A 72,089-nucleotide genomic window follows, 5' to 3' on the forward strand; every position below is an offset into this window, starting at 1 on the left:
CAAAATAAATATATTACCTACACAACTTATCTTCGATAATAACTCCCCGCTATTTCTTGAAAATTGTTGTAGAGCCTTTGTGTGGACTTGGATTCCTTAGCTTTTGTCGGTCTTGGATCTTAGTGATCCGGTCTTGGGTCTTTCCTCTTCTTCACGGTGTGAAGACTACTAACTCCCCATTAGTACGTCTGTGACTTTGGTCTTAGAACGAGAATCACCTCACGTCACTTCACCTCACTACAAAACTAATAAGACAATTCACAAAACAAAATAAGTAGGAAAAGATTTGTTTATAAGTAGTATGTTACTGTACTAGCCCACAAGTAGTATAATATCTAAATAAGAATATTAAAACTGATTAGTTATACTTGACTTAGAATAATACAAGATGGTCAAGTATATTTATAATTACTCCTTCATAGATTTAATAAAGTTGTGGAGTAATATGAGAAGTCCCATTTATATTAAGCACTTTTGGCTTATGACTTCTTTAGTATTCTTCTTCTTTCGATTAAGTATTTATAGATCGAAGAATACTTTAATTACAACCTCGGAGTTGTAATTTAACTTTAAGTATATCAACTTAAGGTTTTAAGGTATACTTGTATATTGACGATTATAAGGTCAAAGTATACTCTTTTAACTTCAAGCACGTTTATAAGATTTATGAGTCTTAGCCAAGATCCAATTAAATAAGTGCAAGTAATTGGCTTAAGATTGTGCTTTCGAAGTTTGGACGAATAATTACGAGTATTTTATAGATATCGTAGTAAAACCCCACAGAACACTGAAAGATGTTAGAAGGGGCTTGTACGATATGACTCGTAATTGTTTATATACATGATATTTGTTAGCCAAGATCCAATTAAATAGCGTGAAATTAATTGGCTAACTCGTGGATTTGATTCGTCCTTAATTTTAACGGATAATTGTGAAGTGTTTATAGATCGAGTTATAATCCCCTGGAACACTAAAGATGTTAGAAGGGATTAAAACTTTGCTTCGTAATAATTTATCTGCACGCAATGGTTAGCTAAGATCCAATTAAATAAAGTGCAAGTAATTGGCTAACTCATGAACTTAATCCGATTTGATATTTGACAAATTATGAAGTGTTTATAGATCGAGTTATAATCCCTCGAAACACTAGAGATGTTAAAAGGGATTAAAACTTTTCTTCGTAATATTTTATGTGCACGAATAATGTTAGCCAAGATCCAATAATAAAAATAATTGGCTAACTCGTGAACTTGGGTCAAATATAATCTCCCCTTTGGAGATAAAGTACTTTTGTTTATAGATATTCTTTTTGAGATGATTTATGTGAAGATCAAGTACTTATTCGAATTCCGAGTTCGAAACTTATTTCTCTTAAGAACTTTGTTTATAAGAGATCTTGTATTAGAGCTTAAGATGAAGTAGAGAAATTAAGTACAAAGCTCAAATGAAAAGAACTCAAATAAGAAGCTAAAAGTTACTACTTTTGAAGAACGGTCAGAAAAGTTCGCCGGAAAAATCCGCCGGAGGTTCGGCCGGATTTTGGCTCTTTGATCGAACTTGGGCAGCCCTTTGGGAGGCCGGAAAGTGGTAGTGGATGAGCTTACTTGGTGGGATAAAGCTTGGTTGGGTGAAGCTAAGCTTGGGTTTCAAAAACCTTGTATATATTTAAGTATATAGAAGAGAGAAAAGGTTTTTGAGAAGAAGTGTGTGTGTAGAATTTGAAAGAGATGAAGAGAAGCACTTCTTGAAAAAATCCCAGCAACTTTGTGGCTCTTTAGCTTCAAGAAAATGGGTTGGGGTGGGGGTTTATTTATAGGAGAAGTTGGGTGGATTGAATGGTGGAGATTTGAGGAAAATGGATGGTGGATGGTGTATGTCACTTGGATTGAGGACTTGGCAAGTAAGTTGTGTTTCGTTGACATAGCCATATAAGAAAAACAACTTTATGGATTAAAAATTTCAGCTGAGATATTTGAATATATATATATATATATATATATATATATATTCCTTTTCTTTTAATCATTGTTTAATAACTTTAATTAAGGATTAAACACCATTAATTATGACCACCTTAAAAACTCCTAAATAAATACCATAAAAATATGATAAATACTTAAATATTATAAAATGATGTCCTGCAAGTTTTGGTCAACTTTAGTCAATGGTGGCTAGGTCAAACGTGGTCAACTGTGGGACTAACTGCCTCGATTTTTGTGCCCAGACAAAAATTCTCTGAATGCTACGAAATTTTTACCATACTTAGAAAATACCATTTAAATGATCCATAACAAATTTCAAGTGATTCTAGCATGTGGAAGTATTTTTTCTAAAGTGAAAATATCATTGGTCTTGAAATAAAGGAGATGGATCTTTTGACCAAAGTTTTGACTTGCATAAATACTTAAAGTATATTTACTAATATATAAAATATATTTTGATGATAGGAAATATGTTTTAGTATTTTTGAATAATTTTCTCCGAGAAATGCTGATTTTACGAACCAGGAGAAAATTACTGTAAGTATACAAGAATGAGTTGCAGAACTGGATGTTAATATTCCAATCATGAATATTAATAAGATTTTAATAAAAACTCTTTTGATATTTGTAGAGAAATATTTTGGAGTGAAGAGTTAAATATTTTTGATATAGCACGAGACCTCTAAAGAATATTTCTGATATATTCCTTATTCGAGCTTGTTGCCATATTCCTGTTGCAACACAGATCTAAGAAATATCATATCTTGATGTTTCTTCTTTGATCATATTGACTTAGAGATATATTCCATAAAGATATAGTTTTGATATTTTGCAAGAATGGAATATCTTTTTTATCTGTTTAAAAGACATGGTTTTTGCTAGTTTGACTTTTTGACTTTGATTTGGATCAATTACATTCATATCCTAATGGAGAGTATCTACGTGTTCTTAATTTTATGTTTAATCGTACAAATACCAAAATAAATAATATATCGAAGATATCCTTTCAATCTTCCCCTTTTTGGTATTTACCAAACAAACATAAAATTATCAATGTGTGCTTCCCCTTGGTGTATGCATGAATTTTTGAAAAATATTTTGCACATAAAGCATTTATTTACTTGGAGATTAAATCTCTTTCTTGAGATCCTGCAAATTACTTTGTTAGATGTATCACTCAATAGTAGAAGCACAGATAAATCCTTGTATATCAAAAAGACAACAATTTAAAAATGAGGGGTCTAATTCTCTTATATTTATTCAAATTGAACATTAGGGGTCTAATTTTTGTCTAATTTATCTTCCCCTTTTGTTTGGTACATGCCAAAAAGAATATATATTGTAGAGGACGAGTTTTTATCTAAAAGCATCAACTTTAGAAAACATGGCATTTTGATCATAGATTGAGTCAAGTGCATGTATTTTGATCATGTAAGAATGAATTCAAGATTAAATGCATGGTATTCTTAATCTGTTTTTGCATGTAATGAAAGAAAACAGTTAATGCAATACTTTTGAGATATAGTCCAAGTAGCTTAGCAAATCAAAAGGAAAAATGGTTATGCATGAATGGTTTGATTTAATCTTGAATACTGATTATATCTATCAGTAGTGAGTCCCTTTTCAATTTTATTTATTACCAAAGATTGTAGTCAAAACAGTTGCTATAAGTAGACCTGCATATTTGACTTAGCCGTCTGTTTGAAATATACTTATATCAATGATCAGTCATTTTTAGCATGTACATTACAGTTTTTACAGATTTCTTATTATGCATACAATTTAGAAAGATTGTGTTTAAAGCCAATTTTTTTTTCATTCTGGAATTTAACTTGATTTATAAGAACAAGACCTTAGTGATTTACAATCTAGAATACATAATTTTGTAATCTCAAATTACAAGAACTGTTACTAATACAATCTATGTTCATGTTACAAAGTTTGAGATCTAATACAGGCTAGTTGAAGACCTTACATTTAACAAGGTCTAATACAAACTAAAATACTATCTTGAATGGATCCAATTTAATAACAACAGCTAAGCACAGTTTTTACAAAGCTGACCAACTAATACAATCTAGTATGACTGATTTACTAACCAGAGACTATACTTAACACATCAGGCAATCATTTGACATTAGATGTAATACATTCGATTAAAATTTGGACAATACAATAGTTGAATACATGAAGCATCTAAATACATTCTAATATCAAGGTAATAGTGAAACTGAGAACAAGGTGCACATACCTTTTATTAGGGTGACTGGGATGGTTTGTGCATTGAGAAGTGTGAATAGTATAGATAAAACATATAAAGGATAATGTTCTTCTCACCTTTTATACCTTTAAAATGCGCTTTCCTGGAATGCATTGTACTGGACTTTGTCAAGTTCTATATATTGGTAGATTCTCAGAAATGTACATTTCCTGCAAATTAGTTTGACACAGAAAGCAATTTCCAGCAATTTTCATAACTGTTAGCTGTATTGAATAAAGTACTAGAGTATCTGCAAGAACAGAAATGTTCTTTTCAATTAGTTTGGTTTACTGGTTGAATATAAGTGATTATATATAAGATCTAAAACTTGCACAAGAAATAGATTTCACAAACTCATATTTTTATACTAGACACCATAGAAATATTTAAAGTCAGATTTGACTTTGATCCTCCATAGAATGGTTAGTGAGTTTAAGAGTAAACTTGTAGTCTAATGATGATAGGGTATGTAACACCAGAAGTAACAGAATGCAGAGTATATTACATGGAACAAAAGTGTTCATATCAATCAGTGTGGTTCACTGATTAAATAGAACAAAGTTCTGCACCTGTGTTAAGAGATTACAAAGTTTAAGGAGTGCATACACTCCATCAAATCCAAACAAAGTTAAACTACAATTCAAGATTACAAACCAACAACCAACACAAATTCTGTTAAGTTACAAATACATCAAATAATAGTAAAATAGGTACATAACAGCAAGTACCAGCATAATATCATAGAGCAGACTTCATCACATAGCAGAATCAGGCAAGTTAACCAATCACATTTCCAGCAGCATCACAGATATGAACCGAATCAGGCAAATTATCAATCAGTTGACCTTTAGCACCCACATTAACCTCTTCTACTCATGAATCATAACAGTGTTATCATGCATAGGGACTTGAAAAGAATTAACAACATCTTGATCAGTCATGCAAGGAGTTCCTAGAGTAGATGTAGCCAAATGCTCTAAATATACAATCCTATGTTTGCAAGAGGCAGTGAGACTCTCTAATTCTCCTACTTTTTCTTTAATCTCATTGTTTTCTTCCTTAACCCTCTTAAGTTCAAGTTTTAACTCATGAAATATTGTTTTGACAGACTAAAACTTAGACAGAAACACATTTTCCTCTCTTATGAACTGAGGAATAACTGTGGGAGTTGCCTCTTGAGGCTCACAGTGCATCAGGGGCACTTGTGGCCTAATGTGTTCATTAGTGATTTGAGAATCAGCAAGATTAGAAAATGCTTCAGGCATGTTAATGTTGCAAAGTACAAAAAAGGATGAGATTAGCATACCATAAGGCATATAATCTACTAGATGTGCATTGATCATGTTTAGAAGATTAACATAAGATATACGGAAGTGGATTTTGTTTGTGCATAAAAGATACATGATTTTTACATCAATGAAATCAAAGTACTTACTTTGATTTGGTTTTGGAATAATATTTGCCCTACTGATTAGAGCAAGATGCTGAAATGTGCCAGTGAAGTGTTTGAAATGAATACCACAATTAACATCACAGAGGCCATCAGGAATATCAGATTTACAAAAAGTGCCAAGCATTAGTTCAAATTCAGATTTGTTAAAAACAAACAGAGAGAAGATATCCTCACAAGGCAACTCACACAAATGCAAAAGTAAATGCAGTGCCCTATTAATGCTTTTGTTATCAACACAAATGACCTTTTTGTTGACTAATGTAGTGAAATGCAGTATGCCATCTACCCCTTTTATGATATTCATGTTACAATAGAACTCTCATATGAGGTGTGTGCAGTAGTGGTTACCTAAGTTATACATGAGACCATCCCACCTAGCCCTTCTAATTATGAACTCTACTTCACTCTTCACATCAACAAAAGTGCCAGGTTGGAAATTTTTGACAAGTTCAAGAAACTTTTTGGAGTTTGAAGGGGTTCACAGTTTTGGTGGAGGGGGCTTTGGTGTGTTCATAGAGGTGTTTGTATTTTGTCTTAGGTTGGCCTTTCTGGTGTATACTTTGGCTTGCAAAGGTTTAGGAGGTCTAGGTTTAGGGGATTTAGGGTTTTGATATTTTCTACTTTGATAGAAAGGGATGGTATGGTTCTTGTATCCCTTTCTGAATTATCTTGGAGGGAAGTGTCAGTTGTGATAGAGTTTAGGTTTTGAGGTTTCAACAGTTTTGAAGGCTGATGTTTTGTTATGGTGAAACTGATTTTTCTCCATATCTTCAAGAAGATATGGATTTTCAATTAGTGGTCTAGGTTTAGGGTAAAAAGGTTTAGCATTTGGGTTTATGTTGCAAGTGAAGTGAAGTTTATGCAACTATCTAGTGTGTGTGTGAATGCAACATACAAGATATGCATATATAACCATTTAACACAGATGCATAGAGAAAAGTTTTTAAAAAAATTATGATTTTTAGAAATTGTTTTACTATTCATGAACAGTGAAAAACATTTAATGCATGCATGGCTGTGTTACACAAAAATCCAAGTCTTTTATGAATAGAGACTAGGATGATGCATATGAGAGAATGATGTAATGCAGCACATATACACAGATTCATAAACTATTACATCGGAGAATAAAGAATGTATTAATTCTTTGTCTTTGTGTCTATTTTACAAAACAGCACAGTACATAAGTACAAGTTTTGGAAACTGTGTGACATAAAGTTGATATCATAGCTTACTCTATTACACAGGGACTGTACTTTCAGTGCAGGAGCATTTAAGGATGAGCTGTGTGTGAAGTGAGTTTGAAAGAAGAACTAATTTTTAATGCAAATTTAATAAAATATGTTATATCTATTTCTCAAGAAACTATGTTATTAATGAGATACAACCAAGGGAATGTCATGCACATTAAACACAGAACATGGCATACACAATCAATTTTCATTTAATTCAACAAGCATTCATGGAAATACAATACTCAGATCATTTATATCAGATATAACACTTTAAATGCAGTAAGTTAAAAAAACATAAAATGTCACCTAATTGTTTTAAGTGGCCATTAATCACAGCAGTGGTCCAGATACAAGGATGCTCAAGGCTCCCCTGCCAGGTCTTACAGTGAGGGCTGGTGTGTGAGTGTATTATTTTATTTTTATTACACAAACCAGTCTACAATATACCTTATCTGATTTCTTATAAATGCTTAAGCACAAACAAATACAGAATAGTAAACAGTGTTGCACTATAAGTCCACAGATTATATATATATTCAAGCAAACATGATGCACATACTTAGTACTCCTATCAAATAGACAAGTAGAGATTGGAGTCAACAAGACATTTCTTATCCAGATTCAATATATTCAGCTTAAGACTGCAATCAGGACAGCTTGTACATTCATTTGGTCACACATTCATACAGACTTAACATTTCAATAATCTTAGATCAATTAGGTAGATTTTGAATAGACTAAAGCTAAGCAGTATAATCACAGATAATTATAATTAACATATAAATAGTTCAATTTAACCAAGTAACCAAGAGAATCAAGTGTTAGCGTGTTCAGGGTTGATTTCACACAGATTTTATCACTTAAAGAGATAATCAGACCAGGTTCAAGTTTTAATCTTGATTATACATTTTGTTCTTGACAAAGAGTGAAGGCAAAAGTTTGTTTTATTTTTAAAGGAAAGTGCTAGTAGAGAACTGTTAAGACAGAACTGATTTATCAATCCAAGACAGATCACTTTTAAAGTACTATTAAAAAATAATGTATATTAGCTGTGTCAAAAACTCAAGTAATATACTTTAATAACACACAGATCACAAGCATATATACATATTGTTCTGCAAAGGTTAATCAAATACTGAGAGCACAGATATATATATAATTATTGTTTTGCAAAGCTCAATTAGATAATTAGATCACAAGTATAAACAGCTGTGTTAAAAACTTAATCCAACAGGATTTATATCTAGGTAACTTCATCATTAGACAGATAAGAATTCATGAAATACACTGAGTTATCAAGGAACTTAAAGTCAAATCAACTAGGACACTGAATTTCTTGGACTTAAATGTATCAACAATCAATATGGTATTAATGAAGCTTATACCAAAACTCCATAATTGACCAAGCAAATAGACCTTATTTTACACAATTTCACAGAGATTTTGAAACAAACATTTTCACAGTTTTTAACTTTAACCATGCATATTTTTTTAACAGATTATTATACACGAATTTATCACTTTAAGCAACCATTAAGATATAGTTCAGATTAATTAACAAAATTTCTTGACTGAACTTCATAGCTAACAAGTAATCTCCAAACCAACAGACAATCACAAATCCAACAGTTAATCACAAATCCAAAAGATAACAACAAATCCATCAATAATCCAAACTTTATACCTTTAATTAGATCAAACCCATAATAAAATCAAATCACAGCTTCATCAAAAACATATCACAGAACATTCATCTCACAAATATACAAATTAATCATATAGTGTTTGATTCAACTTCAGTCAAGTCCCTTAACCACAAAAATCAATCAAATGAGAATGAAAGGATTACAAAATTCTCACCTGAGCATAGAGTCTGGCTTGACTCATAGGATTTACCTGGCACGACTGAGTCAACTTCTGATTCATTTTTTTTTCATCGCATGCAGCCGTCGAATCTTCTTTTTCGAGAAGATATTGCACTTACCAGTCTTCTCATGTCATAAAACTTGAAAACACGTTAGGTTTTCACTGGATCGATAAATCAACAACAAAAATGAGTGTGTATATATATATAAATCAATCGATTTAATGTCTGATTTGATGATTCTCGTTCGATTTATATAGAAATCGTCAATTTTTAATATCTAAATTGAATTGATTTACCAACCCAAACAACTGTTTTCATCATATCATTTAGAGATATGATGATTATATATAAGCATAGTATCTATAAGAATTCATCGAAGATTTGAAGGGAAAAATGAAGAAATCAATCTAGGGTTCTTCGAAAGAGGCGGACAGAAGAAGATGAAAGAGATGTGTCCTAAGTCCAATCATGTATGATGATTTAGGAATAACTTTTATGTAATCTGTTTTGATTTCATTGATATTAATAAAAGACTTGTTTTGGTTTTATTGCGGGCTTTATCTATTTAAGTGTTTAAATAAGATATACCATAGTTTAGAGTAAAGCTTTTTATGGATTATGATGAGATCATAATAATGAGACCTAAAAGATGATAACTCTAAACTTAAATATTTCCTGGTCATAGGATTAATAACTTGTAATTAGTAATCTGCAAAGATCGGTACATACTATGCTTGCTTCATTATGAAGGATGTCTGTTCTCATAGACATTTGTGTGGTGACACTATAGCTAGTATGTAGGTGCTTATTATAGAATAAGTTTACTGAACATGACTCACACAGCTGAACAACTGATGGAGTTCACTCACGTGTCAGCAGTTGTTCACATAGTGATAGTTGTACAAGTATTCTTAGACTTGAGGTCATCATAGTCATCTTGTGTACACTAAACTATGCTTTGGTTTAGTTCTTAGTCTCCAGGGACAATTATAAGGGCTCTAATGGGTATAGGAATTTGTACACGAAGATAGAGTATGATCAATAAAGGATCTACCCCTTCCAGTGAAGGAAGAGAATGATCAACAATGTTGATCCACTTATGCTAGTTCAGGAATCTCTGGCCAGAGTGAATGAAATTAGAAATGAGTTTCTAATTTACATTAAATAGAACTAAGCATAGTGAATGGGAAAGCAAATGATTAAATAAGATAGGCTTGACACAAGTTACATGTCTTGTATTTAATCGTGACATTGCAGGGTAGAAGGAATTGAATGTACGGTAACTACTCTCTGAATAGGTTCTTTGTATTCTAAGCATTGAATTCGTATTATCCAGATAGTCGCGATATGCTGAGAAGTATCCCTTACGATGTAGAATAAATATGATTAATTTATTAATTAATCATATTTAATGAATTAGAGAATTTATATAAATAATGATAAAATAGTTTTATTATTATTTATTTCTACTACCGGCTTAATATTGAACCTACAGGGTCACACCATAAAAGAGAATGATTTAATGGTGGAGGAATTAATTAATAATGGCTGGTAATTATTTATTTGTGAAATAAATAATTAATTAGCCAGATTTAATAATTGATTAAATGAGATTTAATTAATTCTTAATATTATTAATTAAGAATTTAATTTTGGAAATTAAATTAAGTGAGAGAATTATTTTTCTAAAGTGTTTAGAAAAGGGATTAATGATTAAAAGGTGTTTTAATTATTAGTTAATTGGTTAATAAGAATAATCAATTAAAGGGTTAATAATAATAATATTTTATGGAAAATTTTAAGCTGAAAATTTTGCCTATAAATATACTATTATAAACCCTATTTGCCTCAACCCAAATAATTAACCCTAATTCCAAAGTAGAACAAGAGGGAGGCAACTAATTCTCTCAACCTCTTCGTCCTCCATCACATTATACTCTTGGTGGATACCGGTGGAGTGCTTCACACTTGAGGAGCAGCTGCTAGGGATTTCCGTTCATCATTCTTGGATCGCTATTAAAGACCTCCATCTTTCCATTAACGTAAAGATTCTTAAGGTAAACATACTGAACTACGAATTAAATATTATTTTTCGCATGGATACTGCGGAGGGTTTCGGTTTTTTTTTAAGATTTAAATTTACGTTTTCGTTACGTTTATGTGCTAAAAACCCTTCAATGGCATCAGAGCTACTTGCGAAAATTTTTTAATTCATTTATGTATTTAACTGTTTCCGATATATGAGCATGTACGTGATTCGCCATGATTTGATGTTGATATAATATGCTTATATATGTTTGGTTTTGAATATATGATATTCATGTGAGTTGTATAATCATAATATGATTGTGTAATCTGTATATATACTGATATATACATGATTTATGTTTGTTCTAATTATGAGAATTATATTAGATACGGATTCTGAATTGGCTGCTGCAGATTTGCTGAAATCTGGGTCTGGTGTCCGATTTACGCAAACGAATACCCTATTTCATAGGTAAACGAGCGTATGAACAAAATTGATAGATAAAGCTATCAACGACTCGTCTGTAAGGCGTTTGACGTCGTTTACTGCCCGTAAACAATGATTCTTGTTTTTCCAGATTTGATTCTGATTTTTCTGATTTTTGTCATATATTTTTTTATGATTAGATCATGGATAATATGATATGTTAAGATAAGATAATGTGTTTTAACATGCTTTTATGTATTGTATGAGCATGGTGGATGGTTATGGCCTTTCGACCTTAGTGTAATGGTTTTGGTTTTGGGTTTGGTTTTAAATACGACTTGCATGTCGTCAATCTTTGTAATCATAAATCTCGAATGTAACTCGAGTTATTCTTGTAAGTTCATTAGATTAGTTTTACTTTCAATCATGTAATATAATTGAAGACTCAAGAAGGCTATCCAATGGAGGTGATACAAAGAAGAAGACGAGGCATACAAGAAGTCTAAACAAAGAAGAAGACTTATGTAATAAGTAGTTGTATTTATTTCCATCACCATATTAGATTGACCTTGATCTTTATTATGAGCTTGATAAAGATCACATAAGATGGGGCCATAACCAAACACATTTACTTTATTCCAGTTTACATTTACTTGTTTATTTAATTTTATATATGAGATATATGCCTATGTTTACCATGCGATGATAGATTTAGGTGAACTTAAATCAATATAAGGCGTGCTCTAGAAAATCTAGAATAGGAATCGTTTCTTGCCTTAACAATAATATTATGAATACAATCATGAGATTCTTGTGTTTATGAAACACGTAATTAAATATGAATTTTCAATATTGAGAGAAAGGATGATTCTGTCAAAAGCAGATTTCTATCTGTAAGAAAGGAGTATTAAGTGACGCCTCTTAACAATGCTCCCCCCGATCAAGGAATCATCTGATTATCGATTATTGATTTGAAATATTTAATTTAAAAGGAAGAATCTCTTTATAATATGATTATGATTGTAACATAATATAATCCCTCTAAAATTAAATAATATCAAGTAGTAATTGGCCAATGACACAACGGGCTTGTATCGATCATAAGCTTCCAACATGGTAGAAAGTGGTTCTTATTTTTAAATCATTGTCGTTTCGTGCTACAGCCGAGGTCTTTGATTTCAAAATAAGAAATACTTGTCTATTACATAGAGATGTGTACATTGAATTAGAATCTAAAGGTCGTTACGTGCTACAGCCGTGGGCCGTTGGAGACTGATTCAATTGTACGAAATGTTGGGTTAGACTTGACTTAGAATATTGAGTTTGTCGTGCTACAGCCGTGACTCAATTATTCAAGAGGCTAAAGTTTTATTAGGGAATAACATAAGATGTAATTGACAAGAGTTGTCTGCCTATTGAACATCACATAATGTTTCGTGCTACAGCCGAGGTTGTATGATGGAATGTAGGATCCCTATTCCCACTAGCATTATGAATGCTTAATTTTCACTTAGGGGTTGTATAAAATAGATAAACTAGTGGGAGCCACTTATGAATAAAGACCCGATTCATATAGTGACTTGAAATGAAATTGAATATTTACTAAGTGTTGTTATGTGTTCATCATTTACAGATTTACTATATTCGTTATGTCTTCTGCACTATCACTCCGGAGTATACTAGATGCTCACAAGTTGACTGGTCCTAATTTTGCTGACTGGCTTCGAAACTTGAGAATTGTTCTCAGGGTTGAGAAGCTGGAATATGTGCTTGACTCACCTAAGCTTACTGAACCTGCTAGCGATGCACATAATGATGAACATGTTGTGTATCGTAAGTGGATAGATGATGCAAATGTTGCTCAATGCATCATGCTAGCTTCCATGAACATTGAGCTACAGAAGCAACATGAGCATATGGATGCTCACACTATCCTTATGCATCTATAAGAGTTGTATGATGTGGCAGGGAGGACAGCTCAATATGAGATATCGAAGGAACTGTTCGGTTGTAGGATGTCTGAGGGATCATCTGTGAATAACCATGTACTTAAGATGATCAATTTGATTGAACGTCTTGGACAACTTGGTTTTGCCATGGATGGGGAGCTGAGCCAAGACTTAGTCTTGCAATCACTTCCGAGTTCGTTCTCACAGTTTGTTGTGAACTTTCACATGAATAAGCTGGATGTCAGCCTGCCTGAACTCCACAACATGTTGAAGACTGCGGAATCGAATTTTCCCCCTAAGAAGAGTTTTGTTCTTCTAATTGGTGAAGGTTTCAATCCTAAGAAAAGGAAGAAGAACCCTTCTAAGGAGAAGAAATTAGGTGAGATAAAGCCGGTTCCACCAAAAGCTGAAGTCCCCAAGAGCAAAGTTGTTTGCTTTCACTGTAATAAGGTGGGGCACTGGAAGAGGAACTGCAAGGTTTACCTTGCAGAATTGAAGAAGAAGAAGGGTAGTGAGACTACCGCTTCTGATTCAGGTATGTTCATGATCGAAGTTAATATGTCACTAAGTCAAATTTCTACTTGGGTATTAGATACCACCTGTGGTTCTCATATTTGCAATTTGTTGCAGGGACTAAGGAGAAGTAGAACTCTTGAAGAAGAGGAGGTGATTCTACGGATGGGAAATGGAGCAAGAGTTGCTGCTGAAGCTGTAGGATCATTTCATTTACATATGCCTACGGGCAAGACTATTGTTCTAAATAATTGTTATTTTGTTCCCTCGATTGTGAGGAATATTATTTCTATTCCATGTTAGACTTGGCTAGATTTTTGTTTGTTATTCAGAATAATAAATGTTCAATTCTTAGGGATAACGTTCTTTATGGAAGTGGTATTTTAAACAATGGTCTGTATGTATGTGACGTAGAGCATAATTTACTACAACTTAATCATACTAATAAAAGAAAAAGGGATGATGAAAATCTCACTTTCTTGTGGCACTGCGGACTTGGTCATATTAGTGAAAATAGACTGCAGACATTGCATAAGGAAGGGTTACTTGACCCCTTTGATTTTGAATCATATCCTACATGCGAGTCTTGTCTATTGGGTAAAATGACCAAATCTCCATTTAGTGGACATGGAGAGAGGGCTGCAGATTTGCGAGGATTGGTACACATAGATGTATGTGGACCAATGTCTACACAAGCCATGGGTGGATTTTCATACTTCATTGCTTTCATAGATGATCGATCTAGATTCAGATATCTGTATTTGATGAAACAAAAGTCTGAAGCCTTTGAAAATTTCAAAGAATATAAGTATGTAGTGGAGAAACAAACCAAACATAGTATTATAACTCTTCGATCAGATCGAGGTGGTGAATACTTGAATGGAGAGTTTCTAGCTTATCTCAAAGAAAATGGTATAATCTCCCAGTGGACTCCTCCATAAACCCCACAGTTGAATGGGGTATCTGAAAGGAGAAATCGAACTTTGTTAGATATGGTTTGGTCCATGATGAGCTATGCGAATCTTCCAGTATTCTTGTGGGGTTATGCATTGGAAACCTCAGCATATTTACTGAATAAGGTTCCTTCCAAATCTGTTCCTCAAACTCCATATGAGATATGGAAAGAAAGGAAACCGAGTCTTAAACACGTTAAGATTTGGGGATGTCCAGCTTATGTCAAGAAAGTTGACCCAAATAAGCTGGAATCTCGATCTGTAAAATATAATTTTGTGGGATATCCTAAAGAGACTTTAGGGTATTACTTTTACACCGATCATTAGGTGTTTGTCTCCAGACATGCTACCTTCTTTGAAAAGCAGTTTATCCTTGAAGGAAACAGTGGGAGCAAAATTGAACTTGATGAAGTTCAAGAAGCACAAACTACTACGGATCAAGTGGAAACACCTATTCAGACTGAACAACCTTCTGTGGAGCAGCCCATTCGTAGGTCAGGGAGAGTGTCTCGCCAACCTGAGAGGTATTATGGCCTTGTCATTGAGAATGACAATGAGTTGTCAATCATTGATGATGACGACCCTGTGACCTATAATGAGGCTATGAGTAGTGTCGACTTAGAGAAATGGCATAGTGCCATGAAATCCGAAATGGAATCTATGTATACCAACCAAGTATGGACTCTGGTTGAGGCGCCTGAAAGTGTTAAGCCTATTGGGTGCAAGTAGGTATACAAAAGAAAGATTGGAGCAGATGGGCAGGTGGAGACCTATAAGGCCAGGCTCGTGGCAAAAGGATTAAGACAAAGGCAAGGGATTGACTTTGATGAAACTTTTTTGCCTGTAGCCCTGTTAAAATCAATTCGGATTTTGCTTGCGATTGCTGCTTACTACGACTATGAGATCTGGTAAATGGACGTGAAAACGGCCTTCCTCAATGGGAAACATGAAGAGGAAGTGTATATGACACAGCCAGAGAGTTTTCTTTCCAAGGGAAATGAACACCTAGTGTGTAAGCTGCTGCGAACCATATATGGTTTAAAGCAAGCTTCTCGTAGATGGAACATCCGTTTTAATGAGACAATCAAAGAGTTTGGTTTTATCAAAAACATAGATGAACCATGTGTCTACAAAAAGGTTAGTGGGAGCGTGGTTACATTTCTTGTATTGTATTGAAAGAGGAGACGTCAAGAGAGTTGACACACATAACAACGTAGCAGACCCACTCACAAAGCCACTTTCTCAAAGTCACTTTAATCGTCATAAAGACAGGATGGGTATTAGATACCAGAGTGATTGGCTTTAGTACAAGTGGGAGATTGAAAGAGATGTGTCCTAAGTCCAATCATGTATGATGATTTAGGAATAACTTTTATGTAATCTGTTTTGATTTCATTGATATTAATAAAAGACTTGTTTTGGTTTTATTGCGGGCTTTATCTATTTAAGTGTTTAAATAAGATATACCATAGTTTAGAGTAAAGCTTTTTATGGATTATGATGAGATCATAATAATGAGACCTAAAAGATGATAACTCTAAACTTAAATATTTCATGGTCGTAGGATTACTAACTGGTAATTAGTAATCCGCAAAGATCGGTACATACTATGCTTGCTTCATTATGAAGGATGTCTGTTCTCATAGACATTTGTGTGGTGACACTATAGCTAGTATGTAGGTGCTTATTATAGAATAAGTTCACTGAACATGACTCACACAGCTGAACAACTGATGGAGTTCACTCACGTGTCAACAGTTGTTCACATAGTGATAGTTGTACAAGTATCCTTAGACTGGAGGTCATCATAGTCATCTTGTGTACACTGAACTATGCTTTGGTTTAGTTCTTAGTCTCCAGGGACAATTATAAGGGCTCTACTGGGTATAGGAATTTGTACACGAAGATAGTGTATGATCAATAAAGGATCTACCCCTTCCAGTGAAGGAAGAGAATGTTCAATGTTGATCCACTTATGCTAGTTCAGGAATCTCTGGCCAGAGTGAATGAAATTAGAAAGGAGTTTCTAATTTACATTAAATAGAACTAAGCATAGTGAATGGGAAAGCAAATGATTAAATAAGATAGGCTTGACACAAGTTCCATGCCTTGTATTTAATTGTGACATTACAGGGTAGAAGGAATTGATTGTACGGTAACTACTCACTGAATAGGTTCTTGGTATTCTAAGCAGTGAATTCGTATTATCCAGATAGTCGCGATATGCTGAGAAGTATCCCTCACGATGTAGAATAAATATGATTAATTTATTAATTAATCATATTTAATGAATTATAGAATTTATATAAATAATGATAAAATAGTTTTATTATTATTTATTTCTACTACCGACTTAATATTGATCCTACGGGGTCACACCATAAAAGAGAATTATTTAATGTTGGAGGAATTAATAAATAATGGCTGTTAATTATTTATTTATTAAATAAATAATTAATTAGCAGATTTAATAATTGCTTAAATGAGATTTAATTAATTCTTAATATTATTAATTAAGAATTTAATTTTGAAAATTAAATTAAGTGAGAGAATTATTTTTCTAAAGTGTTTAGAAAAGGGATTAATGATTAAAAGATGTTTTAATTATTAGTTAATTGGTTAATAAGAATAATTAATTAAAGGGTTAATAATAATAATATTTTATGGAAAATTTTCAGCTGAAAATTTTGCCTATAAATATACTATTATAAACCCTATTTGCCTCAACCCAAATAATTAACCCTAATTCTAAAGTAGAACAAGAGGGAGGAAACTAATTCTCTCAACCTCTTCCTCCTCCATCACATTATACTCTTGGTGGATACCGGTGGAGTGTTTCACACTTGAGGAGCAGCTGCTAGGTATTTCCGTTCATCGTTCTTGGATCGCTATAAAAGACCTCCATCTTTCCATTAACGTAAAACTTTTTAAGGTAAACATACCGAACTACGAATTAAATATTATTTTTTGCATGAATCCTGCGAAGGGTTTCAGTTTTTTTTTTAAGATTTAAATTTACGTTTTCGTTGCGTTTATGTGCTAAAAACCCTTCAGAAGAGAGGCAAGAGAGAGTTTAGAGATTAGGGTTAAGAATTGAACTGAGAGCGTGCACTGTACAAAACAGCGTTTCGCTTATATTTTTTATGGAATAAACGAACCAGATTAATTAGGGTTAGAAATGGACGGTTGACATTAGAAGGTGTTTTTAGAATTTGGGTTTTTGATTAAATGGGCTGGGCTGTTTTGAAAAAAATAGATAAACCTTTTTAAAAGGTATTTGGGCCGGATTTATTTAATTGGGCCGGATAAAAACAATCCAGAAAATATATTTAAAAAATAATTAATATAGCTGGATTATTATATATATTTATCCTTATATAATTTTTCAAAAATTTATATATATATAAATATCACAGATATATATATATATATACTAAATAACATATATTTATAGATATATCTGTAGGAAAATATATGAGACTAAATATATATATATATATATTTAAGAACAATATATATATATATATGAATAACTGAAAATAACAATCAGACTAAATAGGAGAGACTTCTAAATATTTATAAATCTCAAATAAATATTCACTCGATTAAGTTTATTTTCCCGGTTAATCTGGGCTATTTAAGTTATCTTAACCCGATCAATAAATTTCTTTATTGACAAATCTGAGTTTCAGATAAACTTAATAACTTGATCGGGAGAATATCTTTATCGTTGAGACTTCTTTATAATTCTCAACTGTTCTTTATACAAACCATTATTTCACAAATTCCAACATTCCTAAATCCAAGCGGAGTTTAGTGAATCTTTCGGAATTTAATGGTTTTATGAATATGTCCGCGAGATTGATCTCAGTATCAATATGAGTTGTCTTTATATCGCCTTTATTGACACGATCACGTAAAAAATAATGTCTCACATCTATATGTTTAGATCTAGAATATAATACGAGATTCTTGCTAAGATCGATAGCACTCGTATTATCACATTAGATTGAGATCACATCAAATTTTATATTATAGTCAGCTAGTGTTTACTTCATCCACAGTATTTGAGCACAACACTTTGCAGCTGCTATATACTCAGCCTCGGTTGTTGAGATGGATACGGAATTTTGTTTCTTTTAAAACCAAGAACTAAACATCCACCGAGAAACTGAAAAGTACCACTAGTACTTTTTATGTCGACTAAATGCTCGGCATAGTCCGAATCAGAAAAACATACTAAGTCAAATGGTATTCCTTTTGGATACCAAAGATCAACATCAGTGGTTCCTTTAAGATATCTCAATATCCTTTTTACCACGGATAAATGAGATTTTTTAGGTGCTACTTGAAACCTAGCACACTTACAAACACTATATTGAATATCGGGACGACTTGCAGTTATATAGAGCAAGCTACCGATCATTCCTCGATATTTCTTTGTGTCTACGGGAATTTCTTTTGGATCTTCCATTAATTTATCGGATGTAGACATAGGAGTAGAGATGGGTTTGGCATTATCCCTTTTGAATTTTTTCAACATCTCTTTACAATACTTGGATTGAGAGATATGGATGCCTTCATCTGATTGCCTTATTTGCAATCCCTAAAAGAAGTTTAATTCTCCTATCATACTCATCTCGAATTCTTTACTCATATTTTCAGAGAATTCTTTACATAGTGCATCATTCGTTGATCCAAAAATGATGTCATCTACGTATATTTTTACGAGCAATATATCATCTTTTTCTTGCCTCGTAAATAAGGTTTTATCGGCCGTTCCCATCTTAAATTTATTGTCTAGTAGGAACTTGCTCAACCTTTTGTACCATGCTCTTGGGGCTTGTTTTAAGCCATATAGAGCTTTATATAATTTATAGACATAATCGGGATGTGTCGCATCTTTAAACCCGGGAGATTGTTTCACATATACTTCCTCTTCCAAGATCCCGTTTAAGAATGCAGATTTCACATCCATTTGATAGACTTTAAAATTTTTATGACAAGCATAAGCCAATAGCATTCGAATTGATTCAATTCTTTCTACCGGTGCATATATTTCATCAAAGTCTATTCCTTCCATTTGGGTATATCCTTGTGCAACTAATCTTGCTTTAATTTCGAACTACCATTCCATTCTCATCTAATTTATTTCGAAATACCCATTTTGTACCAATTATGGAAGTATAATGAGGCTTAGGGACATGTTCCCACACTTTACTACGAGTAAATTGGAGCAATTCATCTTGCATAGCAGAAATCCAATCCTCGTCTAATAAAGTCTCTTTCGCGGTCTTAGGTTCTATTTGAGATAGAAAACTAAGATGATTCACAACATTTTGAACTTGTGACCGTGTTTGAACTCCCTTCCTTAAGTCTCCAAGCACATTATCTAATGGATGACTTTTTATAGTGGGAATTGCTTGAGGAAGTTCATCTTCCTTTTCATCCAATTCTAATGGATTTTTATGTACGGGAGTCCCGAGATCCATATTTTTGAATTGTCGAATAACCTTTTCAATATCATCTTGTTCAACATTTTCTTGGTCAACAAGATCTTTATATTTTGTCGGTGGTTTACTTTCATCAAAAGTGACATTCATAGATTCTTCCACCACAAGCGATTTGAGGTTAAACACTCGATAAGCTTTACTATTGTTCGAGTATCCAAGAAATATACCTTCGTTTGATTTAGGATAAAACTTCGTAAGGTACTCTTTTGAATTTAATATGAAGCACTTGCTTCCGAATACTCGAAAGTAGCTTAGTTTCGGAGTTTTGCTAAAATATAACTCATAAGGAGTCTTTTGTTTTATAGGTCGTAGCAAAACCTGATTAAGAATATGGCAAGCAGTTGACATAGCCTCGGCCCAAAAATATTTAGGTCAACGATATTCATTTAGCATTGTGCTAGCCATTTCTTGGAATGTTCTATTTTTCCGTTCAACTACTCCGTTGGATTGAGGAGTGTATGGAGCGGAAAAATTATGTGTGATGCCATGTTCATCACAAAAGTTGGTGAAACTTGAATTCTCAAATTCTTTACCATGATAAGTCCTTATATAGACTAAGGTTTTATTTTGTTGATTTTGAATCCTTTTACATAAAGATGAGAAGGATTCAAAAGCATCACTTTTGGCTTTGAGAAATTCAGTCCTTGTGAATCGTGAATAATCATCCACAACTACCAACGTATATGAGAAACCTCTGAGACTTTGTATAGGAACCGGACCAATAAGATACATATGTAGTAGCTCGAGAGGTCTCGAGGTAGATACCATATACTTTGCTTTGTGAAAAGCTCGAATTTGTTTACCAACTTTGCAAGCTTCACAAGTATGATCTTTATGATAGTTTAGTTTTGGTATACCTTGGACATGGTCTTTAGTTGATATATTCTTTATCAACTTCATGTTGGAATGTCCTAATATTCGATGTCATAGCCATGGATCATCATTTATAGTGATTAGGCACACGTTCACTTGCTTGCTCATGTCACATGTATAAACATTTTTATTTCTGGGGAAAGTGAGAACTGACTTTCCAAATTTATCTAATATAGAACAATGAGTAGTGCAGAAAATTACCTTGTAATCATTGTCGCATAATTGACTAATGGAGAGAAGATTGTACCTTAACCCGTTGACCAATTGAACGTCGGAAATTTTAACTTTCCCATTTCCGATATCTCCGATGCCGACAATGTTTCCTTTACTACTATCACCAAATGTTACGCTCCCCGCGGTAACCTTTTTAATGTTGTTCAAGAGTGACTTATTACCGGTCATATGTCTTGAACATCCACTATCGAGGTACCATATGTCTTGTTTCGCGGCAAGATAAACCTACATACATGATTAGTTAAATTTATAGGTTCCCCTTTGTCTTGAGGGTCCTGGGGTTAGTATATCATATATAACATTTGATTTATGAGAGAATCTAGGCATGGTTTAATTATCATTAGGCATATAAATATTTCTAGATGCATAAGGCCTAGTTTGAGGTTGATAATACCTAGAGCTATCATGAAATCTTGATGGAGCTTGATAAACATTATATCTATTACTAGCATGGTAAGTAGCATAAGCATTTCCACTAAGAGGTTGTTGCCTTCTAAATGCATTACCATTTATATGATATTGTGTGTTTCTATTTTGAAACATAGTCGATTGATGAGACCATTGTTGCCTTGGATTCTTATATTCCATACTTTTGTGAGGCACACGTTTATCATCTTTCTTGTATGATTCCTTGCGAATCCATACATGCTTCCCCTTAATTTTACCATTCTTGAATTTACAATATTGAATGGTATGTCCCATTTTATTGTAATAAGAACATTTATAAGATGGTGATTCGGGTGAAGTCTTTATTGGTGATATAAATCTCCGAGTATTTCCTTTAAGAGAAAAATTCTTATTATATCTCAAACCTTCATGATTATATGAGGTTTTTGTATGCACCATTTGATCCAACATCTTATTGCCTTCTAAAAATCTTTGAATGACTTCTTCAGGATTTTCATTTTCTTTATTTAAGGCATCAATCTTGTTGTTAAGGATTCTTTCTTGATCCTTAACTTGAGCTATGAGTTTATAATTTTCTTCTTTTAACCTTAGAGCTTCACCTTTAAGCTCAATGGTTTCTAATAGCTCATTTTCTTTATCAAGATTGTTTTTATAAGATGTTTCTATATATTGAACATTTGATTTATTTAGAATCTTTAAGTTCAATAGATCAACGTGAAGTTTACAAATATTATCATTCAATTGTATCTTTTCACGTTCCATCTCTTCGTCTTTGAGAATTAATGATATATTTTTCGTTTCAAGATTGAGTATGTTTTCTTGAAGTTTATTTACCTCAAACTTGATGAGATGATTTTGATCTTTTAGAGATGTAATCTCATTCTCATCTTGGACTTTCGAGTCCATCATCCGAGTATATTCTTTATTTAGAGTATGATGAATTTCCTCAATTTTCATCTTCTCGGACCATAACAAGTGAAACCTTTGTTCAACATCATTATATTTATTCTTATAACTTACTACAAGTTCAATTAAATCATGCTTATTCAGATCTACAAGAGATAAATTAGATTCATCTAATAAAGATTTAATTGAGACATAGTTAGATGTTACCTCTTGATTTGAAGAGGAGATTTCCGTTGAGGTAGTTTCATCTCCGAGAGCCATTAAGCATAGATTGACCACTTCTTCACTAGCTTCCAGAGCTTCTTCATCTTCACTTAGATCCCAACCATTTTCGGCCATGAGACTTCATCCCTTTGAAAGTTTAGGACATTCTCTTTAATAATGACAGGATTGTTTACACTCAAAACACACATCTTGTGTTTCCTCCGGAGATGGATCTTTAGGTTTTGGAGGAGTGTAAACAGGATGGTTTGTAGTAGCATTGGCATTACTATAGGTATTTATATTTTGATTGCCTTTGCCTTTGTTATAGCTCGTTGACGGATAATTACTCTTATAATTAGAACAATAATTTTGTGAGTAATTTGGCCTTCCGTTAGAGTTAAAAACTCTTTGTTGATTATTTGATTTAAGGAAGCCTTTTCCTTTTCTTTGAGCTTTGCTTTGAAGCACACGACGAAGTTGTCTCGTGAGTAGAGCAATTTCACTCTCATAGAGATTTTGGAGTTCCTCGTTTAACTCCTCATCGTTTTCATCTTCATCAATTAATACGGCCTTTAGAGCCTTTTTTTTATTTTTATCCTCCACCTTTGGAACAACCTTTTCCGGAACATTATCTTCTTCGTAAGCACGAAGGTTTCCGAATAGGTTATCAATCTTATACTCATTTAAGTTGTGCATCTCTTTTATAGTAGTGACTTTAACCTTCCAACTAGAAGCTAGAAATTTGAGTACTCATCTATTCTTTTCATTTTGAGTGTAATTCTTTCCAAGTTGAGATAACTCATCGATAATATGAGTAAATCTTGTTTCCATATCGATGATATTTTCTCCTTCTTGGAGTTTAAAGTTCTCGTATTCTTGGATCAATGTATCTGTCCGAGAATCTTTTATATCAGTGGTTCCTTCATAGGTTACCACTAATTTATTCCACATTTCTTGTGCCGACTTGCAATTATTTACTCTTTTATATTCTTTTTCTGCAAGTGCACTTGTGAGAACCATTTCCGCCTTTGCGGCTATATTCATTGTGGCTTCTTCCTCCAAGTTGTATTCACTAACCTTCTTTTTGACGATGATGGCATCGATAGTTTTGGTAGGAATGCGAACACCGTCTTCGATAGCCATCCAAACTTTGACTCCTTGAGATCTAGCATAAATGCGAAACCTCGTTTTCCATGTTGCAAAGTTGGTGCCATCAAATAGAGGAGGTCGTGAGGTAGAAAGACCTTCACCACATCCAACGGGATTAATATACACCATTCCGGATCACTTTTTGTTGTGCCTGTAAATCTGCAAATCACTTAACAAACACGTTAAAAAGCACTGCTCTAATACCAATTGTAAGGTCCCGTAAGAGGGCTATTTTAAGCTAGAAGGGGGGTTGAATAGCTTAATTACCAATTTAAAATTTGTTGTGGTGTTTTCAAAATATTTTATCCATTTTTAAAACTTTACCTGGTGGTTATGCAGTTTATATGCGCGGAAAATAAAGTGCAAGGAAAAAAAATACCACACGGTGATTTAATCCTGGTTCGCGATGGCGCAACCTCTAATAGATTCGCTCACCCCTACTCCAGTCCCCGAGCTCATCTCCCGGACTCGAGATTTTCCCTTATAATAAACTCGCTCCTTTAGTAGGCGAAGAAGCCTTTACACCCTTTACAAGTATTTGTCTTGGTGCGTAACACAAGGGTCACCACCTCAAAATAAATGTATTACCTACACAACTTATCTTAGACAATAACTCCCCGCTATTTCTTGAAAGTTGTTGTAGAGCCTTTGTGTGGACTTGGCTTCTTTAGCTTTTGTCGGTCTTGGATCTTAGTGATCCGGTCTTGGGTCTTTCCTCTTCTTCACGGTGCGAAGACTACTAACTCCCCGTTAGTACATCTAAGACTTTGGTCTTAGAACGAGAATCACCTCACGATACTTCACCTCACTACAAAACTAATAAGACAATCCACGAAACAAAACAAGTAGGAAAAGATTTGTTTTGAACTAGTATGTTACTGTCCTAGCCCACAAGTAGTATAATATCCAAATAAGAATATTAAAACTAATTAGTTATACTTGACTAAGAATAATACAAGATGGTCAAGTATATTTAAAATTACTCTTTTATAGATTTAATAAAGTTGTGGAGTAATATGAGAAGTCCTTTTTTATATTAAGCACTGATGGCTTATGACATCTTTAGTATTCTTCTTCTTTCGATTAAGTATTTATAGATCAAAAAATACTTTAATTACAACCTCGGAGTTGTAATTTACCTTTAAGTATATCAACTTAAGGTTTTAAGGTATACTTGTATATTGACAATTATAAGGTCAAAGTATACTCTTTTAACTTCAAGCACGTTTATAAGATTTATGAGTCTTAGCCAAGATCCAATAAATAAGTGCAAGTAATTGGCTTAAGATTGTGCTTTTGAAGTTTGGACGAATAATTACGAGTATTTTATAGATATCGTAGTATAACCCCACGGAACACTAAAAGATGTTAGAAGGGGCTTATATGATATGACTCGTAATTGTTTATATACACGATATGTGTTAGCCAAGATCCAATTAAATAGCGTGAAATTAATTGGCTAACTCGTGGATTTGATTCATCCTTAATTTTAACGGATAATTACGAAGTGTTTATGGATCAAGTTATAATCCCCCATAATACTAAAAATGTTAGAAGGGATTAAAACTTTGCTTCGCAATAATTTATGTGCATGAAATGGTTAACCAAGATCCAATTAAATAAAGTGCAAGTAATTGGCTAACTCGTGAACTTAATCCGATTTGATATTTGACAAATTACGAAGTGTTTATAGATCGAGTTATAATCCCCCGGAACACTGATGTTAGAAGGGATTAAAACTTCATAATATTTTATGTGCACGAATAATGTTAGCCAAGATCCAATAATAAAAATAATTGGCTAACTCATGAACTTGGGTCAAATATAATCTCCCCTTTGGAGATAAAGTACTTTTGTTTATAGATCTTCTTTTTGAGATGATTTATGTGAAGATCAAGTACTTATTCGAATTCCGAGTTCGAATCTTAATTCTCTTAAGAACTTGGTCTATAAGAGATATTGTATTAGAGCTTAAGATGAAGTATAGAAATTAAGTACAAAGCTCAAATAAAAATAACTCAAATAAGAAGCTAAAAGTTACCACTTTTGAAGAACGGTCGGAAAAGTTCGCCGGAAAAATTTGTCGGAGGTTCGGCAGGATTTTGGCTCTTTGGTTGAACTTGGGCAAGCCCTTCGGGAGGCCGAAAAGTGGTAGTGGATGCGCTCACTTGGTGGGATAAAGCTTGGTTGGGTGAAGCTAAGCTTGGGTTTTAAAAACCTTGTATATATTTAAGTATATAGAAGAGAGAGAAGGTTTTTGAGAAGAAGTGTGTGTGTAGAATTTAAAAGGGATGAAGAGAAGCACTTCTTGAAAAAATTCCAGCAACTTTGTGGCTCTTTAGCTTCAAGAAAATGGGTTGGGGGTTTATTTATAGGAGAAGTTGGGTGGATTGAATGGTGGAGATTTGAGGAAAATGGATGGTGGATGGTGTATGTCACTTGGATTGATGACTTGGCAAGTAGGTTGTATTTCTTTGACATAGCCATATAAGACAAACAACTTTATGGATTCAAAATCTCAGCTGAGATATTTGAATATATATATATATATATTCCTTTTCTTTTAATCATTGTTTAATCACTTTAATTAAGGATTAAATACCATTAATTATGACCACCTTAAAAACTCCTAAATAAATACCATAAAAAATATGATAAATACTTAAATAATATAAAATGATGTCCTGAAAGTTTTGGTCAACTTTAGTCAATGGTAGCTAGGTCAAATATGGTCAACTGTGGGACCAACTGTTTCAATTTTTGTGTCCGGACAAAAATTCTCTGAATGCTACGAAATTTTTACCATACTTATAAAATACCATTTAAATGATCCATACCAAATTTCAAGTCATTATAGCATGTGAAATTATTTTTTCTAAAAATAAAACTGTTATGTCAGCCTTTCTTCTGAGTGAAAATATCATTGGTCTTGAAATAAAGGAGATGGATCTTTTGACCAAAGTTTTGACTGGAATAAATACTTAAAATATATTTCATAATATATATGTGTTTTAGTATTTTTGAATAATTTTCTCCGACAAATGCTGATTTTACGAACCGGGAGAAAATTACTGTAAGTATACAAGAATGAGTTACAGAACTGGATATTAATATTCCAATCATGAATATTAATAATATTTGAATAAAAACTCTTTTTATATATGTAGAGATATATTTTGGAGCGAAGAGTTAAATATTTTTGATATAGCACGAGACCTCTAAAGAATATTTTCTATATATTTCTTATTCGAGCTTGTTGCCATATTCCTGTTACAACACAGATCTAAGAAATATCATATCTTGATGTTTCTTCTTTGATCATATTGCCTTAGATATATATTCCATAAAGATATAGTTTTGATATTTTGGAAGAATGGAATATCTCTTTTATCTATTTAAAAGACTTGGTTTTTGCTAGTTTGACTTTTTGACTTTGATTTGGATCAATTAAATTCATGTCCTAATGGAGATGATCTACGTGTTATTAATTTTATGTTTAATCATACAAATACCAAAATAAATAATATATCGAAGATATCCTTTCAAACAACATGGGTAAGCTGATAGTACTAACACTGAAGAATCATCTCAAGGTTCTTCTCAATCTAATCTCTCAGAATCCAATGCTAATTCAATATCAGATGAACATGAGTCAAGTCCCAATATTTCATCAGGAGATAACACAACAGATTCAGGGGGAGCCTCAAATGCATTTGATGAGGCATATAATTCAGGGGGAGCATCTAGCTCCAGAAGGACACATCCCAGTGCCAGAAAATGGACTAAAGATCATACTCCTTATATGATCATTGGAAATCCTGGTGATGGTGTAAAGACAAGGAGTGAAACTCAGAATGAATTCTTATATCACAATCTACTTTCAAAAGAAGAACCAAAGAAAGTAGAAGATGCACTCAAAGATGTAGATTGGGTCATGGCTATGCAAGAAGAATTAAATGAGTTCGAAAGAAATGAAGTATGGAAGCTGGTACCTAGACCGAAGAACAGGTCAATTATAGGAACAAAGTAGGTCTTTAGAAATAAGACTGATTCTGATGGAACAATCATCGGAAACAAGGCAAGATTGGTGGCTAAAGGTTATTCCCAACAGGAAGGTATTGACTATGATGAAACATTTGCCCCTGTTGCTAGGCTGGAAGCAATCATATTTTGCTGCTCACAAGAAGTTTAAAGTCTTCCAGATGGATGTCAAGAGTGTATTTCTCAATGGAGAACTTGAAGAGGAAGTCTATATTGAACAACCACCAGGATTTTTTGATCCTAAACATCCTAACTATGTTTACAGACTTGATAAAGCACTCTATGGACTGAAGTAAGCACCTAGAGCATGGTATGAAACCCTTGCTCAGTTTCTACTTGAAAGTAGATTCATAAGAGGTACAATAGATAAAACCTTATTTTATCTTAATAAAGGTAAAGATTTGCTTTTAGTTCAAATTGATGTGGATGATATCATTTTTGGATCAACTAATCGAACACTGTGTGATAAGTTTTCAAAGTTGATGCAGTCAAGATATCAAATGAGTACGATGGGAGAGATGAGATATTTCTTGGGTTTGCAAATTAAACAGACTGATAATGGCATCTACATTAATCAGTCCAAGTATACAAGGAATCTACTGAAGAGGTTTAATATGCAAGAAATGCAACTGCAAGTACTCATATGGCAACTGCTACAAAACTTGATCATCATGAAGGTACAACAGTTGATGTCACAAGCTACAGAGGTATGATTGGTTCTCTTTTATACCTAACTGCTAGTAGGCCAGACATTATGTTTGCCACTTGTTTGTGCGCAAGATTTCAGGCAAATTTAAGGGAGCCACACCTAATTGCAGTAAAGAGAATTTTCAGATACCTCAAGGGTACTATTTCACTTGGTCTCTGGTATGCAAGGGAAGCTGATTTTGCATTATGTGGTTATTCAGATGCTAATTTTGCTGGATGCAAAATAGACAAGAAGAGTACATTTGGGAGCTGTCAGTTTTTGGGAGGAAGATTAGTCTCATGGTTCAGCAAGAAGCAGAAATCTATTTCTACTTCGACTGCCGAGGCTGAATATATTGCAGCTGTGAGTTGTTGTGCTCAGTTGTTATGGATGAGAAATCAGCTCATGGACTATGGATTATCATTTTCAAAATTCCTATTTATTGTGATAATCAAAGTGCTATTGCTATGACAGGAAATACGATGCAACACTCTCTTACTAAACATATCAGCATCAGATATCATTTTATAAGAGAGCATGTTATGGAAGGAACAATTGAGCTTCATTTCGTTCCTACTGATCAACAGCTGGCTGATATCTTCATAAAGCCATTACCTGAAGCAACATTTACAAAGCTTGTCAATGAACTCGGTATGGTTAGTTGGGATAAATAAATTCTTTTCAATTTATATTTGAGCAAATCCTGATGTATATTGACCAAATCCTGATAGGTCCTAAATGTTGATTTAGATATTAAGCCAGGAATATTTAATGTATTTTATTATATGCATGATGAATTGAGTAAATTAATTTTCTAATTGTGCATGTATGAATAGATATATCATTGTCATCATTATAAATCAGTCTAGGGAGACACGCATTAACAAGACATCTTTTGGTTAAATCATTAAGTTAACTCTACACTTAATAATTGATCAGTCCCCTAGTCCTTTGATATTCCTTTGGTTATTTAAACCGTCAATTCTGTTCAGTCATATCATCTCCTATTTTCACACAAAATGATCCTCTCTCTTTCATTTCTCACTATTTTCTCCTATCATAAAAAAAGTTGTTCTTTTCAACATGTTCATGAACTTTGAGAACTTCAACGTAGAGTTCGGTTGTGATGACTGGCAGCAGGAATGGCACATCACTTCCATTCCTGATGAAGTGTGGAACTTGGCTCCACAAGAGATTCAGACATATCTCCTTTTCTTTGAGATGGATTATCATTTCCATCTTGATCGCTTGGAAGAAGCACGGCAAGAAGCTCTTCATCAACAAGAACGAATCATCTGTCTTGCTGTGCTATTTGTCAATAGTAGGACGAACTAATCAACATCAACAGCCTTAGTTCTACAACTAAGAATGTTGATGTTGTTCTTAGACTAAGACTATCTTGTAATTTCTTTTGCATGTAATCTACAAATTTCATGAAATGTACACATCTGATATATTAATGAAATTTCTTTTGATTGCAAGTTTTAGTCTATGCTTATTTTGATATGTATGCATGTGAATGTTCTTAGTTGAAGCCTGTTAATCTTTACATCATCCACTTAAAATCTATACTTTGATGATTTTTTTGATTAAAATTGTGGTGTTATGGATCAAAAACTAAAGTATAATAACTGCTGTATTTATTACCAAGGAACGTGAGCTTCAAGGCTCGATTTGACTGTTCTTGTGTTTCGTGACTCAATCTGCCTGAACAAGATGCCTACGTACCTTGCTGATTACCAAGGATCAAGTCAAAAAATGTAGTTCTGATTTATGGGGTGAGGCCCCTTATATAGATATTGGGAGTCCTTGAATTGGACTTGGTGTAGGAGACTTGGTGGTCAAGTCTCAGAATTAGAATGGACTTTAGAGTCCTAAGTGATAGGAAACTGATTCCTTATCCTTCTAGGTCCCTTGGAGGCTAATCCACTAGGATTTATATCCTTATTGGGACTCTTCTTAATAGCTAATTTTTTCCTTATTAATTAATTACGAAATTAATTGATATTCAGGGTTTTGGGCCTTCTTTGTTCCATCAGGCCTGATCTGGTCCATCAGGCCTGATTAATGTGTTAACCTTTTTGGTCTGAATGTCAAACATCTTCTTATTGGGCCTTGTAGTCCAAATCATGTGTAATTAATGCAATATTTAATGACGTAATCAGGATTTATTTATTCCCTATCATTTCCCCCCCCCCCCACTTTTGGGAAACCGTATAAGATTTCGCAAAAGTTAAGTTCACTCATTCCCTTATAGGGTATCGTTTTGTGTAAAGTGTGGAGCGACCTACACATTTACAACGATTTGCCTTGTACGCGGCTTCAGGGTCGTTTAAAAACTTCCTTTTTATTTTCTTACCTTTTCCCTATTTTTAGGAATTTTCTGGTATTTTTTAGGAATTTTCCCTTTATTTCCAATTTTTCTTCAATTTTTCAAAAACATTTTCTAACTTTCAGCCCTTTTTCGACCAGGATCCTAGTCAAAATTTTGACCTGGATCCTAGTCGAATTTTGGGCCAGCCTTTTAATCCTGGTCGAAGGATTTCGACTAGGATCCACGACCTGGATTTCGACCAGGATCCTAGTCGAACCTTCGACCTGGATCTTGGTCAATATTTATGTCCTTATTTGATTCCTTGTCGAAGGATTTCGACTAGATTTCACGACCTGGATTTCGATCAGGATCCTAGTCGAACCTTCGACCTGGATTTTGGTCGAGATTTCCAGCCTTATTTGATTCCTGTTTGTAAGGTTTCGACTAGGAATCACGACCAAGGTTTCAACCTGGATCCTAGTCGAACCCACGACCTGGATCTTGGTCCTCCTTAAAAATTTCGTGTTTGATTTATGACCAGAATTTCGACCTCAATCCTGGTCTTATTGATAAGTGCTTTTCTGGCTTCTGTTTGAAAGAATTCGAACTGGATCCACGACTTTAATTTCGACCTCAATCCTGGTCTTTTTATCCCGTATTTTTCGGGCGCCTGTTCGAAAGAATTCGAGCTGGATCCATGAGTTCAATTTCGACCTCAATCCTGATCTTTTTATCCTGTATTTTTCGGGTGCCTGTTCGAAATAATTTTAGAATAGGATTTATGACCAGAGTTTCGACCTCAATCCTGTCTTTATTGGGCTTCTCATAATCCAACTTGGATTGGGCTTTGTTTGGGCCTTTACCTTTCTAAATCCTTTTTGGATTTGGACCTCATTCGGGCCTTCACTTTTCCAAATCCTTTTGGGATTTGGGCCTTCACTTTTTCCAAATCCTTTTTGGATTTGGGCCTCGTTTGGGCCTTCAGATTTATTGAAGATATTCTGGAAGGTTCCAGAACTTAATGACTTTAAAGATATTCTGGAACATTCTAGAATTTGGGCTTTTTCTTTGGGCCTTTAGCTTAATGGGCTTTTCTGCCTTTTCATCTTCCCTTTTCCTCCTATATAAAAGAGTGACTAGGGTCATTCATTTCTCACATTCTCATTTCTTCCCTTTTTCTTCTCCTAAAGATCTCAGAGAAATAATTTATAGGTCGGAGTTTTTGAGCCCCAAAACCTTTACTTAGCAAGCCTGCCCCTTTTTGCATTATTACTTCAGGTAAAATACCTTTCTCTCTTCTTTTCTTTTGCTCGTTTTCGTATAGCTCGTGTTTTAAATTTGTCTTTTTTTGCGCCCTTTTCTCAGATGGCTGATAAGAGAATTACACGTTTGGCCAAGATGAACGTGGCCGAAAAGTCCAGTGAGTTCCCCATTCGATCGAGGTACACTTCCTTGATTGATATGATCAACAGCCGAGGGGATGAGAACCCATCTGACGTGCATCTGGATGCGCATGACCATATCAGTGTCTTCCGGGATCCAAAGGAGCTGGACAAGTTGACTGCTTGTTTCAAAATCAAGGAGCCCTTCAAGTTGGTTCTTGCGGGTCCAGCCGACAGGGACTGTCAATGGAGGAAGGACGCACTATACGTCTACAGGGACACTCTAAGGGCAGATATCAGACTCCCATTTCATCCATTTATCCCTATTTTGCTAGCTGATGTGGGCATCGGCCTTTGCCAACTCCCTCCAAACTCTTGGAGGTTGATTCTGTGATACTTGTCGCAATGCGCCAAGCACAACGTCCCTACCTCGGTTGCTGTATTTAGAAAGATTTTTCAGTTCAAGAACAGTCCCGACAAGAGTCTGGGGTGGGTTTCTTTGAACCAGCGCCCAACCGTTCCCCATATAGTGAACGGGAAGTGCATCCCTGATAATAATTTGGGGTGGAAGAAAGATTTTATGTACGTCCTTTGGGAGGGCGGCGATTGGGGCACCCTCGTTCGTTCGTCTTTTGGGCTAGCTGTAGATGGGAGCCCTAATGATATAGTTTTGTCTGAGGAGGAGACCAGAGCTTTCAACCTCCTTACTCAAGATAATGGGACTTCCCACTCCTGGGATCTTATCAGGGAGACCGTTCTTGTAGAACGTGGCCTTTCTCCCGTTCCTAAAAAGAGTATGTTTCCTTCCTTCTCTAGTTGTCTTCATTTATCCCACTTTTTACTTTGCTAATTTCTCAACTCACTTATCTTATTTGTTGCAGTGGCTGAGAAGATCGAGGAGGCTACAAAGCCTAAAGACCTGGAAACGACCAGGATGAAACATGCTGGGAAGGTCTTCAAAGACCCGCACCTCGGGGATCGCTTCCCGGAGTTCCTACTCCAAGCGAAGGAAGCAGGCGAGGAAGGCCCCAGCCAACCTTTACATACAAAACAAAAACCAGGGGCTTTCTTTCAACCCGCTTGGGGAATCCGGGGAAAGGATTCAATTATTGGCAACACAGCGCTTGCCAAGGAATGGTCTATGCATTCCATTTCTCCTGTGGATTATCATGATCTTTTCCTTCAACAGGATTTGGAGGCTAACAAGCTTTTCAGAGCTCAGGCCTTGGCTACGGTACTTTTTTTTTTCTTTTGATATCTATAGCTTCCTGCCGCAATTTTTCTTATTTCTTACTCTTCATTTGTTTCTTGCAGGCGAACGTCCACTTTCAAGGGGCAATTCACCAAGCCAAGGCTTGGAAAGTTGGTCTGGAAGACACAAACAAGAAGCTGGAGGAGGCTAACCAGCGTATAGAGGCTCTTGAAGCTCAACTTGCCTCCTCAACTTCTGATCTTGAAACGGCCAAGGCTGAGATTGTCATTCTCAAGGCTAAAAAGGACAAAGCCTTTGACGGCTGGATGGATACTCAAGATTTCAAGGACTTAATGGTGGAGCATGATGCCCTCCTACATCCAGTCAGCTACAAGGAAGGCTGGGACGCTGCTATGGAGGCTATCCAGGAAGAGTTTCCTGAGGTTCTTGAACAAACTTCTTTCCCCTGCCCTGTGAAGGTCCCAGCACTTGGGGGCATTATAGATAAGCTTGCCGATCTGATTAAGGATGGCCCATCAAGAAGTCAGGGCCAAGGCCAAAAAAGGAAGGAGCTTGAATCCAGCTCTGAAGAGGAGGAATCTTCTTCTGAGGAGGAGACCGAGCCTATTATAAAGAAGGCCAGGGTAGAAGAGCCTCCAAAACCAGCGTCTCCTAAACCAGCGTCTCCTGCGGCATCCAAAGCATCCAAGGATAATTCTGAGGAAACCTCTGCGGAGACTTCCGATGAGACTTCCGAGGGACCGACTAAAAAGGCGTCTGAGGAGATATCGGATAGCAGTTCTGAAGAATCTGAGCCTTCCAAGGCCTAAGTTTTATGTATTTTTTCTCTTTTTTAGACAATATCAAACTTTGTAATGACTTTTACTATTTTCATTTGTATTGTCCAAGTATCATCGTGTTTTTTCCGAGTTTTGAACTCGAGTTTATAACTTGGTTTTATCCTTTACAATGCATCAATCTAATAGGCTAGAATAAGCCGAACGCTTTTTATTATAACTTGGTATTCTTGATTCCTTACATGAGATGGGTTCAACCCTGATAAAATCTAAACATATCTTCTATAAAAAAATCCTAAGCAAGCAAAGCTTCAAGGTGCTTTTAAACCTACTTGTCACTCTGACAAGTGAGAATCGTGCTTTAACTGTTTTACAAATAGTAAACCTTCAGGTTTTGTGCATGCCAAGTTCTCGGGACTTCAAAACCATCCATAATCTCCAACTTGTAAGTTCCTCTACCTTGAACGCTCTTAACCTTGTATGGCCCTTCCCAATTTGGGGCAAGTTTCCCTTTCTGCCCTACACCAGAAGCTTCCACCTTCCTCCAGACTAAGTCACCTTATTTGAAGAACCTTTCTTTAACCCTTAGGTTATAGTAGAATGAAGCCTTTTTCTGATATCCCACTATCTTCGCATGTGCCTCATCTCGTACTTCATCAATTAGATCCAGGGCTAACTTTTGTCCTTCCTCATTTTCCTCAGCAGTGAAAGCTTAAATCCTGGGGGAGGAATGTGATATCTCTACAGGAACAACTGCTTCTGCCCCATATGCTAACATGAAGGGAGTTGCTCCAGTCGTGACTCTATAGGTAGTCCTATAGGCCCATAGTATTGGGAGTATTTCATCCACCCAGTTATTCCTCAACTTCTCGATCCTCTTCTTTAGTCCATCCAGGATTATTCGATTCGGCACTTCTGCTTGCCCATTGGCTTACGGGTGAGCCACAGAGGTGAATCGTAACTCAATTTCATTCTCCTCACAATACTTCTTGAATTCCACATTGTTGAATTATTTTCCATTGTCAGTGACTAAGACGCGGGGAATTCCATACCGGCACAAGATATTTTCCCACAGGAATTGTGCAACCTGCTTAGTTGTGATTTTGGCCAAAGGCTTGGCTTCAATCCACTTAGTAAAATAATCAATGGCTATAATCAGGAACTTCCTTTGTGCCGTGGCCATGGGGAAAGGCCCCAATATATCCATTCCCCACATAGCAAAGGGGATGGGCGAGTTGATGGAGGTCAGCATCTCGGGGGGTTGTCTAACGACTGGTGCATGCTTCTGACAGCAGTCACACTTTTTCACAAATTCTTTGGCATCAGCCATCATTTCTGGTCAATAGAAGCCTAAACGGGTTATCTTATGAGCCAAGGCCCTGCCCCCCAAGTGTTGCCCACAGATATCTTCATGTACTTCTTCAAGAGCCAAGTGTGCTTCATCGGGCCTAAGACACCTTAAGTAAGGAACCACGAAAGATCTTTCGTACAGAATTTATCTATCAAAGAGTATCTTAGTGCTCGAACAGCCAATTTTCGTGCTTCAATAGCATCGTTCGGGAACCAACCGGTTTGAATATGAGTCTTAATGGGATCTATCCATGACGTCCCCAGACCTATAGGAGCTACAAGCTTAACATCAATGCTCCGTGTCTTCAGATGGCGGAAGTACACGCTTTCTGAACTTTCCTCTATCTCCGATGAAGCAAACTTTGATAATGCATCTGCCTTGGCATTTTCCTCCCTCGGAATGTGCTCAATATGGCATTAATCGAATTGGGTCATCACAGTCCTTACTAGGCGAACATATTTAGCCATCGTATCATCCCTTGCCTCGAACTCTCCCTTCACCTGGGATATGACCAGCTTCGAGTCTCCACAGACTTTTAAGTTCTTGATTCTAAGTATCCCTGCTAAGCCAAGACCAGCTATCAGAGCTTCATATTCTGCCTCATTGTTTCTGGTTGGAAAGTCTAACTTCATGGCATACTCAATTAAGAACCCATCAGGGCTTTATAAAACCAAACCGGCTCCACTTGAATTTGTTTTTGATGCTCCATCAAAATAGAGAACCCAGTATATTTTCTCCATATCAACCTTTTCTTTGTCCTCCTTATCAACTTCCTTGTCTTGAGGTATGGTATCTTCCTGCCCCCCCGACTTCTTGGTTGGGTATGGTACATTCCACCACGAAGTCAGCCAATGCCTGGGCTTTTATCATCGTTTATGGCTTATACTTGATGTCGAATTCTCCCAACTCTATTTCCCACTTAATCAGCCTTCCACTAGCCTTAGGACTATGAATGATATTTCTCAGGGGTTGATTTGTTATCACCTCAATCTTGTGAGCCTGGAAGTAAGGATGCAACTTTCTCGAAGCCATTACCAAGGCTAAAGCAAACTTCTCAATAGTTGAATAATTCAACTCAGCTCCATGCAAAATTTTACTGACATATTACACAGGTTTCTAGATTTTCAGTTCCTCCATAACCAATACAGCGTGTAAGGCATTCTCTGAAATGGCCAAGTATAAGTATAAAACTTCATTAAAAGTTGGCTTGGCTAACAACGGGGCCTGAGACATATATTTCTTTAATTCCTCAAATGCCTTATGGCTTTCCTCACTCCATTCAAAATCTTTGACCTTCTTTAAGGATTTGAAGAACGACAAGCACTTGTCCCCTGACTTGGAGATGAATCGTCCCAGCGCAGCAACCCTTCCTGTGAGCTTCTGAACACCTTTGATAGTTTTTGGTGGCTCCATGTCCAGGATTGCCTTTAGTTTATCGGGATTGGCCTCGATTCCTCTCTTGGAGACCATTAATCCTAAAAACTTTCCAGACCCTACTCCGAAAGCACACTTCGTAGGATTTAACATCATCTTATGATATCTCAAGACCTCAAAAGCTTCCCTCAAATGGGTTATATGATCAGTCTTTACTAGACTTTTGACTAACATGTCATCAACATAGACTTCCATGGTCTTGCCAATAAGATCCTTAAAAATTTTATTTACCAACCTTTGATAGGTGGCTCTTGCATTCTTGAGACCAAATGCCATAACAAGATAACAGTAAACACCAAAGTCAGTGATAAATGATACCTTTGGAATATCGTCCGTGTGCATCTTGATCTGATTGTATCCACTAAACCCATCCATAAAGCTCAACATCTCATGCCCAGCAGTGGAATCTATCAAAGTATCGATCCTTGGTAACGGGAAACAGTCCTTAGGACAGGCATCATTCAGATCAGTGAAGTCCGCACACATCCTCCATTTTCCATTGGCCTTCTTTACCATTACAGGGTTTTCTAACCATTCAGGAAATTGAATCTCCTCAATAAAACCATCCTCTAAGAGCTTCTCTACTTCATGTTTTATAGCTTCTTGCCTCTCTGGAGAAAAACTTCTTTTCTTTTGCTTCACTGTCTTCCGATTTGGGTCCACATTCAGCTTGTGAGTAATCAGTTCCGGGGCTATTCCTGGCATATCAGCCGCTGACCATGCAAATACGTCATTACTTTCTTGCAAAAATTTCACCAACTTCCCTCTAAGGGGCTCCTCAAGCGTGGCTCCAATAAAAGTCACCTTCTCAGGATCTTCGGGGGCTAAAGGAATTAAAACCAAGTCTTCTGTTGGCTTTCCTCTTTTTTCATCATTCTCTCGGATATCCAGATATTCAATAGGAAGAACTTGCCCCCCAACTCCATCTGGCCTCAAAGAGGCCACATAACAACTTCTAGCCATTTTTTGATCTCCTCTCTCTTCTCCGATCCCATCCCGGGTTGGAAACTTCAAAACTGAATGGTAGGAAGAAGGGACTGCCTTGAAGGCGTGTATCCCTGTTCTTCCCATGATAGCGTTGTAAGTCGAACTAGCCTTCACCACTACAAAGTCCAGTATCTGAGTTGCTTGCCTTGGTTCTTGTCCTATGGTTGTTGGCAACTTGATTATCCCTTCTACAGGGCACTCCACTCCCGCAAATCCATATATCGGCATGTCGGTTGGGGTCAATTGGGAGTCGTTATATCCCATCCTTAAAAAGGTTTCATGGAGCAAGATATCCACTGAAGCACCATTATCCACAAGGACCCTTCTCACCGGGTTGTTCCCTATTATCGGGGTTATGATCAACGGGTCGTCATGGGAAAATTTCACACCCTCCAGATCAGAATCATCAAAAGACATTGTTACTCCTGTCCTGGCCCTCTTCGGAGCTTCCTCAACTATATGCATAACTTCTCGAGCATACGCTTTCCTGGAGTTCTTGGATAACCCAGCAGCAGTTGGTCCTCCAAAAATTGTGTTCATCACAGGCCCTCGGGGTCGCGGTCCTCGGAAGATTGTATTTATCACCGGTCCCCTAGGTTGGGGATTTCACCCCTGATCTTCTTGATCTCTTCTTCGATCGTCAAAGTTTTTTTCTCACGTTGTTGCTCCTATCTCCTCCATCGCAGTGTACTTGTTCACTCTCCCTTTTCTAATAAGGAACTTAATTTCATCTTTCAGTTGCCTACACTCATCGGTGTCATGACCAACATCCTTTTGAAATCTACAATACTTGCTCTTATCTAACTTGGCAGGATCGGCCTTCAAGGGCTTAGGCCAGCGAATATCTCAATCTTTCTCGATTTCCATTAAAATTTGGCTCCTTGGAGCATTCAGCTTAGCATACTCAGTAAATTTTTGTCCAGGTCCTCCTCTCTTGGGAGTTGAGTCAGGATTCTGCTCAGTTCTAGGATACTTGGCCTTAGCGATGTATTCCAGATCGGTCTTCTGCTTCTTGCCTCCAGCGGGCTCGTTGCTCATGACTGTCTTCCCCATACTCTCTTCCACCTTAATATATTTTCCTGCCCTATCTTGGAGCTGCAGCATGCTTTTAGGGGGGCGTTTGGCCAAGGATATCTTTAAAAACTCATCTCTAGTTTCCTGTTGCAGTGCTATCATGGCTACCTTGTCATCAAGATCCGGGACCTTTAAAGCTCCCTTTGTGAAACGATTCAGGTAGTCTTTTAAGGATTCCTTCGCCCCCTGCACAATGCTCATGAGGGATGCTGAACTTTTCTTATGCACTCTCCCACTGATAAATTTCTTAATAAAATCCTGACTTAATTCTCTAAAGGACCCAATAGAGTTTGGGGGTATATGACAATACAACCTTTGAGCCATACCCGACAGGGTTTGAGGAAAGGCCCGACACTTAATAGCATCATTCACGAGCTGTAGCAACAGTGTATTGGAGAATGTCCTGACATGATTGGCGGGATCTCCAGTGCCACTATAAGCTTTAATAGTGGGCATCTTAAACTTCCTTGAGATATGGGCATTCATTATTTCTTCAGTGAATGGTGGAGTAGGATCATCAAGATCTCCAAGGGGAAGAAGATTGCTTGGATCAGCCCTTGGGACAACATCCCTTCTCTATATCGGACCATCCAGGTCTATGATAGGGGGAGGATTCTTCCCCCTTGGGGGTAATGGGGGTCTGGTGTTCTGGTGTGACTCCAAGTCGCGCTTCAGCCTTTGAATCTCAGCCTCATGAGCCCTGATCCTTTCCTGCACTTCTTGGGAATTCGTCCCTTGTGTGCTCCTAGGACGTTGGCGACCAACAGCCATCGGCTTTTTGCCAGCATGCCTCCTTCTTAGGGCCACTTCATCATCTGAAGATTCGGAGTCTCTCTCAGTATAAGGACCAGAAAATTCCTGATCCTCAGGGATTGGAGCCAAACCTTGTATATAGGGGCGATCGCCCTCGTGCTTCACTCCGCCCAGCATGTCCGCTACCTCCAACCTCGGGGTAAAGGGGCATCCCATATGGGGGGTTAGTAGTCACAATAGTTGAATACTCATACCCAATGGGTCGAGAATTCACAGGTGCATGTAGTTGTTGAACTTGGGGATTCGTACCTTGAGTAGTCGAGGGAATCTTTCCTTGTGGCTGAGGTTCAGTTGCCCCTATTTGGGCTTCTCCTTGCGTGGATGCATAAGTTGACTTAGGAGGTACCTCCACGGTTGAAGAAATCACTTGGGTTGTCCCCGTTGGTATTCCCCCTTCAAGGGCTCTAACTATTCTCCGAGTTCTCGCCATGGTTGTTGTTGTGCTTTCCCACAGACGGCGCCAAATGTTATGGATCAAAAACTAAAGTATAATAATTAATGTATTTATTACTAAGGAATGTGAGCTTCAAGGCTCGATTTGACTGCTCTTGTATTTTGTGACTCAATCTGCCTTAACAAGATGCCTACGTACCTTGCCGATTGCCAAGGATCAAGTCAAAAAACGTAGTTCTGATTTGTGGGGTGAGGCCCCTTATATAGATATTGGGAGTCCTTGAGACTTGGTGTAGGAGACTTGGTGGTCAAATCTCAGAATTAGAATGAACTTTGGAGTCCTAAGTGATAGGAAACTGATTCCTTATCCTTCTAGGTCCCTTGGAGGCTAATTCACTAGGATTTATATCCTTATTGGGACTCTTCTTAATAGCTGATTTTTCCCTTATTAATTAATTATGAAATTAATTAATATTCAGGGTTTTGGGCCTTCTTTATTACATCAGGCCTGATCAATGTGTTAACCTTTTTGTTCTGAATGCCATACATCTTCTTATTGGGCCTTATAGTCCAAATCATGTGTAATTAATGCAATATTTAATTACATAATCAGGATTTATTTATTCCCTATCATGTGGTTTGCTAATAATTTGTCATGCTTTGACAAACAACTGTGGAATTTGAATCGATATATCTGATTATGTCAAATCCTGACAGAAAAGAGGTCTCAAAAATTGATGACAAGTCAGCACGTTCTTTATTAGGTTATTAGTCTTAATTAATTTCTGAGTAGTTTTATTGCTAAAATTAAGTGTCTTACTTAATTAATGTTTAATGGTAAATTATCTTATAAATAACTTTCTACAGTTGTGTCTTGACAAATCTGTATGTATTTTGTCTTTCATTCCGTAATTTACTTCACCGTCAAATTCTATTACTCAGTAGTTGTTACCTATCCAAAGTCAAATTCACTAAATTACCTTCTTCATATGAATGTGTTATACATACTCCAGAGTAGCAAAGCTATAAAACCACAAGAACTTCTGTGACACAATTTATCATACACATAACTTCATTGTTCACATCTCACTTATACTCTCTCTCACACAAGCTATACACATCATGACATTATCTGAAGTTTCACCATTATTCAGCCAAACCACAATCATTCATGGAAATACATTTGGCACTAACAATTACTTGACTCTGCTTACACATCAGCAGCTACCATCATCATTTCATGATATTCAGGATTTTCTACTCCGATGTCCAATTGGGTATGCTCTTACAAATCCTATCAAAGTGACATACAAGGCTGTAATGCAGGTGTGGAATACAGCTTTGGTTAATGCTATATATATTGCCTTTTCTTTTGAGTATAAGGGTCACATGTATGAGGTTGATGCTGATGTTCTGCTTCAAGCCTTGAGATTGCCTGCACTTGATGGTGCTCCTGATACTCATACCACTGAGCAGCTATTTGATATGCTAAGGACTTTAGGCTATCAAGGAGAAATCACAACTATTGGGAAATTGGCAAGGACTAAATTGAAAAGAGAATGGAACTTTTTCTTTGATTGCATCAGTAGGTGTTTCTTGAACAAAATAATAAATTTTGATGCTTTCCATCCACTTTTCTAAAAGTTGGGTACTCTCTTCTTTACTCTGGTAATTTTGATTATGGTAATATTATACTACAATTCATAATTTCTAGGAGAGCAGATGCATCAGGAGTGATAGGGTATACTAGATTTCTATAACTGACTTTCAATTTTCTATGCCCTAATGCTATTTTTGATAATGATGAATTACTTCCTGTTTTTCAAATTTCTGAAAAATCAATCATTGATCATATTAAAATGGATGAAAAGTATAAATTTTCAGGACCTCCCTATATGCCTAGAGAGGTCAGGCAATTTCTGTTGAGAAATAGACCTACTCCTACACAAGTGCCTACAAATCCTGCTGTTGGCACCTCTATCACAGTTTCTGATGCTAAGAATCAAGAAACCACCCATCTTGTTTCTAACCCAAGAATTTTTTCTTCCGAACAGCAAACATACCCAGCCTCTAAATTAGCCTCTTCTGATGTCTCTCAAAAGACATCAGTTGTAATAAAGAAAAGGCTGGTTAAGAAATATGTCACATCTAGACAGAAAGCTAAACAAGCCTCACTGAGTGAGAGTGGGAAAAAAGAAGACTGTTTTCCAGTCAGGAAAAGAAGACTGATCCTACGAGATGATTCTAACTCCGATGTCATATGCAAATAGAGTCTTTTTTGAAAATCAAGAAATCCACTGTTCAACATCTTGATGACGCTATTGACACTACTGGAACCAAGGAGCCAACTACTGATGCTAGTGCTTTGCTCGACAAGCTTCCAGTGATTAAAGCAACTGTTGAGCTCAAGACAATTACAAAGAGCAAGTTGAAAAGAAAAAGTGAAGAAGTAGTTGGGTACATCAGAAAGAAGAAAAAGACCCAGCCTCTTGCCAAGGATGTCAATACACAAGAACCTAAGTCTTCAAGGGATTTAGCAACTGCAACACATCCAGTCACACAAGAACCATCTTCTCAAAGGGAAGATGTAGACAACGAGGCTGCATAAATCATTGTTAATATTGCTCAAAGTGATCTTCTTTCTAACTCTGTTCAACTACTATAGGAAAAGCAAGCTCATCAGGACGTACTGTCAAAGGTGGATGCAATCATCAATGATCCTATTTTTTAGAAGAGCACACAAGAACCTTCACCAAGCATTGCTGAAGCAGCTCATATTTCTCAGACTCCACAAGAACCATCAGTTCAAAGTACTGATGCTGGTCTCTCACCGCCTCTTGACAAGTCAAATCCTGATGTTACAACAGCTTCTCCTGAGATTCATCCGTCAACTAAACTAGTTACTATTGATGATCCTCTACTGATTGCTAGTTTGCAAAAGCATCCTGATGTGCTGTTTGTTCCTCCACTATCATCATTTCCACTTGAGGACTCACCTTCAAGTATTGTTATATTTCTCATATATTCTCATATTTGTATGATTATAAATAGTCTCTTCTCTGAGGTTACCTCTATTTATATGACAAACATACTACTCTTCTCAGCCATCTCTTATTTCTTTGCTAAATGTGTGATTGAGCCTTTCTATGAGACTGTGTGAAAATATCATGTGAGAAAATTAAAATATTGAGTGGTAGTCTCCTGTACTGGCAAAAGGAGAGGTAGCTTGAGACAAGAATTTTATAAGTTTTTTTTACGTATAAAGTTTCTTCTGTGAGAACCATGTTACTCTTAAAAGTAATATATTGTGAGAGAAGTGATGAGATCACTTGAAAAGAACACGGAGATTTAGGTGTTACCATGTTTCTGTTTCAGGATCTCATCAGCCACATGCACCTATTGCAAAGGATTTCTGTAAAGGCAAGGAAATTCTGTGTAATTCTGCAAATTCTTCTGAGGGTCTATCTGATTCTGATGATGACAGTGATAAGGATGATTCTGATACAGCTCAGCTTAAGACTGCAATTGATGCATCTAAGAAGTTCAATGTTGGTTCTTCTTCACACTTTAATGACAATCCATCTTATTACAGTGCTGATGCTGAGCATTTTCGACAGACAGAATGGGATTATAAATGGAGACTTGCAAATACTTCTATCTTATCTGTTATTGGCCTGCAACATATTCATCGTGCCTATGATGAAATTCAAACTCCTGATCTGAAGTTGCATCTTAAGGCCTCTACTATTTCTGTTAAAGGAATTCACTCTGACTTTGATGAAATGAAGAAGTCTCATGCTGCTATCAAGGACAAAATTGATGGATTTATACTTCACACACCTACCTCAGCTGAAATCAAGTGTGTAAAAAATACTATTACAGATGTTGTTAAATCTCAACATATCATGACCTCTAGACTTTCCTCCTTAAAAGATAAAGTCTCTTCTATAGCTGACAAACTGGATGTTCTATTTTCTCTTCTTTCAAATACTGATGCCAAAAGGGAGAGAAGATAGTTGCTACAAAATTTACACCAGATTCTATTCAGACAAAGGATAAAGATATTGATGATTATGATGATAAGAATCCAGTAACAGAAGTTCAAATTGCTTCTATGCTCAACATCCTCAACATTCCAAGAAGACTGGTCCTTCAGGACAAAGGAAGTATACTGGTGCTCATAAAGCTAAGCACAAGACTACTACTGATGCTCTTGAGGATGATGATGTCATAATCTCTAATTTAACATATGCTAAAGGGTTATTCTTTCCTTACAGACATAAGGAAACATGTGAAGATATTATCTTGTACTACAAAGATAAGAGGTTTGAGAAAAAGAATGCCAGGAGTGCTCTTGGGTCTATAACTGAGGAATTTTCCTGATCTAACAGCTGAAGAAGCAGTTATACAATAAATGGAGTTAATGGATCAAATTGAAGCTGAAGCTAACACTTCTAAAGGAAGAGGAAAAAGAGGTGGAAGATCTACAAGAGGTAGAGGAAGAGGAGGAAGAGAAAGGATTTATAAACCAAGTCAAGTGACTGCATTTAATTCTGCATTTCTGAATGTTCTATCCAGAAAAGGTTATGTTCCTGTACAAGGACATGAAGAAGCTGAAGAAGTTCAGGATCCAGAAGAGTTGATTATTCAAAGGAAGAAAAGATCAGCCACTGACATTGATCAAGCTGATATAGCAAATCCGAATGTAACTTCTGAAGCAGACACAAATCCTGAGGTAAAAGCAGATCATGATGCTATGAACCTGATAACTGATTTTGACTCTGATGAAAAAAATTGATCGAAGCATTAAATGATTCAGCCCTTACTACAGTAGTCACTCCTCATATTTCTGAGGTTGATGAAAAAGAAAAGGTTGACAGAAGGAAAGTTGATCAAGCATGCAAAGATTATGTGCAGAGAGTTTTAAAATCAAAGAGAGAGTTATGGCATAAAGCAAAAGGGAAGATTCATGATTTGTCTACAAGTTATGCTCCTCTCAGCAAGAAGGATAAAAGATGGAAAGACATTTATACATTTGATTATCCTAAAGGGTTGAAGCATGTTAAATTTGTGTCAGCAGGGTTAAGAGATTCTATTTCAGAACAGGAAGATATTGATAAGTCCATCAAGAGACCTTCTTGGGTGGAATATAATGAAAAACTGAAGCTTGTCAAATCTCGAACCAGCGGAGTAGTTGGTCATTCTGATATGGAGATTCTAAGATATGATCTGCTGGATACAAATACTCTGACTGAGAATCTTGGTGAAAGAGTTTCTCCTTCACATCTTGAGAAAGTTGAAGCTGTAAAGATTGTTTATAGAAAGATAAATGATAATGTTGTCAGAGAAGAGATTCTATACTTTTTGAGGGATGGTAAAGTAAAGAGCTTTACATTGCAGCAACTCTTAATGAAGACTGTGATAGAATTGAAATACATTCACTATCTTCTTAGAGTTGAGAATAGTGTCATCAGGAATTGGTCTTCTATGATATTTGAAGTCATCAGAAGAAGAGTCATGACAAAAGATGATAAATACAATGGTGATTATGTTCATGTGTATAGAACTTATACTGGTCAAGAAATGAAGATGAAAAAGGGAGCTGCAGTTCTAAAAGTTTTTCTCAACAGTCCTCAGTTATCTTTCAGTCCTGATCATGAAGATGTCAGTTTAAGCTTCAAGTTGATTGGTGATCTTGAGATAAACAAAAGCTCAATTTCTAAATTAAGATCAGCCATCTATCAGCTTGGAAAAAACACTGAAGAGAAGAAAGAGTTGAAGAAAAAGCTTGTTAAAGTCCTAAAGGACAAGGAGGAAGAAAGACTGAAAAACTTTCTGGAAACAACCGTCAGTTATCTGAAGATACTGAAGTAAGCTTTACTCCTTGTGCATTTTGTAGTTGGTTTTGGCATCATTGAGAATGGAATTTATGCTTCAGTACATTAAGCATAAATTGGGGGAGATTGTTACGTATCGATTCTCAATGATTAGAAGAAGCTCAGGATCTGGCTGTTCGGGTGTCATCAGTATTTGATGTGTCGTCAGGATATGACATATCATCAGCATTTGGATGTCGACAGTATCTAGAGACAGTCAGCTTAGAATATTTGTTCCGTTCCTTGTGTTGTGGAGTAGATATCTTTTACATCTGAGTTATAGGACTTTATATATTCAGTTAAAGATATGTATCAGTTTCGGTTAGCTTTTGATAATGCATATCTTAGATTGTTTACTTGTAGCTGCGTAGTATATAAACACACTTTAGGTCATCATATAGTATATCGATCTCGAGCATCATACGGCCTAGCAGCTCTCAAGAACATCAGTATTTCTTGAGAGAGTTTTGTAACAGTTTTTATCATAAATATAAAAAAGTTGTTATATTTTATTACTTATTCGAAACATTTATACAATTGTATCCAACCCCCCTTAAATAATTGTATCTTTAGTGGGCAACACTTGATCCCTTCTAAATCGAAATCATCAAATGCCACTGTAACTCATGTCCTCTCCCTTTTCAGAGCTTCCCTCACTATATGCATGACTTCTCTAGCATAGGCTTTTCTTGAGTTTTTGGACGGACTAGCAACAGCCTCCAAAGATCGTGTTTATCACTGGTCCCCGGGGTTGAGGATTTCTCCCCTGATTATCTTGGTCCGTCATACGATCATCAAAGTTCTTTCTTCCATTGTTGCTTCTTTCTCCATCCTCGGTATACTTACTCAATCTCCCTTTTCGGATAAGGAATTCAATTTCATCCTTGAGTTGTTGGTACTCGTCGGTGTGATGACTAGTATCCTTGTGAAATTGAAATTATTTGCTCTTATCTAGCTTAGCTGGGTCAGCTTTCAGGGGTTTAGGCCAGTGGACATCCCTATCTTTCTCAATTTCCATCAAGATTTGGCTTCTAGGAGCATTCAGCCTAGCATAATCAGTAAATTTTTATCCAGACCCTCCCTTCTTCGGGGTGAATCAACGTCTTTCTCAGCCCTTGAATACTTGTCCTCGGGATTGAACTCTTGATCAGTTTTTCTCTTCTTTCCATCAATGGGCTCGTTGTTCACTACTGTCTTCCTCATACTTTCCTCCACCTTGATATACTTCCCGGCCCTATCTTGGAGTTGCATCATGCTTTCAGGGGGCGCTTAGCTAAAGACATCTTGAAGAACTCTTCTTTAGTCCCTTGCTGTAGTGCTATCATAGCTACCTTGTCGTCAAGATCCGCGACCTTCAAGGCTTCCTTCATGAAACAATTGAGGTAGTATCTCAAGGAATCCTTCGCTCCTTGCACAATGCCCATAAGGGATGCTGAGCTTTTCTCATACACTCTGCCACTAATAAATTGCTTGATAAAAGTTTGGCTCAAATCCATGAAAGATCCAATCAAGTTTGGAGGTACGCGGCTGTACCACCTTTGATTCATACCCGACAGGGTTTGAGAAAAGGCCTGACACTTTATAGTACCATTCAGGAGCTGTAATAATAGGGTGTTAGAGAATTTCCTAACATGATTAGCCGGGTCTCCCGTCCCATCATATATTTTGATGGTGGGCATCTTAAATTTTCTTGAGATATGGGCATTTATTATCTCTTCAGTGAATGGTGGAGTTGGTTCATCAGGATCTCCTAAAGGCATCAGATCACTAGGATTAGCTCTTGGGGCTAGAGTCCTCTTCTTGATGTTGGACCTTCCAAGTCTATGATAGGAGGAGGATCTACTTATCTTGTTGTTGGTGGAAGTCTCAATGTCAAGTGTATCTCTAAATTGCACTTCAGTATTTGAATCTCAGCTTCATGTGCCCTAATCCTTTCTTGTACGTCTTGGGGAATCATCATTTGAGTGTTCCTGGGATGTTGATAGTTGTCAAGCAACGGCTCCTTACCAGCATGTCTCCTCCTTGGAGCTACCTCGTCGTCCGACGATTAGAAGTCTCTATCAGAATAGGGTCCAAAAATTTTCGATTAGTTGGGATGGGAGCCAAACCACATATGTATTGGGACCTCCTCCCTTGTGCTTCCCTCCGGTTAGAGTGTCCACTTCCCCCAACCTCGGGGTATAGAGGCATCCCGTAAGGGTGGTTAGTGGTCACGGTCGTTGAGTACTCATACTGTCACACCCCAAACATTTACAAAAGACAATATACGAGTAATTAAATTAGTTAACAAAAGGAAGTAAATACATCTGAATCCAAGATCTTTACAGTTTAGGTTTTGGACAGCCCAACACTATTAACTATTACAAGTCTTACACTAACTACCTGAGCTCGAATATACGAATTGGCATAACAAGTCTTACGCACTGTCTGCTTGAATCTAACCATATCTGCTAGCTGTAATATCAGGTTAAGCAAGTAGTGAGCCAAATGCTCAACAAGTGCTATAATATACATAAACAAGAATAATACATTAACAATGGAATTGAAAGATTCAACAATATTGTATCAAGATATAAACTTTCAGGATGATGGCATCTTTTATTATAATAAAACCATTCAAAACCATTTCCTTATCAAAAACCATTTTATGACGCTACGGATTACAGCCGGTGATCAGCCGCGAAGTAATCCCGAACCTCGCTGGGTTCCAAAACATTAACGGGGTCCCTAGGCAACTTTTAAGCCTACAAATTAAGAGTGGAAAGGACTTGCGTCTCAGTCCAGATCTATTATCTAAAGAAAATATTTGTCCCCCTTTGGGACTGAAAATCCAAATTTTAACTTTTATTTTAAAAACTGATGCCAAGTGACGGTTAATTTCTTAAATAGTGAGCATCTTTATCAAGGGTTCTAGATCAACTTTGAAGTACAGGGAATTGATCCCCTAAATTTCAAGGCCATGATCAACTAGATTATACTTTATCAAGGGAATTGCAAGGTTTCTATTCACAAGGAATTTGACAATGAGATTTAGCAGGATTATCGGATAGTATGAAGGAACTAAGTCAAACTAGGTTTAAGGTAATGGTTCCAGATAAGACATGGGTATTGAAATATAAAGAAGGTGAGCATCAGTTCAAAGTATAACAGGGTATCATGTTTTAGGAGTAAGAATAGGGTTATCAAGCAATCATGAATGACTTTTAAGGGATAGCTGACCTTTAGGTATCAAGATAAGGTTACTGAGTATAACTTGCACAAGGTTCTACTTCACAATTACTTGGTATATTAGCATGGTATGCCTTTTGAATTACTTGCATAGAAATCTCCAAGAAAAGTTAAACTACTTGCAATAGATACTTGAGGGTTCATGGAATTTGCATATAATAGGAAAGATAGATTTGAAACCACTTGGATCATATATATCAAGGTGAATTAGAATACTCGCATTATATATAAAAGCTGGGCTAACACTATCTTGCAGTATAAACAAAAAGGTAGGTTAAAACACTTGCCTTGAGAAAGGCTTGACTTGACTGGCAGGTGGGAGCAACTGGAGCTTCACTCGACATTAATGGCAAATTTACCTTTGTTTCGAGAGCTTACACAAAATAATAATATCCTCATTATAATATATATTCACTAACTCAACCTAATTATAAACCGAAATTACACACATTGGCACTTAGGCCTATATACACATAAACGCTTATAATTACCTTATAAGCATAATAGTTCACATAGCCACTCATGTTTACATAGCACATTTAAGTACATAATAATATATACATACACACTATATTGCATCACTAGGCTTGGATGATCTCACTCCACTTACTCAAGTCACTTAGTTATGCTAAACTAGCCAAAACTCTTAATATCGTCCTCATAACTCAAAGTGCCTTTTCTAAACCATCAAGTTCTTATGGACCCTGACTTAGGCCTTACACTCTAATGACCTCATACTATCTTACAACTATGGTGGTCAACCTAGGCCTCACTCATAAGTGCCCTAAAACTAATGGTTAAGTGATTGTGCTCATTATAGTGATTTCAGGGTGACACTAATGGGTTTATGAGTACAATCGACACACTTACACTTCCAGTTTACCTCTCAAACTTCTACACTGGACTCTTCTGACCATGAGGCAACTCGAAAACTTGGTGTTGCTCAAGGGCCTAGGTTGGGTCTACCTGGGCCTTAGCTTAAAGTCCAATGTTCCCCTGTTTTCCAGAAAGAAAAGTGTCATGTTTTGCACTAACTTATGACACATGATTATGACTCAATTCCAATGAAATATGGCTGGAAAAACTCCTCTGACACTCCCTCTAACTAGGGATAATCAACTCCTAGTGAGGGCCTACCCATGACATGGTCAAAACTCCTCATTTCTAAGTTGCAACAAAATTGTCCCCTGCTGGACAGATTCTAAATTTTGGTGTGTGAACCTCATTAAATGGTTGGTTTTCTCTAATTTGTGACTTCGAGAGTCAATTATACCACAAATCTTAACTCTCCGTGGCTTGGGCCTAACAATGCCTAAGAAATGCCCATTCAAAATCAACACAAAACTCACATGCAAATCTGGAAAAAAATTCAGGATTCTATTCTAGCCTTCCACCTTAACTCCCACTTTCAAACCACAAATTAAATCTCAACCAAGGCAAATTTACTACTATAAGACTCTAAACTAAGGCCTCAACCAATAATGGAGATCATCCATGCCCTATAGTACCAACATGCAAAATAAAACTTAACATGTAACTCAAGATGATCACTAAATCAAGTTCGACTAAACAAGAGGGTTATTAGCTCAAAAATTTGACTTAAAATACTTAACTACTTCAAAAGATCGTGCACACTACCTTTTAACAACTAAGATCAAGCATAATATCAAGGAAACAATTCGTTTTAAGCACATATAAGGTCGAATTTAACACAAACTGAGCATGCATGTACATTTTCAAAAAGAAGAGCATATATAACATGATTATACTTGAAAATAATGCCCTATCTCTAATATGCAAAGTAGAATATGACTTTAAAACTAAAAATCAGTAGCATGCAAAGGTTTTAAAAGAGTTTTATTCAAATTAACACTTAGTTCATGCATATAAAAAGTATATCTCATAGAGAACTCTTTAATCCACGTGAATTAAGAGTTTCTCTTTGGAGATCACATAAAATCAAGACATGCAAGCATTAAACTTCATCTCCTAAGCATGGAACTTCTTGTAAAGTGTATATTATATGAATGGTAATGGAATTACACTAGAATGGCAAGGATTTAATGAAGAAAAATTGAAGGGAATGGGGAAAGGGGCTTTGGCCGAATGAAGAAAAAGAGAGGGGGAGGAGATAAAATTTGAGAGTGAAAATGATGAGCTTGAGTGGAGTGTGGTTTTGGGTTAACTCCTCTCTTTATGGTTCATCATGCACTAATTCAATAGTGGAATTTGGAATGTACTAAAGTGCCCTTCTCCAATAACCAAGCAAAAGTGCATGTAAGGGTAGTTTAGTCTTTTGGTGGATAGAAGAAGGTTAGTGGGGTATGAATTGTCCCTTATTCCCTTTAAATTGAATTGGAGGGTATTTGCATGAATGGGCAACTAAGTAATTTGTAATTTAAAAATCAACTAATTTATATAAAACAATTTTTCTAAATATAAATGCACCTCCATAAATCACAAAATAAATATCATAAAATAGCTTATGATTTTAGAAATTTAATGATATAAAATTTGAAAGTTTATTGTTAAAAAAATTTTAAAATCAATTTTTCATATAAAATGAAGTACTTTTGATTATCATTTAAAAATACTAAATGATAAGATTTTCTTTTCAAAAAATTTTATATAAACTAATACATTAAACATTTAGTTTATAGGCACTCAGTCATATAGATAATCCACATTTATAATTCCACATAATTTAAATTTAAATTATATACACACAATTATATATATAGGGTTTAGAAATACCGCTCGTAACACATACCCAATGGGTTGAGGGTTCACAGACGCATGCAGCTCCTGAAATTGGGGATTCATCTCTTGAGGAGCTGGGAAATTTGTCCCTTGTGGTCGAGCCTCGGTAGCCCTTACCGGGGTTTCGAGCACATAAACGCAACGGAAACAGTAATTAAAAATGTGAAAAATCAGAATTTTTGAAACCTACCGTAGGATCCAACTTGACCAACTTATTTCTAAGACTCTTCTCTTGCCAGTCGAGTATTTTGACAGGTTGCTCCATAAATGACAGGTCTGCCTGAATCTCTATAGGTTCATATTCTATCACAAGGTTGGCATCAGGATTATACTTCTTAAGTAATGACACATGAAACACGTTATGCACATGCTGATACTGAGGCGGCAAAGCTAATTCATATGCCACCTTCCCTACTTGACTCAAAACTTCAAAAGGACCAATATATCTAGGTACTAAGTTCCCTTTCTTGCTAAATCTAGACAATCCTTTCCTCGGTGATACTTTCAGCAATACGGCTTCACCTACTTAGAATCTGATATCCTTACGTGCCAGGTCTGCATACTTTCTTTTCCTATCTTGAGCAGCAAGTAATCTCTTCTGAATCAATTTGATTGTCTCATGAATTTGTTGCACCAATTCCAGGCCTAATATCTTTCTTTCTCCCACTTCATCCCAACTGGTTGGTGATCTGCATTTCTGTCCGTATAAAGCTTTGTATGGTGGCATGCCAATACTGGTGTGATAGCTATTGTTATAGAAGAATTCTACCAATGGCAGGTGGTCGTTACAACTTTCCGCAAAATCAATCGCACAGCTATGCAACATGTCTTCAATTGTTTGAATTGTCCTCTCGCTTTGACCATCAGTCTGCGGATGATACGATGTACTCATATTCAACTTGGTGCCAAGACTTCCTTGAAGTTGCTTCCAGAATCTTGAGTTAAATCGTGGATCTCTGTCTGAAACTATTGATACAGGTACGCCATGTCGTAATACGATTTCACGCACATACAGGTAAACCAATCTATCCAATAAAGACCTCTTGTTAATCGGAAAAGAATGTGCCGACTTCGTAAGGCGATCAACTATAACCCATATAGCATCATGTCCGGATTTCATTTGTGGTAATCCTACTATAAAGTCCATGGTAATGTTTTCCCACTTCCATTATGGAATCTTTAAAGGCTGAATTAATCCACTTGGTCTTTGATGTTCTACCTTCACTTTCTGACAAGTATTGCACCTCGCAACCTATTCTGCTACTTCTCGCTTCATATTTGGCCACCAAAAATTCTGCTTCAAGTCCTGGTACATCTTGGTGCTTTCCGGATGGATTGAAAATCTAGAATTATGAGCTTCTTACAATATCTCATTCTTCAATTCAGTCACATGAGGAATCCAAATTCTTGAGGAAACCTTAATATACCTTGTTCATCCCTTTGAGTACAAATCTCTTCTCCGTTTAGTTGAATATTCTCCTGTTTCATCACTTCTTCCTGACATTTCTTTATCTTTTCCAACAATGATGGCTGAAAAGTCATAGTACGACAAATCTCCTCAGCTTTTCTGCAAACACACAGTTCTTATTCAAATCTCCTTATTTCTCCAGATAATTCATTTGATACCGCTGCCATATTCAACCTCTCTTTCCTACTCAAAGCATCAGCTACCACATTTGCCTTTCCCGGATGATAATTTATCGAGCAATCATAGTCCTTAATTAATTCCAACCATCTCCTTTGCCTCATATTGAGCTCCTTCTGAGTGAAAATATACTTCAAACTCTTGTGATCCGTGTAGATCTCACACCTTTCTCTGTAAAGGTAATGTCTCCAAATCTTAAGTGCAAATACTATAGCTGTTAATTCCAAGTCATGTGTAGGATACTTCAATTCACATGGTTTTAACTGTCTTGACACATACGCAATCACCTTGTTGTGTTGTATTAGCACGCAACCCAGGCCCTTATGTGAAGCATCACTGAAAATCATAAAGTCTCCTTGATCGTCTGATAATACTAGTACCGGAGCTATAACCAACCTCTATTTCAATTCTTGAAAACTACCTTCGCATTCTGCATTCTATTCAAATTTCTGATTCTTCCTAGTCAACTTAGTCAATGGCGTGGCGATTTTCAAGAAATCTTTAACAAACCTTCTATAATATCCCGCAAATCCTAGAAAACTTCGCACTTTCGTAGGTTTCTTTGGTCTCTCCCAACTCATAATTGCCTCAATCGTTGTCGGATCCACTTTGACTCCTTCACTTCCAATAACATGTCCCAGAAATTGAACTTCCTTTAACCAAAACTCACACTTAGAAAACTTGGCATACAACTTCTCTTGTCGGAGTATCTCCAATGCTAACCATAGATGCTGCATATATTCTTCTTTTGACTTTGAATATATAAGAATATCATCAATGAATACCACTACAAACTTGTCCAAATAATTTTTAAATACCCAGTTTATCAGATCCATAAATGCTACAGGAGCATTAGTCAACCTAAAAGGCATTACTAAAAATTCATAATGTCTGTATCTTGTCCTGAATGCTGTCTTCGGGATGTCATCTTCTTTGATCTTTAATTGATGGTATCCTGATCTTAAATCAATCTTGGAAAAACACTTAGCTCCTTTCAGCTGATCAAATAAATCACTTATCACGGTTCTTAATCGTCATCTTATTCAACTCCTTCTTCTTTACGAATATAACAGGTGCTCCCTATGGTGACGTACTTGGTCGTATCATTCCTTTGTCCAACAATTCCTGTAGCTGGCTCGCCAACTCCTTCATTTCTGCTGGTGCCATTCTATAAGGTGCCTTCGAAACTGTTCCGTGCCTGGAGCAAGGTTGATCTCAAACTCAATCTGTCGATCGGGCGGTAAACCTGGTAGTTCATCTGGAAACACATCTGGAAATTTGTTGACTATGGGGATATCTTCCATGCGGAGGCTCTCTCTTTCTAAATCCACTACATAGGCTAGGAACGATTCGCAACCTCTTCTAAGCAATTTCTTAGCCTGGACGATTGTAAGAAACAGTCGTTCTTGCCTCTGACCCTTAAATGCCACTTTTTCTCCAATATATGTCTTTAAATATACTTTCTTAGATTTACAATCTATCTGGGCGTTATTCTTCCCTAACCAATCCATGCCTAAGATTATATCAAACTCCCCTAACTTGAAAAGTATCAAGTCTGCTGAAAATTTATGCCCCGAAATATCAATATCACACTTAGGACAGAATTCACTCACAGGAATCTTCTCTTGGTTCATAATTACCACATCTATTACCTCGTCTAGGGTCATTTTATCACATTTAAGTTTATCAATGAAAGTTCTGATATTAAAGATCTAGTAGCTCCAGAATCAATCAATATCTTAGCTTCAATATTATTCATTAAAAGTTTACCTGCTATCACCTCAGAATTCTGAACAGCATCCTTCATCTTTAAATCAAATGTCCTTGTTGTCGCTTGTGGAGTTGCAATAGATGGTGGAGGTAATGCCAATACCTCAGCTGACATGCTTGCACTAGTACTTGCCATGTTCATCAAGCCTTGACTGGTCCGGTTGACTTGTATTCCCTAGCTATATGTCCAGTCTTTCCACACTTATAGCATGTAACTCCTGGCTTCGGTATCTTACACTCGTTAGCCAAGTGTCCCTTCTGATTGCATCTATAGCATGTCATGTTCAACTTATTACATACTCTTGGATGTCTTTTTCCACAATGCTTGCACTCTGGTCTCTGAAATCTATTTTCTCCAACTTGTCATTGGCTTGACTGGTTGTCCCCCTTAGAATCCTGTCTCTTATTCAAATTTCCCTTCTTCTGAAAATTTTTGCCTTTGTGGAATCCAATCCTTTTCACACTCATGTCTTGTGAGCTTCCGGCTTTAGACTTCTCTCCATAAAATGGAACTTTTTTCTTCTTGTTATCCTTTTCTTTCCTTGATGTATCCTATTACTCTCAATCAGAGCAGCCTTCTGTACTACTCCAGCATAAGTATCAAGCTCAAACATAGCCACTCTATCTCTAATCCAAGGCTCTAATCCTTGTTGAAATCTCTTTGCTTTCTCTTCCTCAGTGTTGGTATACTTCGTCACAAACCTTAACAGCTCCATAAACTTCTTCTCGTACTCCAATATAGACATACTTCCTTGCTTCAATTCAAGAAATTTAAGCTCCATCTGATTCTTCATATACTTAGGGTAATACATTTCCTGGAATAACCTCTTAAACCTTTCCCAAAAAACCGGCTGATTTGTCTCCATAACTTTCACTAAATCCCACTAATAGATGACTTCCCCTTTCGGAAAATAAGTAACATATGGAATCTTCTAATCTTCTCCTAACTGAACCAATTCAAAAGCTCTTTCCATTTCCCTAATCCATGTATTAGCTATTATCGGATTAGTGGTATCATGAAATGCAGGTGGATTCATATCTGAAAAGCTTTGAAAGTAACAATTTGTCGAGGTGGTACTGGTGGATCAGGTGGTTGGTTTGGTTTATGGTTATCTTGGTTTTCGAATTGTTGTTGAAGAGTTAGTTGTTGTTGAGCAATAGCATTTGTTTGCTGTTGTAAGGTTTCCAGAAGTCGAAGAATATTAGGATTTGTGGTAGAAGTTGTTGTTGGGTTCTTCTTTTTAGGTGGCATGATCATGAAATAAAAGTTATATAAAAACAGGTATGAACAATACATAAAATTTCATGGTTATCGTGTCACAAGTCATTATATTCATTCAATCGGGTTTCAAATTAAACAATAAGGGTGCTGCATATGAAAGCATAAGAACAATTGAAAGCAAATAGAATGATAGTGCATAATTATCGAAATTAGGGTCAAGGTACATCAAGATTGGAATATAGTCTGCATTTAGGGATAACATGCTTAATTAAAGGAAACAACAGGGAATTCTACAAAGTCCAATAATACGACATGAAAAGTAGATAATGGAAAGAACTAAGGCTCCACTCCATCAGAACGGGGTCCGGTAGTCTTCTCCTCATGAAGCATCTTCACAATACTCTGGAGCTCATCCACAATCATCTGGATAGTATACTGGCTGGTACGGTCTCGGTGCGATGGCATCTCATCAAGCTTAGTGTTAAAGTACTGAACCAAGGTCTCAAATTTCGCAGTCATCTGCTCCTTAGGCTTTCCTTCATAGTTTCGGCTGTCCGGATACACGTTCTTCAATCACTCTAACATTCGATCGTACTTGCCCTGAAGCCTGTCGAACTCACGCCTCAACTCAGCATACACGGAGAAAGCAATTGTGTCAGACGGTTCAGAAGATGATGAGGAATGCGCCCTTTGCTGCCAAGCAATGCATAAATATATATATATAAGAGAATTAGTAGCGAACGACTCGAATATCCTATACCTACACTCTCGTATAATATTCTATAAACCTATATACATATATAACCTATTTGGGCTGTCCAGGGACTCTAAATCGTAGCTCTGATACCAAAACCTCACGCCCCAAAAATTTAAAAAAGACAATATACGAATAATTATATTAGTTAATAAAAGGAAGTAAATACATCTGAATCCAAGATCTTTACAGTTTAGGGTTTGGAACAGCCCAACATTATTAACGATTACAACCTGATTCCAATATCGAGTCCTCACACACAAAATCACTAACTACCTGAGCTCGAACATACGAATCGGAATCACAAGTATTACGCGCTTTCTGCTTGAATCTAACCATATCTGCTAGCTGTAATATCAGGGTAAGCAAGTAGTGAGCCAAATGCTCAACAAGCGCTATAATATACATACACAAGAATAATACATTAACAATGGAATTGAAAGATTCAACAATATTGTATCAAAAGGTAAACTTTCAGGATGATGGCATCTTTTATTGTAATAAAACCATTCAAAACCATTTCCTTATCAAAAACCATTTTATGACGTTACGGATTACAGCCGGTGATCAGCCGCAAAGTAATCCTGAACCTCGCTGGGTTCTAGAACATTAATGGGATCCCTAGGCAACTTTTAAGCCTACAAATTAAGAGCGGAAAGGACTTGCGTCTCAGTCCAGATCCACTATCTAAAAAAAATATTTGTCACCCTTTGGGAATGGAATTCCAAATTTTAACTTTTTATTTTAAAAACTGATGCCAAGTAACGGTTAATTTCTTAAACAGTGAGCATCTTTATCAACGGTTCTAGATCAACTTTGAAGTACAGGGAATAGGTCCACTAAATTTCAAGGCCATGATCAACTAGACTATACTTTATCAAGGGAATTGCAAGGTTTATATTCACAAGGAATTTGACAATGAGATTTAGCAGGGTTATCGGATAGTATGAAAGAACAAATCAAATTATGTTCATGGTAATAGTTCCAGATAAGACATAGGTATTGAAATATAAAGAAGGTGAGCATCAGTTCAAAGTATAATAGGGTATCATATTTTAAGAGTAAGAATAGGGTTATCAAGCAATCATGAATGACTTTTAAGGGATAGCTGACCTTTAGGTATCAAGATAAGGTTACTGAGTATAACTTGCACAGGGTTCCACTTCACAATTACTTGGTATATTAGCATGGTATGACTTTTGAATTACTTGCATAGAAATCTCCAAGCAAAGTTAAACTACTTGCAATAGATACTTGAGGGTTCATGGAATTTGCATATAATACGAAAAATAGATTTGAAACCACTTGGATCATATATATCAAGGTGAATTAAAATACTCACATCATATATAAAAGTTGGGCTAACACTATCTTGCAGTATAAACAAAAAGGTAGGTTAAAACACTTGCCTTGAGAAAGGCTTGACTTGACTGGCAGGTGGGAGCAACTAGAGTTTCACTCAACTTTATTGGCAAGTTTACCCTCGTCTCGAGAGCCTACACAAAATAATTATATCCTCATTATAATATATACTCATTAACTCAACCTAATTATAAACCGAAATTACGCACATTGGCACTTAGGCCTATATACACATAAATGCTTATAATTACCTTATAAGCATAATAGTTCACATAGCCACTCATGTTCACATAGCACATTTAAGTACATAATAATATATCCATACACACTATATTGTATCACTAGGCTTGGATGATCTCACTCCACTTACTCAAGTCACTTAGTTATGCTAAACTAGCCAAAACTCTTAATATCGTCCTCATAATATCTTACAACTATGGTGGTCAACCAAGGCCTCACTCATAAGTGCCCTAAAACTAATTGTTAAGTGATTGCTCTCATTATAGTGATTTCAGGGTGACACCAATGGGTTTATAAGTACAATTTACACACTTACACTTCAAGTTTACCTCTCCAATTCTACACTGGATTCTTCTGACCATGAGGCAACTCTCGAACTTGGTGTGGCTCAAGGGCCTAGCTTGGGCCTAACTGGGCCTAAGCTTAAAGTCCAATGTTCCTCTATTTTCTGGACAGAAAAGTGTCCTGTTTTGCACTATCTTATGACACATAATTCTGACTCAATTCCTATGAACGATGGCTGTAAAAACTCCTCTGACACTCCTTCTAACTAGGGTCAAAACTCCTCATTTCTAAGTTGCAACAAAACTGTCTCCTGCTGGACAGATTCTAAATTTTGGTGTGTGCACCTTACTAAATGGTTGGGTTTCTCTAATTTGTGACTTCTAGACTCAATTATACCCCAAGTCTTAACTTCCCGTGGCTTGGGCCTAACAATTCCTAAGAAATGCTCATTCAAAATCAACATAAAACTCACATGCAAATCTAGAAAAATATTCAGGATTCTATCCTAGCCTTCCACCTTAACTCCCACTTTAAAACCACGAATTAAATCTCAATCAAGGCAAATTTACTACTATAGGACTCTAAACTAAGGCCTCAACCAATAATGGAGATCATCCATGCCCTATAGTACCAACATGCAAAATAAAACTTAACATGCAACTCAAGATGATCATTAAATCAAGTTCGACTAAACAAGAGGGTTATTAGCTCAAAAATTCGACTTAAAATACTTAACTACTTCAAAAGATCATGCACACTACCTTTTAACAACTAAGATCAAGCATAATATCAAGAAAATAATTCTTTTTAAGCACATATAAGGTCGAATTTAACACAAACTAAGCATGCATGTACATTTTCGAAAAGAAGAGCATATATAACATGATTATACTTGAAAATAATGCCCTATCTCTAACATGCAAAGTAGAATATGACTTTACAACTAAAGATCAGTAGCATGAAAAGGTTTTAAAAGAGTTTTATTCATGGAAGCACCTAGTTTATGCACATAAAAAATATATCTCATAGAGAACTCTTTAATCCACATGAATTAAGAGTCTCTCTTTGGAGATCACATAAAATCAAGACATGCAAGCATTAAACTTCATCTCCTAAGAATGTAACTTCTTGTAAAATGTATATTATATGAACGGGTAATAGAATTACGCAAGAATGGCAAGGATTTGATGAAGAAAAATTGAAGGGAATGGGGAATGGGCTTCGGCCGAATAAAGAAAAAGAGAGGGGGAGGAGAGAAAAATTGAGAGTGAAAATGATGAGCTTGAGTGGAGTGTGGTTTTGGGTTAACTCCTCTATTTATGGTTCATCATGCACTAATTCAATAGTGGAATTTAGAATGTACCAAAGTGCCCTTCTCCAATAACCAAGCAAAAGTGCATGCAAGGGTAGTTTAGATTTCTGGTGGATAGAATAAGGTTAGTGGGGTATGAATTGTCTATTATGCCCTTTAAATTGAATTGGAGGGTATTTGCATGCATGGGAAACAAAGTAATTTGCAATTTAAAAATCAACTAATTTATATAAAACAATTTTTATAAATATAAATGCACCTCTATAAATCACAAAATAAATATCATAAAATACCTTATGATTTTAGAAATTTATGATATAAAATTTGAAATTTTATTTTTATAAGATTTTAAAATCATTTTTTCATATAAAATGAATACTTTTGATTATCATTTAAAAATACTAAATTATAAGATTGTATTTTCAAAAAAAATTATATAAACTAATACATTAAACACTTAGTTTATAGGCACTCGGTCATATAGATAATCCACATTTATAATTCCATATAATTTAAATTTTAATTATATACACACAATTATATATAGATAGGGTTTAGAAATACCGGGTGTAACACATACCCAATGGGTTGAGGGTTCACAGACGCATGCAGCTCCTGAAACTGGGGATTCATCTCTTGAGGAGCTGGGTAATTCGTCCTTTGTGGCCGAGCCTCGGTTGCCCTTACCGGGGTTTCGAGCACATAAACGCAACAGAAATAATAATTAAAAACTTGAAAAATCAGAATTTTCGAAACCCATCGCAGGATCCATGCAAAAAATAGATATTTAATTCGTAGATCAGATTGTTTACCTTAAGAAGCTTTACAAATTGGTTGACTAATGGAGATCCAAAGCTTGTTCAATCACCACGCATCCCGCTCTCGCGATCTATGCTCTATCGGTATCCATACGAATGCTTGAACTCAAGGATTGCATGTTTACTAGCACAAACTAGTTTCTTCTTGCATTCTCCATCTTCTCTCTTGGTGGCTAGGGTTTTAGTAAAAGTCTTGCTTGCAAAATCAGCCACACAAGAGATATTATATCAAGAGTAGAAAAACGAATTATAACTCTTAACTAATTAGAAGTTATTATTAATTCGAAATTCCTATTTGTATTATAATTTAGTCTCACTTAATTATTTAAAAAATAAATTTCATAATTAATATTAGTTAATTCAAATATTAATATTTATCTAATTAATTAAGTCATACTTAATTAATATTATAAATAATTCGAATTACTTTAATATAATTTAAATCCAATTTAAATTAAATAATCCTTCAAGCATTCCTAGTGTGTGACCCTATAGGTTATTATTACATTGGCAACGAATTTTTTAAATCTAATTTAAAATCTTAAAAACTGAGTGGCATCTAGTAATACATCATTGCTACCCAAGTAATAATAATTGAATCGGTGTTCGATTAAAACTTTTGTGAATAATGTATAATGTAATATAATCCCTTTAACCAAATATTATAGATTAAACTAGAGGCATGTAATGTGTCATCCTCATAATAGTTTAATCCAAGTTTCCTTTGTCAATGAGTAGACTATCATATCAAATCAACATTTGAGCGTGGCCACGCATTTCATAGTCTAACTCACAGAAGAGGCCAATAACATCATTCCTAAAATATACCCAATAGATAACTTTACCCATCTAGATCATTCATATTTCTTATACGATTCATAATATACCCAATGTCCACTTTTATCATTATCCGGTCAAGGATAACTTTTAATGGAATCAATGTATATTAATTCTCGTATAGAAATATAATGACTTCAGGTCTAAGGACCATTACATCATTGTCACAGTGAGAATTACTTATGATAAATCAGACATGTAGAATCTCACATTGGGCCTGTCCATCACCATGTACATATACATCTACCTGTGTTTTTGACTTTAGTATCACTATACCTATGATCAATGAGATGTGATCATCAGTCAACAAACACACCAGTCTTAATGCATTATTATTGTCCCTTAATAATAATACTCGACTAGGGACCTTTAGGAATATTGATATTATTCTCATAATCTCATTTCTAAGTCACGTACTTAGAGATATAGAATTACATATCATATTCCAAGGACATTTATTAATCTAACATTTATATCACAGTAAATTAAGAATTAATAAATTATAAAGAGAATAATCGATAGAACATAAACATTGATAATCCTAATGTCTTAAACTAAAACATCATAGTGTTGTCTCTAGGGCACAAACACTAACAATCTCCTAATTGCACTAGAGCCAATCACCCATGTATCTAATACTCATGGAACTAGTATGATCATTGTACTTCTGCTGTGACAAAGCCTTAATCAGTGGGTCTGCAACATTATCATTACTATGCACTTTACATTTATATCTCCTTAATCATTAATCTCATTAATAAGGGGATATTGCCTAAGGACATGCCTAAACAGTCTCCATGGCTGTTTCAAAAAAATATCAATATATTTAGCTTCCATATAATCATCAATGTTCTTGATGTGAACTATTCAAGCTAACATCAATTATATTTAGACAAAACATAAAACATACATAAACTCGTAATCATCCTTGTCTGTCCAAAAATTAGGTTCAGAAACTAGTATCGGTGTAACCCTTTACAACCAGTTCCCTATCTTCTCCATACACCAAAAATAATTCTTTAGTCCTCTTTAAGTACTTAAGAATATTCTTGAAAACTGTTAAGTGACCCTCACCTGAATTAGACTGATATCTGATCGTCATGCTCAAAGCATACGAACATCAGGATAAATACATATCATTGTACACATTATAGATCCAATTGATGACGCATCTGGAACTTTCTCAAATGGCCCTTATCATCTAATGATTTAGGGGGCAATTATCTTTTGAGATCACTATCCCATGAGACATCGAAACATATCCTTTATTTATCTCTTGCATCATAAAATGATGTATTACTTTATCAATGTATGTACTCCGACTAGGTCGATTAATATTTTCAATCTATCTCTATAGATCTTGATCCCTAATATATAGGTAGCATCGCCTAAGTCTTTCACCGAGAAATTATTTCTCAACCAAGTCTTAACAGCCTATAGAGAAGGTATGTCATTCCTTATTTGTTATATGTCATCTACATATAATACTAGGAATGTCACATGGCTCCCACTACCCTTCTTGCAAACACATGGTTCATCTTCATTTTGAATAAAGCCAAACACTTTGTCCGTTTTAGTAAAATGAATATTCATTCTCCTTGAGGCTTGCTTCAATCTATAAATAGGTAGAAGCAACTTACAAACTATCTTAGCAAACTTTGGATCGACAAAACCCTCACATTGTATCATATATACATCATGTTCAAGGCTCCCATATAAAAAAGCAGTTTTGACATCCATTTGCCAAATCTCATAGTCAAAGTAAGCAACTATTGCTAAAAAAATCCTGATGGACTTGACCATAGTAACCGATGAAAAAGTCTCATCATAGTCTATACCATGAATTTGTTTGAAACTTTTTGCCACTAGTCGCGCTTATAAGTCTGTACTTTACCATCCATGTCAGTTTTCTTCTTGAAAACCCACTTGCACCCTATAGGTTTTACCCCTTCGAGTGGATCAACTAAAGTCAGTACTTTATTTTGATACATGGATTCCATCTTGGATTTCATGGCCTCTAGCCATCTCTTGGAGTCTGAACTGTTCATAGCATTTTGGTAGGTGAGAGGCTTATCATTATCCGTAAGCATCACATTACCATCTTGAGTCAAAAGAAATTCATAATTTTATCAGGGCTCATGATGAATCCTACTAGATCTATGAATAACCTGTGTTTTTGGACATGATGACTTTCAACATTTTGATGTACATCTTGATCTTATTCCAACTCTTGTTCAATGTTATCATGTGGTTCTCGATCTTCATCGAGATTTATTATCCTCCCACTGATTTTCTTAAAAAGTAGTTTTCCCTTAATAAATACAATGGCCCGAGCAACAAACACTTTGTTCTCGAAAGGATTATAAAAACTATACCCTAGTCTCACTTGGGTATCCCACAAAATAGCATCTATCTAATTTTGGTCCAAGCATGTCAGAGGCTAAATGTTTTACAAAAGCTTCACATCCCCAAATTTTCATAAATGAAATGCTATGACATTCATCACTCTATATCTCATACGGAGTATTTTAAACCGCTTTAGTCGGAACTTGGTTAAGTGTATATGCATCCGTTTCTAAAGCATAATCCTTGAAACTGAATGGAAGATCCGCTTGACTAATTATCGATCGCACTATGTCCAACAAGGTACGATTTTTCCTCTCAGAATCTCTATTCCATCGAGGTGTTTCAGAAGGAGAAAGTTATGATACACTATCACACTTGTAAGTCATATGTCATAGACCTATTTGTATATTCGAGGATTCAACTCAACTCAAATAAGAATGTAATAAGTAAATAGTGGATCGACCGTCAGAGAGATCTCGCAAAGTAATATCTATCAAAGGATTCAGAAACAAGGTTCATCTACAGACTTGAGGAGGTAATTCACTGGAAGAAGTTCAAGAAGTTGATCATGCCTCAGTGATATAAATCAAGATCGTGGATTTAATCAAGTGACAGAGATCTCGTCAGAGTATCATTTATTACAAGGATTTAATCTGAAGAAAATCAAAGTGTCAAAGTCAAGACATGAAGAAACGTCACGGAAGTTAGTCACTCATGAACCAGACAGTACATCGAGTGTCAACGTTGAAGTGGTGGAATTGATTCATAATTTTCAGTGATTTTCAGAAGATTTGCAGAAGAATGGTTGCTGCTCAAGACTAGAATTAATTCTCTATTAATTAATTAAGTCATATAATTTAATTAAGAAAATAATTTATATCTGCAAAGATTAATTTATTGATTAATTAAATTAATTGATTAATTAATTCAGAATTAATTCTAGGAATTTTCAGAAGTTTAATTGGATTAAATTCAAGCATTAAATCAGCAAGACAATTGAAAATGAACTAGCATGACAATCAGGATTGTCATACCGATTGTCATGCTAGGCCATTGTCAATTGTCTCACCGAAAGTTACTCTAGGAGGATGACTGTCATGCTAGTTCATTCTGATTGTCATGCTAGTTCATTCAGATTGTCTTGCTAGTTCATTTTCAATTGTCCTACCGAAAGTCTTGCCAGCTATAGGATTGTCATGCCAATTCAATTCTATTGGTTTGTTGATTAAAAAGAAGCAGAAGACCTTCTTTCAATTATCAATCATTCAAACAGAAGAACAAAGAACAAGAAAAGCAGCCGCCTTGAAATATTACATTTTTCATCTGTTTAATCCAAGATTAAATTTCTAGATTGTAAAGTTAAATCCAATCAACTAGAAATCTTTATCTTGTTCTTGTGTAACAATCTAGCGGATCAAAATCCCTAGAACTTAATCTCAAATCGCGTTTAGCATTTGATTCTAATTATTGCAAAAATAGAAAAAGTTCATGTCGAATTTATTCTAGATTTGTGATAATTGATTTGAGATTAATACCTTGTAATCGATACAGTTGTTGTAACACATTTCAAGTTTAATAATATTTTTATTTAACTTGAATTTTGTTTCACATTTTTTATTCCGCATTTTATTCGATTATTCGGTACTGTTTGTATTCAACCCCCCCTTCTACAAACTCATTGGGACCCAACAATTGGTATCAGAGCCTTCTGATTAACGAACAAATCAAGATCCTAGACTTTTGTGATTTTTCAACTCCTTGAATTTTTATTTATTCAAAAATTCATAATGACTTCACATAAAGTTGGAACCGTTAAAATTCCACAATTTGATAAAGAGAATTATATCATGTGGAAGAAGAAGATGCTATTATTTTTACAAGTTGCAAATCCCAGATATTCAAACTTGTTAAAGAAGGGTATAAAAACTCCGATGGTTATTGAACCGGAGGTAATAATAGATGGTGTGGTGACTACTAAAGCTAGAACCTATCCAAAAGAGCCCGAAGATTTTACTCCTGCTGAGAAGGAAGAAGCCTCCTTGGATGCCAGCCTTCAATTAATATTAATTGATTCCCTTGATCCCTTGATGAACAGACATGTGATGAACTGTAAAAATTCCAAACACATGTGGGAAACTATTGAGGTGATTAATGAAGGCACAGAGGAAGTTAGGGAGAACAAGTTGGAGATCCTAACCTCTGAGTATGAATATTTTAAATCAAATCCAGGAGAAGGAATTACTGAAGTGTTTGAGAGGTACAATGCGTTGATCAACAACCTGAACATAAATGGGAAATATTATTCAATCAGGGAGGTCAACAAAAAGTTCCTTTTAACACTGCCAACTCATCTTGAACATAGAATCACTGCCATTAGAGAAGCTAGAGATCTGAGTGAGATTTCTTTGGACAGGCTCTATGGAGTGTTAAAAACCTATGAGTTGGAGCAGATTCAACAGAAGGAAGTCTACGGGAAGGATAGAATGGTCAGCACATCTACTGCACTTGTAGCTGAAGGTCAACAACAACAACAATCTCAACAGTTAGAAAGAATGGTACAGTTTTCCAAGGGTGAGGAAAATGAGTTAGTAGCAGAATATGATCCTCCTACTACAAATCAATCAAGTGATGATTTTTATTCCTTGGAAGAGCTGGAGCAATTGGAAGATGAATCAATGGCCCAAATTGTCAAGAGATTCTCCCATGTCAGATTCAGGAGGAATCCCAAGCTTAAGTACAAGTCCAACTACAACAAATTCCAGAAAGGTGGATCTTCATCCTCTAACACCAGCAGTGGTGGGTACAAAACAGGGATGGTTGATCGAAGCACCATTAGATGCTATAATTGCAATGAGTTGGGACACTTTGCCACAGAATGTAGGAAGCCAAAGCAAGTAAGAAAGAACTCTGAAAGGGCTTATCTGGCAAAGGGAAGAAGCTGGGATGATACTGATAGTGAAGATGAAGAAGAAGGAAATCTTGCTCTTATGGCTATTGATGGAAAAGCTTCATCGTCAAGAAAAGAGGTAAAACTTTCTGATGCTGAAATGGTTTATCATCTAAGAGGTAACTTAGATTGTGCACGTCGTGATAATGAACTGTTAAGTTTACAGATCACAGACCTTGAGAAAGAGGTCAATGAATTAAGACTTGTGCACATTAATCAAGACAAATTAAAAGAACAGGTATCTTTTCTAGAGAATAGAGTTGACTGTTATAGAAAACTCGAAACTATTCTCAAAGACAAGATCACCGGTCTTGAGACTAAGGTTAGAGCCTACTTCAATTCTTGTTCGAAGGCTAAAGAGTTCTACAGTAAGCAAGCTGTTAATCAAACATCTGGAATAGGTTATGATTACAATGCTGCTATTGGAGAATTAGGCATAAACTCCCCTCCTCATGTATGTGCTAAAGGGAGGGAAGTACCACATGTGCTTAAGGGTGTTGATGAACCCCTCTATAAAGCATCAATTGCTGAACCATTTGATGCGACCTCTTCTGTTATTCAAGAAGAAATACGTGCTGAGGATCATGCTTATGAGAAGATTGTTTCCAAGTCATGTGAGTCGAAAGTTCCAATCAAAGTTGTGAAAGCAACTAAGATTAACTCAGACACACATGAGTTGGATAACAATAATGCCATGTCTACCATGCATAAATTGCCTGCTGTTAATCACTCTCATAAAGCATGTGGTGTTGCTAATTGTATGTCTTGTGCTTTTAATATGATGTATGCTTATTTTAATGGTAAGCATGTGTCTAATGATAAGACTACTCCTCGTCAGCATGTGAATAACAAGAAGCATGATAGGTCTAAGACTGCTAGTCCTTCTAAGGCTAGAAAGGAGACATTTGTGCCTAAGCTTAAACAGAAATTTGTTAAGGCTATTTACAAGGTCAAATGTTCAGTCATTGAGGATGTTGAGATCGTTAAAATTAAAAATGTTGTTTTGCCTGACAAAGGACAGTTCTACAAGTATGCCGGGCCCAACCAAGTTTGGGTTCCGAAGAAGGTCTAATCCATTTGTAGTGCAGGGCATTAAACAAGTATAACCGGTAGTGTGGATTCTTGACAGTGGATCATCAAGACATATGACCGGAGATAGAGCCCTGCTATCAAATGTGGTTGAGAAAGCTGGCCCCATGGTTACCTTTGGAGATAACAGCAAAGGTTTATCTGAGGGATATGGCTGTTTGCAAGCTGGGAATGTTATCATTGTAATTTTGTATATTGTGCTAGGTTATTATCAGGAAGCAGTATCCAACATATAGCACCAGTGATGAGACTTGAGAATATTACGACATATCAGGCACCTGCTGCACATTACACTTGGAATTGTACTCTAGTAAGATGTGTACAAGTGTACTCCTGATTGGTGAGTTAAAAGAGGAAGTCAGTGCACCACAGTTCATGGACTTTGCAGCTGCAGATCTATTGGACTATGCAATCTCTTCTTCACAATCTCACTTCAGGTTGGTATGAACTAGTATACTGCTCAAGCAATCGTCAAGGACATGGTATGGCACTCTAACTGCAGTTATAATTTTATATGAATAAGTAGAGTCGTCATATTAATAACTATCTTATCACTAAGCACAATCATATTGTTTTATATGTGCAGTGGTATATTGTTTATGCAACATAACAATTAGTATCTAAAGTACTTGACAAGTATCGGTCAATGATATATTGTTAACATTATGTTGCAGATATTTGTAAGCTTTTGACATGAATGAGAATTACTTAGACTTTACCCTAAGTGATCAATGTTTTATCAAAAACTCATTCATATTGAAAAACAAAATCAAACTTCTTTCTACATTAGTGATTACTTATGTCATGTAAAATCTTTTGAAATCACTATTGTAAATCATTTTCTCTCTATTACCATATGTTCTGTGATACAGGTTCAGTCTCCAATGACTTTCTTTCATTGACAGTCATGAGGTTGAAAACCCACAACATCTATCCCAGACTGTAAAGACAAACACAGAAACAGAACCAACCAACACTCTCTTACCACTAAATGTAGTATGAATGAGCGTGAGGGAGATAGTGCCTTAGTGCACCACATAAGGAAGGTTATGTAGTCAACCCAGTAGCTCTGTCTCCTACATAGATGAGTAGTATTTAAAATGAGACAACTGCTAGCCCCCATACATCTTCTCAAAAAGATGTAATGGCTGAAAAGGCACAAAAACAGTTACTAGATTCATTCTCTCAACAGGGTGCGTCTATTGAATTTTGCCTGTCAGCCAAGGTATCCGATGTAGTGTCACCACTTCAAACATAAACAATTCTTGATGCACAAGAAGAGGTTACACACACAAAGGATGAGTTGACGGAAACAAGAGTTTCGACCATTTTAAGGTCAGATTCAATTGTTCAAGGTTCGTTAGTGGATCAATTGCCTTTACAGGTGTTAGGAGAGGATACTGATCCAAAAGCCATATGTCAGTGGTCAGTGTCTACCTCCCCAGGCTTAAATCCCCTGGATGCATCTGCGGATAGTGGATCTGACATAGGTGCAGATCGGCAACTTGTTGACAACGATTCAGATATTACCTGATGAGTCACAAGGAAATGTCTTCACAGACATTAGAAGGGAACCTTGATCTTTATGCTAAATTCTTTGGATCATTGTTTACCTTCCCAGAATTCAAATCTGGAACCCTAAAAGGGAAACTAGCAACTTGTAAATTATGACTCAGATTCATCTGACGAGTTTAACAAGGATGGGGATTTGTGAACTCCCATTGCACCACCTGTGACCTCCTTAAGGATGGCTAAGGTGATTTTCCTTGCAGGTATAGCTGATTTTTGGAGCTATGAGAGGAGTGATACACTTATGAGAATGAGTGTAAACACGAGTGGAGAGAAGAGTGAAACACATGTGAGGTACACTAAAACACAATCACACACTCACAGTGAGGAAGAAAGAGAAACTACTTGTTATTTCTTTTCCAACCAAGTGAAATATGAGAACTCCTTCAGACGACGGCATACATTCCTTCTTTAAGGGGGAGATAAAAGCTTAAGTAATAGTTTGGAGGATTCCTCAACTAAGGGGGAGAAATAGCAGGGAGGAAGAAAAAGATCCTATATGTACACTACACCACACCATTGTTGTTTCTAACTACGGATCCTATTGTACGGGAGAGGTGGTAAACACAAGGTGATTTCCTAGTAAGGGAAGAAGCAGTTAGGGGAGTACCATTGGTTTTTATCTGCGGATCCTATTGTACGGGAGAGGTGGTAAAACGAAGGTGATCTTCTTTAATCAGTTGATTCTCATAGGGGGAGAAGCAAGAGATATGGGCTTCTCAACAGGAAATGTGGTTGTACAAATGAAGATGGAACTACTTGAAGATATGTTCAGTCTAGAGGAACATCTACTTGGAATCTGGAAAATGTTAAATCTCATCCAGAAATTTTCTGCTATTTACTTTGCATGTATGTTTATATCTTTTTCTTATTTGTTAGTTGAGTTATCCTCTAGGTATTTGTGTGTTATTGTCTAACAAACAAATAGGGGGAGATTGTAAGTCATATGTCATAGACCTATTTGTATATTCGAGGATTTAACTCAACTCAAATAAGAATGTAATAAGTAAATAGTGGATCGACCGTCAGAGAGATCTCGCAAAGTAATATCTGTCAAAGGATTCAGAAACAAGGTTCATCTACAGACTTGAGGAGGTAATTCACTGGAAGAAGTTCAAGAAGTTGATCATGCCTCAGTGATATAAATCAAGATCGTGGATTTAATCAAGTGACAGAGATCTCGTCAGAGTATCATTTATTACAAGGATTTAATCTGAAGAAAATCAAAGTGTCAAAGTCAAGACATGAAGAAACGTCACGGAAGTTAGTCACTCATGAACCAGACAGTAGATCGAGTGTCAACGTTGAAGTGGTGGAATTGATTCATAATTTTCAGTGATTTTCAGAAGATTTGCAGAAGAATGGTTGCTGCTCAAGACTAGAATTAATTCTCTATTAATTAATTAAGTCATATAATTTAATTAAGAAAATAATTTATATCTGCAAAGATTAATTTATTGATTAATTAAATTAATTGATTAATTAATTCAGAATTAATTCTAGGAATTTTCAGAAGTTTAATTGGATTAAATTCAAGCATTAAATCAGCAAGACAATTGAAAATGAACTAGCATGACAATCAGGATTGTCATACCGATTGTCATGCTAG

This window comes from Apium graveolens, chromosome 5 (genome assembly GCF_009905375.1).
Source record: "Apium graveolens cultivar Ventura chromosome 5, ASM990537v1, whole genome shotgun sequence".
In the NCBI taxonomy this organism is placed as follows: domain Eukaryota; kingdom Viridiplantae; phylum Streptophyta; class Magnoliopsida; order Apiales; family Apiaceae; genus Apium; species Apium graveolens.